The 72,089-nt window shown below is 35.0% G+C and overlaps 3 protein-coding genes across 3 annotated transcripts; 2 read left to right on the forward strand and 1 right to left on the reverse strand.

The window, feature by feature from the left end:
- Positions 1–6,627: 6,627 nt before the first annotated feature.
- Positions 6,628–15,691, reverse strand: LOC126823623 (TLC domain-containing protein 3A). The gene is made up of 5 exons (XM_050552572.2): positions 15,550–15,691; positions 14,607–14,690; positions 13,138–13,342; positions 11,512–11,607; positions 6,628–9,860 (listed from the first exon to the last, which is right to left on the reverse strand). The coding sequence occupies exons 1-5, from the start codon at positions 15,678–15,680 to the stop codon at positions 9,576–9,578; spliced, it is 801 nt and encodes a 266-aa protein (XP_050408529.1). The 5' UTR covers positions 15,681–15,691; the 3' UTR covers positions 6,628–9,575.
- Positions 15,692–15,880: 189 nt separating this feature from the next.
- On the forward strand, positions 15,881–25,387 carry LOC126823621 (SAGA-associated factor 29). Its single transcript, XM_050552569.2, has 10 exons — positions 15,881–15,986; positions 16,452–16,604; positions 17,347–17,422; positions 18,022–18,094; positions 18,372–18,436; positions 18,906–19,008; positions 19,566–19,751; positions 21,340–21,433; positions 22,279–22,347; positions 23,154–25,387. Exons 2-10 carry the CDS (start codon positions 16,464–16,466, stop codon positions 23,268–23,270), a joined length of 924 nt encoding a protein of 307 aa, XP_050408526.1. The 5' UTR covers positions 15,881–15,986; positions 16,452–16,463; the 3' UTR covers positions 23,271–25,387.
- Positions 25,388–26,113: 726 nt separating this feature from the next.
- LOC126823622 (spermidine synthase) lies at positions 26,114–43,145 on the forward strand. Its single transcript, XM_050552570.2, has 8 exons — positions 26,114–26,617; positions 33,137–33,257; positions 33,936–34,028; positions 34,439–34,592; positions 38,834–38,917; positions 39,824–39,969; positions 40,178–40,303; positions 41,056–43,145. Exons 1-8 carry the CDS (start codon positions 26,481–26,483, stop codon positions 41,080–41,082), a joined length of 888 nt encoding a protein of 295 aa, XP_050408527.1. The 5' UTR covers positions 26,114–26,480; the 3' UTR covers positions 41,083–43,145.
- The last annotated feature ends 28,944 nt before the right edge of the window (positions 43,146–72,089 follow it).

The following is a 72,089-nucleotide window of genomic DNA, read 5'->3' on the forward strand; positions in this document are numbered from 1 at the left end:
CTTCCTGAATTATGACCCTTGATTGTACGAAAAATCACGTTTTTAGCTTGTGGTCCCGCTAGAGGTCACAATTTTTATCCGATTTAAAAAACATTTGAATATATCACCGTTACACATTAATGATGGTTGAGTTTTAATTTTGTGAAAATTGAACCAAAACTGCCGGACAAAATGGAAACCCCTCATACGCAAATAGTTTATATGGTATATCAAGGTTGTGGACCCTCTAGAGGCCACAAGTTTGATCCGATTTTGATGAAACTTGAAATACATGTTTATAACCCAATGATCTTGTTTCCTTTTTATATTCGCGCATATCAAATTGTAACTCCTAAATTATGCCATTATGGCCCTTGATTGTACGAAAAATTTAACTGGGGACTATTAAAATTGGTTGGTCCGTTTGTCTGTCTGTCGGTCACACTTTTTGGTACACAATAACTCTCCTTCTTGAGCTAGAATGTAGGTGCTTATCTCTGCTTACCTGATGCGGAAAATGCTAATCATCGAACTCCATCAATGCATTCACCTAATGAACACCTCAATTAAAAGGAGAGTTATTGATCAATCAAATTGTTTATCACTCTGCTTACCTTTAGCAGAAAATGCTCATTATCATTCTTAGTCAAGGTATTGATGTAATGAAAATCTACTCCAAGTTTCATCACTCTCACTTAATTAGAACTAAAGTTATCATGTCCCAAAGCATCAGTCAATCAAATTGATTATCTCTGCTTACCCAAAGCCAAAAATGCTCATCTTCGAACCCCATCAAGGCATTCACCTAATAAACACCTGTACCAAGTTCGAACATTCTAGCTCAATTAGGAGAATTGTTATGTCCCAAGATGTGTGACAGACAGACAGGCCCATTTTCATAGTTCCCTGTTTGATTTGAAAGGTTGGGGACAATTATTAATGAACATAACCAAGAAAATAATTTACATAATAGTTCTACAATGGTTTGTAGAGATTATTTTGTAGATCAGTTTTTCCTTCAATATTTAACTGAAGTTGGATGTTTAATTAAATACATTTTTGCAGATGGATGAGTTGAAAGGTTTCAATCAGGTAGTAGCATTACATTTTTCATCCACTTCACAGGACAAATGCTACTTTCTCTGCCATGGAGTGCAAATTGAGATTATTATGAATTGAAAATCCATTATTACTATTAGAAATACCCTCTTTGAAAAATTTATACATGAAGATTAGCTTATATTTAAATTATATAATTTAGCATTGTTTTAAATTAGGTGTACATGGTTAGTTTTGTTGAGAGACAAGAGTCAGTTAATAGGCTAAATATAATACAAATAAATATAACAATTACATAATATTTATATTGAGGTAATAGTTCAAGGTTTGTGGTGATTTTTGTTTAAAGTCAAAAACAGGTTAGAATATATTCAACTTTAAAAAGTTCAGTATTTAAAGTTACAATTTCATATTTTCTAAGAAAATCAAAACACAATTATTTCTATGTCTTTTGCTCAATAGGTTGTCAACTCACTATTATACGATCTTAGGTGTCATTCTCACACTTAAAACTCATTTACACCGGAAATAATAACACAATTACCTCCCTTGTTTTCTATTCTCCATCATGGAGTAGTTATCTTCAAACGTTGGAATTTGAAGATGAAAATGATATTTTTGCCAATTTCTCAACTGGCAATAGTGAATTATAGGATTAATAGGATTATTCTTTAACAAGGTAGGACTGTTTATAGATACCATCTATTTTAAGGCTTTATTTTAATAAATATGAAATTGCAGCTTTAATTAATGGATGTTGAAAAATATGACATTTTAGCATTAACCCTTTTAAACTTTATGCATGTATGTAAATATATTTAGGCTTTTTCAGGTGCTACTGAACCAAGATATTAGGCATTCAATTTCAGGCTAATCTTAATGGTCATTACTAACGTTGGTATGATAACAAACAAAGTCTTGATTGTTCATTTTTTTGTTAAATTATCCATCACAAAATGTATTCAAATCCAGTAAAAATCACAGGCTACCGATGGCATCGAGAGTTGAATAAGGTCTGAACAAGTTAATTAATGTCCAATTAATAATTTAGATAACATTTCAGGCCCAAAGAAAGACCTGCTTTAGACAGTTTAAGCACTTAGCATTATGCCTATTTAATATCCGCGATATCCGATGGCATTGAGATTTGATTGTCGTCTTGTCATGTTAATAAATGTCTAATTAATAGTTTATATAACATTTCAGGTCTAAAGAAAGACCTGCAATAGGCAGATTTAGCTCTTGCATAATGTATGTTTAATTCCAATACACATTTTTGTTCTCCGATAGTATGGAGTAGATACCCTGTAAATATGTCAAAACATGATATCCCTCAAACAATACAACTATACTGACCAGATCACAGACTACTGGTAATCAAATGACACATTTTCGAAAAGAGTATGTAGGCTATGGCAAGTCACAATAATATCAATCCTGATTTATATTGACCTCCTTCCTTCAGATTGCCTTAATTCCTAGGCTTACTACCTTAGTGAACCAATAGTTAACCAATTTTTCTTATCACTGCACGCCTGTCCAACCTCGTGGGTTTTCTCCGGGTCCTCCGGTTTTCCCCCACTGCTAAAGACCCCTACGCGCAAGCGAATTATTGAAATAAAATTAAACCATGTTAGTCCCGAAATGACCTAGTTTGTGTCGAGTGGATGTTAAACTCCATTTCTCTCTCTCTCTCTTATCACTGCATGGCGGATACCCATTTATAGTAGCCCAGTTGATAATGAAACCACCTCTAAATTATTTGTGGAGCTTAAAGATACATTATGGGAGATTCGATAACGAGTTGGCAGTTCTCACTATAATAGTTAAAAACTAGATAATGTAAAGGCAATTTGCAGAAAATTTTATTCAAATTGATCCACTATGAACCGAGAACAAAGCGATTGAATTTCCGCATAGCCTTGATCATCATTACTGTAAAGTCAGTACGATAAACAGCATAGTTTCGATTATCCATTTAATCGTTAAATTGTGAAGGAAAGTTATGCAGTAAATCGGCTCACAATCGCAGGCTAGCGATGCCATCTAGAGTTGATTATGGTCTGGATAGGTTAATTTTTGTCTAATTAATAATTTAGATAACATTTCAGGCCTAAAGAAAGACCTGCAATAGACAGATTTAGCTCTTGCATAATGTATGTTAAAATAAATAAACCATTTGTTGACTTTTTCATTTAACTTTGTAAAAATATTAGATATAAGACAAGGTGCCAGTGCAGCGGCCATTGTTTTGTACACAGTCAGATATATATTTAGTCATCGATTCAGTCCGTTTATATTACTTTAAAAAAATTAACATCCATCTATATAGGCCTATTGATTATTCTCTGGGAGTGCTGTTCTATATATTATTTCTTACACTATTACAGTTAATTTATGCATGCATGATAAACCTTATTTCTATTCTGTTGGTAGAGTCATCTTATTTAATTATAGTCAAACTGAATAATATAAATTTTATAGCTATGTGAACTAGCAAACTAAATGACAAGTGGTAAGTAAGTAAGTGTCAAATGAGTTACGAGTTATGACATTGTAATAAACTAAACATTCATTTCATAAAAAGCCATACCTAAATATTTTAGTGACATTAGCTCACTACAGGTCTTCGCTGGTTGTTTAAAATATGATTTACCGGTACATTTGTTTTTCAGTTACACTGGGTATATTGAAATTAGATTGCATACAAATTTTACAACCAATGTCAAGCAGTTTAATTAACTCTTAACGATACATTGTCCCGAAAGTATTTATCAGGTGGTTATCTATAGGGCCTACTAATATTTGTGACTGTCGTTTGTCTGTCTGTCTGTTTGTTCGGGGTTTGCGGCTACACTAGGTCTGCCCCGAGTCTGAAATTTGGGGTATAGGGGTAGCTCGGACTGGGGAGTAACATAGGCCAGGTGGCGTTAGTCTACCACTTCCGGTTTCGGGGTTATGACCCCCGGGCTGTTCGGGGTTGGCGGCTACACTAGATCTGCCAGCTTATTGTGTGATAGCTTGACAGAGGGAGCAGTTGTTATTTCTTGATCAAATGGTGAGGCGGTTTTGGGAACATAGAGGGGTGTCAACTACTGTCAACGTTCAAAAGACTGTAATTAAACGGCAAAAACAGATGTTGACAGAAAATAATTAAGAATTTACTTAGACCTCAATATGTATGGTAAATTGACAATAAGTAATGAAAAATAAATTCTGAAAAATGGACCCTCCCCCAACAAAGTTGGATGACAAACATGGCATCTAACAACAGTTTATTTATAGCTTGCAGTATCTCCCAGCGAATACAAAGGTTTGAGAGGGATTTGAAGCAAATTTTTGAGAGATTAAATAGTTTGAATATGTTTTTGTCCAAATATATCATCAAATCACGCAGTTTATATGTGGGAAAGTATCTTTAAGTTTTAAGTTATTTGAATATGCAATTATTCAAATTTAATTACCATCAACATATTTTACTGGGGGAGAGTGAACATTGTCAAGTGCTGTGATAAACTGTTTAATTTGAAACCTCCAAACTATAACTCTATTTAGTGATGAAAAGAAAATTTGTCAGGGCAGCAGTTATTCTTTTAACAGCCCAAAAATATGGTTATTCATTAACTCGCCATTTTCAGTTTAATAAAAACAGTATAAAGCTAGATTGTCTGAAAATGAAACACACACACATTTGGGTCAATAATAAGTGAAATATTTATAATGCATAATATTACTGCTATAAGATTCTAAAAGATAATAACGGTCATTAACTCTTTCAGTTATTATTCAAATTTGTTATATAATTTGGTCAACTTATTCATAGCAGATATTGAAACAAAAGAACGAATTTAGATGATGGCTTGGTTGTTAAGTGTTGGCAACATTCTACATAGTGAGCAAGGACCATAAATCCTTTCACTAATTTGTACAATGCATATAAATAACTCTATAGCAGTAATTATCTGCCAAACCACATTCTACACATCCAATGTTTAATACTCGACTGATCTTCGACCATAGGATAAAATTCTAAAAGTTTCTACACAGATAAAAGTCAAAAAATCAATTGACTAAAACACATTTCAGTTGACTTTGCCAATACAATTGTGTTCTTTTTAAATTAGGGGTAAGGTAGTTATAGGGTCAGGGAACTGGATTTTCAACTAGAATGTTTTGGGTTCGAATTCCAACTCGTGTCGAGAACCTTCCAGATTTTTCAAGCCAGGCCTTCACCCATCAAGGCGGCACCTATTTTATTGGGCTGACAAGGACTGTTTGCCTAGTCACTTGTATGGTCCGAAAAAACAATGCACATACATTGACAGTTGTAAATAGAAGACTAGACAGAAACAATGCTGTTGAGGCACACACAACCATAGAGGTATAAATTACCATATGTATGTTCAAAATTGACCAAAGTATTGTGTTGACAAGATATAACATCCTATTCCATTCTTTTTATACGCCTACATTGAAATGTGGTCGTATATTGTTGTCACCCCTGTCCGTCAGTCGGTCCGACATCCACAAGCAGTTGTGGACGCTTTACAGGCCAAAGTTAATATCCAATTGACTTTAAATTTATACACAGTGTTTAAGGTCATGAGACATGGTAGCCTATTGAATTGCAGTGATATCCGATAATTACTGCCAGAGTTATGGCCCTTGATCACTTTCAAAAATCTTGTGGACCCTTTAGAGGCTAAAGTTAATATTCGATTGACTTTACATTTATATACAGTGTTTAAGGTCATGAGACGAAGAAGCCTATTGATTTTCAGCGATTTCCGATAGTAACTGCCAGAGTTATGGCCATAGATCACTTTGAAAAATCTTGTGGACGCTCTAGAGGCTAAAGTTAATATTCGATTGACTTTAAAATTTATATACAGTGTCAAAAGACGAAGAAGCCTGTTGATTTTACACTATTGCCGATAATTACTGCCAGAGTTATGACCCTTGACCTCTTTGAAAAATTGTGTAGTATCTCTCGAGTCTAAAGTTAACAACTGATTGACTTTAAATTTATTCACAGTGTTTAAGTTAACAACTGATTGACTTTAAATTTATTCACAGTGTTTAAGGTCATGAGATGAAGAAACCTGTCAACTTTCAACGATTTCCAATGATTATGGAAATTGATATTAAATGCTTTGTATGCTAAATGTTAGAATAGGGCAGAACTAGAAGCCAAATGGATTGTTACTTGTAATCAGATTTTAGTGTGTTGTAAATGTTTTCATTTCTGACAAAAAAATATGTGACAACCCATGTTGACACCCCAGATGACTTAGCTGCTGTGGGCATATGTTTCATTGCCTGGCAACCTATCTTTACATATCACGATACCGTATTCACAATGGAAGAACGCTTCATCTGATTGTTTACATAAGAGCAGCTGATTCTCTGGCGATCACAGACCAATCATCTGCAGCTGATTCTGTGGCGATCACAGATCAATCATCTGCAGAACATGGGACACAATGTAGAATCTGGTCAAGTCAAACTGTACACAAACACATAATTCTACCTTAATACTTGAAGTTAGTGATCTCAACCCACCTGCATGATGTTCTAGTAAGATTTATTATACAAACCAAAATTTTTGTTACAAATTTCAAACAATGTTAAATAAATATAAAATAATACAAAATTCGTAAAATATAGGTATTGAGCAAAACAATTATGAGTAAAAACAACATTTGTAAGACTATTGTAGAATCTTTGCTCTTTAAATTAATAGCACTGTATTAATATTATATCTTTGGCTAATAGTCTCACACACTTAAATCAAAATGAGTGACAATTGATACAGAAAAAGAATTATAAAGCCAAAACATAGCTGATCATAGGTGAAACCAGAAAATTCCTATTGCATCATAAGCCAAGTTTAGTCTAGTCATATCAGTAATTGCACAGAATAGACTGATCTCAGCGTGATAGCCTTCAAGGCCACTATCAATATGGGTCCTACAAAAAGAGACTCTGCCAGGCCTTTAAGATCAGATACCAAGCGGGTTCCGTAAAGATTACCATCTGAGTTTCTAGAGACTGCCGCTTAATTCGGGAGACACCGCCATGGTTCAGGAGACACCAGCGGGATGGAGTAGACCCCATTGATTTGTAGGAAAGCCATGCCCATATGATGTCGGCATCTGTCAGTAAACTCAATCTGCAAGTTAGGGGGTTGAGAGAAAGACATGTTAGTTTTAAGTATTGTAGTGTAATCTATCATGCATTGTAACCATATGTATCCTAGCTTGACATAAAAATGTAGAAATGAACTGTTGCATTGTTTTTCTTGGTAAGATAAAGTCTTAACCACTGAGATAGTAAGAAGAATATACACATATACAAGTCCTAGCCAAAAGAAGAGAATTACAAATATAACCAGAGACAATACTAGACGATCTCAAGGCTATTAAAATATGTAGCAGAAGAAAGTATGCGTCACACGTTGGATGTGAGGAGTTTTTGGCTTACTGACTTTCCACCCCAGCGACTCATAGTGCTGCATAGTACTACACATTGCATAATAAATTAATTCATACAAAAACTAATAAGTTATAATCTTTAACAGGCATTTAGTAACTCAATAGAGCAATAAACTATAACACATACTTATGGAAAAACAGCTACTTATTTATTTGGGCGACATTTCGAAGAGTATTCACTCAACGTATTAGGTTGGTAACATAGATAATACTCTTCGAAATGTCGCGCAAATAAATAAGTAGCTATTTTTTCCAGAAGTATGTGTCATAGTTTATTAACTAATAGGTTTATTATTTTAAGATACTTAGTACTTACTAATAAAACAGAAAAATAATAATTAAATTGTATAAAATTATTGATTAAATAAAACCAAATTGTGAAAATACAAATAATATCATGTATATATCTTCATGATATCAAGTGTTTTTGATATGTATTTTGTGAGGATTTTAATTTTTATAGCAATATAAACTATAATGTCATGATTAACTTGTATGTTTTGTAAAATCGACTGCAAGCATTCTCGAAAGAGTTATTTAAAAAAACCTGAATGGTTAGCACATGCTCGCTGTATCATAAGGTCCATCACTGAGTTGAGTGGCGTTGATTCGATTCCCCGGTTGTACGTGACAAGGAGTAGGGTTGCCTGTCCAACCTCGAGTGGATGTTAAACCCCATTTTTCTCTCTCCCTATCTGTTTAAAAAAATTGACCCAACCACATGAACAAACATTGTATTGATATGTCTGGTATGGGTAATAAGTATGTGGGTAATCCTAGTATTCCATTGCTGCTGTATGCTCAGACATAAACAGAAATTGCTGGTGGTGATCAGTAGAATGAATAAGAACATATAAACTTTTGGGTGATGTGATCGTATGTGCCACAAATAAGCACTAAAAAATTTTTTCCTTTGATTTCAAAGAAAAAGTCGAGAGAGAGAAATGGGGTTTAACGTCCACTCGACACAAACTAGGTAATTTTGGGACTGACTAACACATGCTTCAACTTTATTTAAATAATTCGCTTGCGCGTAGGGGTCTTTAGCAGTGAGAGGAAACCGGAGGCCCAGGAGAGAACTCTTTGTCACATACAACCGGGGAATCAAAACCACTGAGATCTTTGGGATATAAACATATTTTTATTTTCGTCAAAATTGGATAAAAATTTGACCTCTAGAGGTAGTTCCACAACCGTGGTATTACATACTTTTACACTATTTGCATTCAAGCAGTGGCCATTTTGACGGGCAGTTTTGGTTCGATTTTTTACGAAATTCGAACTCAACAATCATCAGGGTGTAACAGTGATATATTTAACAATTTTTAAAATCGGTTTAATATTGTGACCACTAGAGGGCCCACAAGCTAAAATCGCGATTTTTTCGTACAATCAGGGGACGTAATCCAAGAAGTTACAATCCGATATTTGCGAATATCAAAAGGAACCAAGATCGTTAGGATATAAACACACATTTTAAGTTTCATGAAAATTTGATCAGAATTGTGATCTCTAGAGGGTGCACAACCTTGATATTACATACTTGAACACTATTTGCATACAGGGAGCGACCATTTTGTTCAGCAGTTTTGGTCCGATTTTCACGAAATTTGAAATCAACCCTCCTCGGATAAAAATTATGACCTCGGGAACCACAAGCTAGAAACACAAATTTTTGTACAGTCAGGGGCCACAATCCAGGAAGTTACAGTCTGATATGCACGAATATTGAAAGGATCCGAGATCGTTGAGTTATAAACATACATTTCAAGTTTCATCAAAATCTGAGTGTTCACAAGCTAAAAACTTGACTTTTCGTACAATCAGGAGCCATAAGTTACGCTTAGATTACCTGTCGATTTTGAAAGGAACCAAGATCTTTGGGATATAAAACTATTTTTCAAGTTTCGTCAAAATCGGATAAAAATTGTGACCTGCAGCGTGCCCACAAACAAATTGTGGACGGACAGACAGACATCCGGACGGACAGGGGCGACGATAGTACACGTCCACATAAAAATGTGGGCATTTAAAAAGTGTTAGCTACTTATTTTTCAATTGTAATAACGTTGTGGTTTTTGGTTTGCCAAAGAATTTTAAAGCTCCCTTTATCATCAGACCTAACCAATACAATTGGGGTAACAGAACAGCTAGACATCCCAGATTGCACTTAATTGGTATGTTGGTAAAGACCTTCCAAAATGATATCTTGGCGTAAACGGAGTGTGACCAGTACAGAAATGGGAATACAAGTATTCGACTTATAAAAAATACAGCTATCATTGATAAACCAACAACTTTATAGGATGGATATTCTGTTAACTTTAACTGAAAAGTAAAATAATATACATGTAGTCTGAATAAATGACATTAGTTCTATCTGAATATCTACAATGAAAAAGAAAATCTTTATCTTGCTGGAAATTAACTCTCCAACCAAGAGAACCGAAAATGGAAATATTAACAAATAACTGTAAACAGTAATCCAAGTTTAAAAACTTCTTTAATTTCATTTGTAAATGAGAGAGAGAGAGAGATAGGGGTTCTATTTTATTTCAATAATTCACTCACAGTGTTCTCCAACTAAAACAAATCGGGGCTAAACCGGAGTGCCTAATCTGGATATAAATAATTTTACATCATAAGATGTTTTTTATAAGGTAACACAAAGGAAATTCCTGTAAACACCAGGGGGCTATCAAATATCCACATTAAATGGATGTTTCCAGAAATTGTCACCAATTAACACCAGATAGTGCTTATCAGGCTGTATTTTGATAAACCCTGGTTTGTGTGTAGGACTGATCATAAGAATGTATACTTTCAAAAAAAGTAGGGGATATTCAGAAACAATACAAAACTGCGGAAATGCACTGCTGTTTTTATTAGAGGTAACAAGTGTATGTTAATAACAGGTCAATTGCCTACACATGAATATAAACAGTTCATATGGGCGGCTTATCTGACGGGCTCCATTTCACTCGCAAAGAGATATACCGTCAAAAGTGAAAATGGACGTTTTTGATTTTTGTCTTAATGAGTAATTGCTGCACCAATCCTCAGACATTCAGCAATTCGTCGTGGCATGCTCCTAATCAACTGTCCAATCACGATTTGGGGCAATCTGACTTACTCCTCTTGCAAGAACCGATAGGATAGATAAACCAGCCCGTGGCAGTTTTCATCAACCCTTCCTTTAAGTGTCAAATTTGACAATGAACCCCTCCCACGTGTATGACACTATTGCGTGTCGCATGTGCAGCTCAGTGGTTCTGTTGGGGCGATAAGTTCTTCATCTGTGAACATACTCTCAAAGCATGTCAAGTGTCCATGACTATTTATCATATCGCAACCTGCATAGGTATTTGCATTTCAATATCCCCTACTTTAATTTGAAGAGTATATTAACACAGTGGATTGTCATCAAGCTTGGCGGTAGTAGATTAAATTTGGAATTTGGTGTTAAACAAATACAGCATGGCCAGCTATCAGGCTGGTTTATATGGTTGGAGAACACTCTGACTGCACAAAGGAGTTTATAACTGTTGGAAGAAACTGTGGGACCCACAAGATTAGGCAGTACAAGTGTGGGATTGAAACCATGCCATTTGACTCAATTGCAGACCTTATGATCTAAAGCACACACAATAGACCATGCAGCACACCCTCTCTCTCTCTTAACTGAAATAAATGGAGATTCAATTAAATGAGTCTCCATTCACCTGTATTTTACCTAAGTCAAGGGGAGGAAACTATGATATGGCCTGAGCCGAGGGGAGGAAACTATGATATGGCCTGAGCCAAGGGGAGGAAAGTCTAATTAAATGTATGCCTCATATATGTTTTTCATTACATCAGGATCAGGTATCAGGCAACAAAACAAACGTTTCCCTCAAAACTATGTTCCTTAACATTCTTAGACTGAGAAAGGTTAAACGCCAATTTTACAGCTGGTGCTACATTTAAAATGTATGATTACCTGTATCATGACTTGTCTAGCACTGATAAATGGAATAGTAATCTCTATCAAATAGAAAACACCAATATAAAAATCACCTAAACCTTGTCGAAAATACTGAAATAGATAGAAATATGATTATAAATATATATCGATTGGTTACAGTCACCATTTGGAATATTTAATATCATAGTAAAAATATAATCAAATGATGACACCATTCAGTAAAATTTATTTAGTTTAGTTTTTACAAGATAAGCTGAATTTAAAATTATTGGTTGCTGGAAAAAAAAACATATGCCCGCTCAAGCAGCCATATTGAAATTGTTATATAGTTAAGATAAAACTTTATGTACTGTATAATATTACTGGCATGTTGACAAGATTCTATAACATGATAAAGGACAATAAATTCTACTTATGAGCCATGGGGTCTTAGAAATGGGAGGAAACTGTTGAATCTGGAAAAAACCCTAAGAGGCTGGGTTTGTGACCCAATGTCTTGTCACATACATGCTTGTACTAGGTACATGTGCAGGGGGGGGGACTAAATGAACAGAAATATTGTCTTAGAGCCTCTGATTTTATTAAATTCTCAGGAAATCCCCACGGATATCACTCCAAACTTGTTGTTGTCTTCGTCTTGCACCGCCAGGGCTGCTCAAATTCCTGAACAAGCCCCTGGCTTGGGTTCTGAACGATGGTACTTGACTCAATGACAGATTTCTTCACATAACCCATGTTATAGCTGTTTGGAGCCATGTTGACTCCCGCCTGTGTTATGTATCATATCTTTTGTTTGACCTTCATATGTGTTATGTATCATATTATAATAAAGAATATTAGGCCTATTGTTTTATTATACAATTTACTATTCCATTTTTGATAGGATTTATTTTTAAGTATTTTGTGAGTTAGATAGAAATTGTTGTTTGACCTATATAATTACCTCCCTTTCTTTTACCAAAATTTTCCTGGAATTGATATGGAACGTATCTTGTTTGCGCCAGTATCGATAATTCCTTTGTTCTGTAAACACTTGTTTTATGCCATTTTCATTATACCCACTATTTTAGGTTCTGTACATATTATGTTATAATTCTCTTATTTTATATATACTAGAAGAGTTTGTATATATTTGGAACCTTGTTGGGTAATAGCTAAAGATCAATTAATCTGTTCTTTTCTGTTCGTTTAACTCATCATATGTTGAGTCGTAACAATATATACTGAGACTGGCCTCATTCATATCAAATCCCATGTTCCTGAAGCAACGACCGCGAGTTTTACAACATGTAACTGTTGCTAGAGTAGTGAGAAATTCCCGAACTTATAGCTACGTTATCTACCTTTACCAAAGACAAGTGAACAGAGCTTGTGACACAAACACACACAAACCAAACTTAGCAACCTCCATGGAAAACCTTGACATTGAACGAACCTTGAACTGGGTTTGTACCCAGTCGCAATTAGTGCTGAAATATGAGGGGTATTACGTGAAGGGCTTGATATGCACGGAGTTAAAGTGAGATAAAGCCTTCTGTTGAAGATGATCAAATACCTGTATGGTGTATATTAACTACGAATGTATTGTCATAGTTAGAAAGCATATTGTATCTCCTTTCAATCCTTGAAATATCAACTTACCAATATCACCGGGGAAAATATAAGTGGAAAAAATAAATGGTGTAACAATAAGAGTTTAGTGTGCTTCATATAATGAAGCATTTTCTGTGAATTTGGCCATGTCTGTATTTCTCTATGGTGATGATAATGACTATTGTACATCGCCCAAGTATCATAAACAAAATAGGGTAGACCGAAACAAGTATAGCCGTTCGTTAACCAATGTCTGAAAAAAGCAAAAAGATATTTATTTATCTACCTGACACACAACAATGTCAGCCTCTAGATCTGGCATTTCTATTTTCATTTTCTTGTTTTGCAGGCCTAAACAGTAAATCATTAGAGAGAGATAGAGAAATGGGGTATAACGTCCACTCAACACAAACTACGTCATTTCAGAACTGAACTAATCAAAGCCACGCCACTTGACTCAATGACAGACCTTATGAACTAAAGCACACACATCAAACCGTCAGATCTACTGATATACCTGTCCTTGACAAAAAGAAATATATCTGACCCTACATACCGTCAATGGTTGATCTAGGAATATGGGAATTGCACAGGTCATGATAGCAAAATCATGTCAATATATATTACAATCTGTATAAGCATATCGGAAATTGAACAAAAATTGTGTTCTTTTATATTTTATATTGGATGACGTTAATATGTTAAACTCCATTTCATTTTACATGTAATATTAATGAATTGTAGGATCATTAGGTGATAGGTCATCCACTGTTCCAGGACAGAGAAAAAAAATATATGCACTTAACACTAATGATTCTTCACTTGCTGTGATTTTTTTGATAGACTTTTCTTTGTGTTGTGTGAACTACATGTTACATGAAGAATTAAGTTTTATACTATTACTGTTTACCTCCAATAGTTACAGGGCACGCCACCACTGGGGGTAAACATAATATATACAAAAAAAAATACCAAGAGAAAGTGGCCAAATTCCTTAATCAATGATTATGACCATTAATAGCTTATTGAATATTGCTACATCAGACAGCAATTATGGTTTATTGAATGGTTCACAAAGTTTTCCGTGGTAGCAGTGGTTAAAGCAATGAAAAAGCACCCTACTTTTCTGCACTGACTGGGCTAATGAAGACAGGCATGTGTGCTATGAGGGAAATTATACCCGGACAGTTCCGCTGCAGTCTACTCTCATTTCGAATTCAAACTGTCAAGGGTTCTTTTATGTGCACACCCATGTGTACACAGGACCTTTGTTTTTCATCATCCCATCCAAATGTTAGGCCCTCCATCCTGCATCACTGACAAGAGTAAAACATGCCGGAAAATCCTTAGGAAGTTTCTCAGCCAGCACTGAGAGTCTGGAGCCCAAGACATCCTGGTAAGCAAGCCAGCGTCCTATCCATTGAGCCACTGTGGCCCCCACAGTGGTTAAAGTGGTGGTAATGCTTAACATAAACATTGTATAAAGACTATGGTGTCTGTGTGAATATAAAACATACCTGTCATGTATAATATCTTGACAAGACATTACAATAACTATACCAACTACACATGAACATATTGCTTGTATACTTGATACACATCTGAAATATACACATAAACTGTGAAAAAACATTTTGACCATAAAAAATATTGATATACATTGTCCATCAATTTTACAGCATCCCTGAGAACATTTCTCGCCCCCCCCCCCCCCCAGGTTGTTCTGAGCTAGTTACGGCCCTGGGCAGAACATTGGCTTGAAAAATCTCTGTCATAGATGAGATTCAAAACTTCTGCTAGACTTTAGAATCTGTGCACTAATCAGACTACCTATATTGTCCAAGAGATATCAGGTAAGCAATAGAGTTAAAAAGATTTGTAGAACAAATTCAGTAATCGCTACAAATATTCTAGCAACTATACTGTGCTGCTTTAATGTGCTGGTTTTTCGCATTTAGTGTGCCGTTCAAAATTTCGCCGCACAATTAGTGTGGCGCAGCACACTGGTTGATAATCACTGTATTAAGATAACAGGACATTTCAGACCCGTAGCCAGCGGGGGGCAAGGGGGAATACCTACTGTAGACTGTGCCGGGTGTGCCCCCCCCCCCCCCCCTAAAAAAGTCACTGCTGCTCTGCAGCCAGCAAATTTATAATTCTGAGTACCTGTAGTACTAGTGTGTCCTGCTTCAAGAAATCTGTCAGTAATACCTCAAATAACTAAATAATGACATTATATGCCTTTAAATATATACATTGTATTATTACTAAGTATCTAAACTACTGACTAACAGATATTATTCATTGAGAGATTATGTCAACATTGTTGCATTTTCTTCCATTGTAATTGTAGAAAATCAATAAAATGATTGATTGGATTTGAAGATTATACTATTATACATTTTTCAGACAAAATTATAAGATTTGTGATTAAAACATTATAATATATAAATATCCTACTTTTCAGATATATTTGCTATATCGTCCTTATCAAGTTTAAATGTGATAAAATAATTCAAATAGGCATTCACAATAATAAAACATGCCGGGAAAAATATGCAACCCGAAAGCAAACACAGCATTAACTCCATGCCATAATGGTTTATTTTTAGCTCTTAGATACGTCATCCAGACCTTGGGTTGCATTGTTTTTCTAATATAACCCTGCAAGACTGGACATACAAGATTTGTTTAGACCTACGCAAAAGGTTATGACCTTTGTCGATTGCGCGTGGGTGGATATCCTCAGCCAATCAATAACCGGTTTTATGCGCTCACGGTAGTAACAGCCAATCAGTATGTATCATAGTTAAAGCGGAAACGAAGCTACACAGCCTGGAAGTAGAACTTGACGAAGACGAAAGCCGAAGGATTTCTCTAAAGAATATTGCACAGTGGTTTGTTTGTTATTTTCTTTACCATTAATACCACCACATTCAAGATAGTTTTTCCAATGGTCAATAGTGTCAAAGGCAGATTCCTAGCACGGGATTAGTAGGCAGATTATTCTGAATTAAGCATTTGTGGACGTTGAGACATCCGTGATCCCCACTGCTCCTTCTCTCTCTCCTTAACGGCTTCAGTCCGTTGTTTTTCTGGCTTTTTGATATAAAACAACGACGTCTCTATATAGGTTTAAAAATATAATTTAGTTCTACTCAACTGTCCATACTATCTAGAATCAAATGGCTAAATGGTTTGAAAAGTAATATAATGGCCGAATCAAATAAAGATCAGTTTAATTTGGTGAAAAATGAAAGTCAGTTGGTTGATTATCAAAAAGCCAATCCCAAGTTTTCATTTCTATGTGTATATTAATAATATTATATACATTGATCTGTTTTATTTTACTTTAATTTCAGCACCTCAACAAAATGGGCCGCAGCAAAGCAAGTAGTGGTGCTACAGCTTCTCCAGGACCCTCCACTGAAAGTAATAGTAACTCGATGGCATCAGCTGAAGTTAAAATTCGAGAACTGCTGAAAGAATTATTTAAATTAATTCATTCTGTGCAGGTTTGTATACAAAATATTTGACTGGCATTTAATTTATACATTAGCAGAAAATTTGATCAAATCCATAAAATGTTTAGAATACACTTCTAAGAGTAGGCCTAGTGGGTAAAAAAAATCAACAATGTGCTGACGGTGAAACAGACTTTAGAGCAGGTTTCCTACTGTGCAGTTCAATATACTGAGTTAGATTTGTGTAATGTGGTAGCCAGTACCATGTTTCAACTCAAACTATTCAAACAATATCTTAGTTCTGTTTTCATTTACAAATAATTATATTCTTGATAATATCTCTGGGCTGCTGTTTATGTCAGACAAGGAAGTCACGATGGCACAGTGAGTAAGACTTCAACCTGGATGTCCTGTGTTTGATCCCCGCATTGGACAAGAAAGTTCATCAAGATTTTCCGGCGTGGTTTCTCCTTGTCAGTGGTGCAGGACCAAGAGTCTGACAAGGGACAGTGTATAATCGCTTGAATGGGATGAAAAACTGAGGTCCTGTGTACTCATTAGCAGGCATGTTAAAAATCCCTTAGCAGTTGGAATTTGATATAAGAGTAGGCCGTAGCATCGCTGTCCAAGCAAAATTTCCCTCGTAGCACGTCTGTCTTCATTGGCTCTGTCAGGTTAGAACGTTTAACGCCTTTTCATTTACATCCAGACAAAGTAAGTTTAAGCTAAAATCTTTCACACAATTTAAAACAATGTCAGCACTGTCAGTCTAATTTCCATATTGTTTTAACAGGAAGAACGAGCTCGAGGTGAACACAATTTATCAAACATATCTAAGACACATGAAAGAATGCAACAGGAACAAAGGAGTAAGTAATAGTATATATCTTATCCTTAAGCAGTTATCACAAACTTTACTTAAAAGTACATATTTTCATGCAGTTAGCAAATGATTTATTGACCCCTCAACTAATGAATTCCTTAGCTGCTTGATAATAGCATTGCACTTCTTTAGTATTGTTGATATCTAAATGACTTTGGACTCCTGTCATAAGGAATTATGCTGAGATCAAAAGGGCAAGTGAATTGTTGCTTCCTATTATTCATATTCAGGGCTCTCAGGTTATTAGATGCTGTCGGATGATGATTCTCCTTTCAAAAAAGCCTTCATCATCCACAGATTAGTCTTATTCTTGTTTATTACAATTTTAACGTCCAATACATTAGTTTAAATGTCACATGGGTCATCTTCTCCCCTCGTCAATAAAAGGTCCAGCTGATTGATGTTTGGTATCATCAACGTGCATAGGAAAAAACATTAGGAAAATTGCTTGCTTTTTCCTTTGGCTGTTTATACATCCCTAAGCATTGAGAGAGATTTTCACAGAATACGATTTCCACAGGTATACAATCCATGATTCATTTTTGCTATTTTCTTATACTAAATGTCTTTTACTAAATATTTCAGTCACACCATATTATAAGAACAAATTAAGAGGATTATATAATACTGCCATGCAAGATGCAGAAGCTGAAGCGGAGTAAGTATACATATTTTAGAATTATGTTATCAATACTCTATCAATACAGTTCCACATCCTGTGACCATGTAAGTCTTTTCAAAAAGAAGCAAATTGAAATGTAACTGGTTTTAAACAGTATAAATTTGCCCAAAGTATTTGATTTCTACAAGGATAAATTAGGTGTGACATTGAATATTGCTTTATCTATGAAATACCATTTTGATAGAACTAAGATATATGGTTCTAAAGACTCAATATTAATCTTTGATAGATGCTATTGACTTCTTAATTGCAGACTTCTGAGAAAAGCTCTGGATAAAATAAGTGATATTAAATCTATTCGTGAAAATAGAAGGCAGGGTAGGTACAGATAGAATTTTCATATTTTCAAATTCCTATCAGGAATACTATTTGCATGCCCGAAAAGGATGTTTCCTAGGACAGTTTATAGAAATAGTTGATACTGTTCAGACACCAGATATGGTCAACCATGATGTGGTCAACAGGCTAGAATGTGTTCAAAGCAGAAATGTAGTCCATACAGTCTGCATCACATGTTTTTTTAATTAAAAAACTGAAAACACTTCAAAACTGAACAATAAGCGATTCTGACAGTCTTACCTCTAAATCAGTGTTGACTCCAATTGCTTAATTTTGGTAGCACAATTGCACATTCATGTATGAATTTTCAAAATTGGCAGCATCCGTCTTTTTCTTCTGAACAAGCTCACTTTGCCAGTCACATCAACATTCTTGATCGTCTGGACTGTCGTGGAGTCCCTGCTGTCTCATCTATTTATTTATATATATGATTTGTTTCATCATACAGATTCTGATCGACCCAAACAAATAATGAGACGTGGGGTACTAATGTCGATGTTACAACAGAATGCTGTTACTTTACCATTGTGGGTCAGCAAACCTGGGGAAAAGTAAGTTTCTTACAATGAATTTTTGTATGTTTCCTAAAGACTGTAATGTGATATAAACGAGGTTAGGACACCAGACCCACAACTTTATTTTGCACACCGTGGATTGCATTTTTGCATTACACTGCCAATTACACAATTTATATTTCTCAACTTTTGTTTATTTAATTTGTTTCTCATCGAAACTAATAAAATTTACTATTTAAATACTCCACCAACTTTGAGCTTAGATAATGTAATAATTACATTTGAATATTACAAAAAAATAAGCAGGGTTGTGATGATCATTTATACAAATTTTGGAAGTTAATGGTAGGCAGTTGACGTCACATTTGATCAGAAACCAAGTTTCTGTGTACACGTTGGCAGTTCAAAGTCAATGCAGATTAGGTGGAAATTCCGCTGTCAAGGAAAAATTTCCCTAATACTCACTGCATGTCGCATGTCTGTCTTCATTCTCCTGATTGATATAGAAAGGTACAACATTAAACCCAATTTCATTTCTTCAATTATACATGTTTGTTTGTGGCAACATATATATTATTTCTCTATTTATCTAGACCTCCTCCTCTGTGTGGGGCTGTATCAGCAGATAATACTTATGTGGCAAAAACTGGTGATAAGGTAGCGGCCCGTGTTAAAAGTCAAGATGGAGAAGAAAACTGGATTTTAGCAGAAGTAGTTTCTTTTAATTCTAATTCCAATAAATATGAGGTTGATGATATTGATGCTGAAGAGGGAAAGGAGTAAGTTTATTAGAATTCCCCATAAATCTGTTTTTAAGAGTCAATGTACTTGTTGATCCCATTTAAAAATATGTGTCCCTCAGGAATTGTTTTAGTGCCCTTGCTGTTAGATCTTATGGGCAGAAAATAACTTATTAAAGGGGCATTAGGTAAGATTAGATAAAGAGCTGACAATTCTAGCTAGCTATAATGGTTAATAAATAGATAATGAAAACAGAATATGCTCAAAAATTCAGTCAAATTGCTTCATTCTAAACCAAGATATTAGTCATTCAAATGTGGTCGTATATTGTCGTTGCCCCCATTTGTCGGTCTGGCGCCCACAATTGCTTGTGGGCTCTCTACAGGCTGATGTTATAATCCGATCAACCTTAAATTTATACAGTGTTTAAGATTATGAGACGAAGAGTCCTATTGATTTTCAACAATTTCCGATAATTACTGAGAGAGTTCTGGCCCTTGATCACATTGACATATCTTGTGGACACTCTTGAGGCTAAAGTTAATATCTGATTGACTGTTTAAGGTCATAAGACGGAGAAACCGATCAATTTTCAACGATTTCCGATAATTACTGCCAGAGTTATGGCCTTTGATCACTTTGAAATATCTTGTTGGCACTCTAGAGGTTAAAGTTAATATCTGATTGACTTGAAATTTATGCACAGTGTTCGAGATGGGCGATATCCCTGGAAACAAATATTGCGATATTTTGGATATTATCAGTATATTGCGATATTTTATAAAATGTCAGTAATTTATTGTTTATCACCCTTTTATTGTAAATAAACATGCATAAAAAGTTGATTTTCAACGATTTACTGGTTTTAACGTCATGAGGCGGTTTTTATTTTTCCGACAGTTTCACATGTATATTGAAAAACCGAAATATTGCCCAGCTCTATATAGTGTTTAGTCATGGGACAAAGAATTAAGCCTATTGTTTTTCGACGATATCCGATAATTACTGACATAGTTATGGCCCTTGATCACTTTGAAAAAGCCAATTGATTTTAAATTTATACAGTGTTTAAGGTCATGAGATGAAGAATCCTATTGATTTTCACCAATTTCTAGTGACTATGGCAATTAATATTAAATGTTTTGTATGGTAAACATTAGAATAGGGCAGAACTAGAAACCAAATGGATTGTTACTCGTAATTAAATTTTAGTGTGTTGTAAATGTTTTTATTTCTGATAAAAGAAAAAATATGCGACAACCCTTGTTGACTCCCCGGGCAACTTAGCTACTGTGTGTATATGTTTTGTTGCCTGGCAACTCATCTTTATGTTAAATTATCCATCACAAAATGTAGTCAAATCCACTAAGTATCGCAGGCTAACAATGGCATTGAGAGTTGATTATGGTCTGGATAAGTTAATTAATGTGTAATTAATTATTTAACATTTCAGGCCCAAAGAAAGATACGCAAATAGGCAGAATTAACTCTTGCATAATGCATGTTTAAGTGATCTAGAAATTTGATGCATTCATTGGTCATTGAAAGAAAACATCTGCTTGCATGAAACACTTTCATAAGGCATATGGAAATTATGGTTAAAAAAATGGTTTCTTTTTATTTCAGACGCCATTCAATCAGTAAAAGAAGAGTAGTCCCCCTTCCAATTTGGAAGGCTAATCCAGAGACAGATCCAGAGGCATTGTTTTCAAAAGGAACAGTAAGTTTTAACTTTGAAATATCTTATTTGTGGTAAAATCTTTTTGAAGTTTAAACAAACAGCTAATTAGATATGTAGTAGTTTCTTAAAATTTGAATCGCTAAAAGTCTTGCATAGTTTTCAAAATTATATCTCTGTTCATTGTACATTACAGTTTTTAGTTACATGTATGTAAATACCAAGCAAGGGCTCTATAAAGACCATTAGTATCTCATTATAGTGCTCACACAAACATTGGCATTCAAATGATGTAGAAGGCTAACAGAATTTTGGGTGTTCATTATTCATGGTCAATTCTAACTAATGGAATTGTGTCTGTAGCCTCTTCTACAAATTATTTATTTTCTTCTTTGAGTGGCATTTAAAACCTCTGTATTTTATATTCATCGTCGTTTGGTTGAATACTCAATATAACATCACTTTAATTAAAATAATAATTGTGTTCCATATTATGTCTAAAAATATTGATTAATATTAATCAATGCCATCAACTAATACTCAAAAGTAAATAAATGAATAAACATATGTGAAAAGAGTGTGGATTTCAAAGATTCACAATTTCTCGTAATTTTAAAAAACAAATATTACAGTGTAAACATTGATCATTTTAATTGAAGCGAATATTCAAATAGCATTCAAGTAAAATCTGCATTTAATGTAACCACTATCTCATTGAGAGAATCAAGAAAATAGCTTTAGACCATTATCTATGCAAATCAACTGTGGAGGAAGCAGAAAGGACAAAATATGAAAACCATGCCAACAAGATCAAACAAACTAAGCTTATATTATAAATAAAAGATTATAACTGAAAAAATTGTAATTCGTAACTATTATATTTTCAGTTGATGTTATCATTATATCCACAAACAACTTGTTTTTATCGTGCAATTGTCGATGAACCACCAAAAGGCGTAAGTAATGTATTTCTTTATTATCAGATTGTACGATTTGTAAACTGGACCAAAAACAAACACAAAACAAATGATTAATGTATTCTGTTTCTGATTTTTTCTGTTCCGAAATTTTAATTGCTTTGTTCGTGTGTTTTTCTCAGATTTCAAAGATTACGTAATGACAGGTGAAAACAGCCAGTATGTCAAATAGAGTCTGGACACATGATGCTAACTTACACTTAGAACTATAGGCTTGCCTCGTCATCTTTTGATACTTGCATACAAAGTATGCGGTACTTTCCAAATGGTCACTTATTCCCTGGTCGTCATATTTTTAGTATGGTAATGTATGACCTCCCAGGTTTTCTCTGGATCCTCCAGTTTCCTCCCACTGCTAAAAGACCACTACACACAAGCGAATTATTGAAATAAATTGAACCATGTGTTAGTCCCGAAAGCCTGTTTCTCTATGTCAGTGTTTAGAAAACAGTAATCGGGTCTACACTTCATAGATTTTCCTATTGACATGAGACAGGGAAAGGGCAGTGGTGTAAAACATGGCATTTTGTATCTTCTATCTCTTATAACCTATAATAAATAACTGCATGTGAAATTCTGATGTCCACCCATGTAGAAACATCTCTTTTTGGGCCAAAGTATCCTACCTGTCTTCCGCATGTGACCACAGCAAATAAGATTAACCTATAAAATAGCTGATACATTAAATGCATACATGAACCAATCTCTTCCGAAAATAAAGTTTTTATAAATGATGGGTGCTTATTTTTTTGTTATTTTCAAATGAAATTATTACATTATTTCAGCCCCAAGATGATTATTCAGTGTTGTTTGAAGATACGTCATATGCAGACGGCTATTCTCCGCCACTGATGGTTGCTCAAAGATATGTTATAGCGTGTAAAGACGACAAGAAAAAGTGACAGTATTATCATTTTGTTCTAAAAATGTGTGTATTGTTCTCAGCGGGAGAAACTTCAAATGGGCCATTAAACTTCTATAAACGAATTGGGCCACAAGTGTCATCATTATAACACAGTTTATGAAAGACCAGCAAAAAAGTGCTTAATTTTTTTCGTGTTTCTATTGAAAAATTGTCTAATGTAAGAATGTCTTGAGGGAGGAATCTGTGATAGGGTTATATGTTTATGTTGAATTCTAATTTGCCATCAACATCTATGTGCTATGGATTGTGAAAAGTTATGGAGACATGGAGAAAAAAGACAGGCAGAAATTTCTATAGATATTTTCTTGTGATTGTGGAATGAGAAATTTTAAAGTTGTGAAATTTGTCAGCTGATAATAATATAAATGTGCAACTGGTGAAAGGAAGAAGATGGTCGGTTATTCACAGAGCTTGTGTTGTTTATTCTGTATTTGGTCTTGCCAGGTGACACAGATTCAAAAGTCAAGTCTTTGAAGTATCTGCTCTTATTGTTTTGATAATCATTATGATGTTCAAATTAACAAACAATATTGTAACAAGTTAAAGGGGCATTATGGGAGATTAGACAAAGAGTTGACTGTTCTTGCTATAATAGTTCAAAAATAGAATATGCTCCACTCTGAACCGAGATATTAGCTTTTGAATTTTAGACTAGCCTCAATCATCATTACTAAAGTCAGTACGATAGAAAACAAAGTCTTGATTATCAATTTTTACGTTTAATTATTTTTTTAAAAATATCGCAAGCTAGCGATGGCATCGAGTGTTGATTATCGTCTGGATAAGTTAATTAATGTCTAATTAGTAATTTAGATAACATTTCAGGCCTAAAGAAAGACCTGCAATAGACATATTTAGCTCTTGCATAATATATGTTTAAACATACTAGGCTGAATTGCATACAAATTACATGGGCTAGCTTTAAATCTGACTAGAGATTTAGGCAACAGAGTGAGTGGCACACCCTAAAATGTTGATGCATTAATTCAACCATAGAAAGATAATTATAATGTCCTGACAGACTGTGGTGACACATTATTACCATTGCTGTGCTCAGATAACTTACCCTAATGAAGGCTATAAAATGAAAGTATGATGGAAAAGGAAGGACAATAATGAATAAAGCTGCATTTCCTTTAGTACGGATCCTGTCCGGCTCCGGTCCGGGAGTAGACATAGCACATGGCAGGTTGTGTATCCTTATATGCGGTTATTCAAGCAGAAGGGCCCTCTTTTCAACATGGCACCGACATTGTCAAGGTTCGTAAAAGAAGAAAAAACCTATTTTTAGCTTTTTCCCGTGCGGGCTACCCAAACTGTGTTTACTTATGTGCGTTTACGGACACGGTTCCGCAAGCGTTTCCGTACCGAACGCTACATGGTCCGTTTCGAAAAACCGTACCGGACGCTGCATACAGAACCGTATCCGCACCTGCACATAAGGAAACACTATTACTAAAATTCTATGAAAGTGTTTTTTTCTGTATCCGCAACCGGACCGGAGCCGTACTAAAGGAAATGCAGCTTTAGGCTAGCAAAGAGATTTCCTTACTCCAATGGGAAATATACAAACTTTTATTCTTTAAAATGTATTTACATGTACGTTTGGTTTAACCTGTTTATACTCCCAACATCAAAATATCTGTATTGAAATATAATGAAATGGGGTTTAACGAAATTGAAGTATAAGAAGACTGTGAAGACCAGGATACATGTATGTAAATTTTTTAAATGAATGTGTATAATGCAGGGGAAGTCTTTTTCTTAAAATTTCAAGTAATATTGATGATGACATAGGGAATATACTTTTAACATACATGTTCATGTACCATTTAATAGTTTGGTTGAATTTATATGTGTATATTTTCTGTATTGACAAACTTAAGAATTGGTTTATAAATTGAGATATTGCTAAACAAATACATGTACATGTAGTCATATTGGATGTAAATTCCTGTTGTATTTAGAAATATTTTGGAAAGCCTAGAAATTGCCATTATTCATTGCTATCAATTTATAATATAAAATGTTTATAACATGGTTGACTGTACTATGTAACATCACAAAAATCATGAATAAAAATTGTCTATTTCAAACAAAGAATTTATTTCTATATTCTCACATTGAAGTGTATATTGTTGTCACCACCTGTCATCTATATAATTGCTTGTAAATGCTCTGGAGGTAACAGTTATCATCTGATTAACTTTATGTACCAAAGATGAAGAATCCTATTGATTTTCAACGATTTCCAATGAGAGATATGGCCATTGATCTATCCTAAAGGCTAACATTATCATCCGATTGACTTGAAATATGCACAGTGTTTAAGTTTATGATAATTACCGCCAGAGTTCTTGCCCGTAATCAATTCTTAAATTCTTACAGACACTCTAGAACCTAATGTTATCATCCGATTGATATGAAATTTACACACAGAGTTTAATACATGTATGTTAATTGATTATCGACGATTTCTAACTCAGACAGCTAAAGTTGACATTTGATTAAGGAGATAAGGAAGAGGCAGAGGTCAATCAAAGTTTATTATTAAGTGATTAAATATTGTACAGGAGTTCCTTACTTATCAATAAATAGGCCCTAATATCACTGAAAATAACAGAAAATAGCATAAACTCCAGGAGTTTTACTTAAGAAATTTGTCTATTACACAATGCAATCTGTTCTGGTTCAGCAGATAATCAAATTTATTAAAAAGCTAAATCTTTAGGAATAACAAAGGTGGACAACCAAGTCTTAAATTAAGAGACTAGAGTTGTCTCCTGTGGTATGCGATCACGTGACTGGGGAATTCTTTTTGTTACTATTTATAGTGGCAGTGGCAACGAGCACATGTTTTCGGGAAACTTGACCGGTTGTCTGATAAAATAAGGCCTATATTCATTAAATTTAGTATCGACAACCATCGTAATTCATGGTGCGAAGTTTGTCTGCGTTTAATACCCCTGGTGTTCTTCGCTTTTTGTCTATTCATTGTCGATCAGGTGTCAGTTAGCGCCATAAATTCTGAAATTCATATCAAATTCATTGATCGAAATCAAATTACTGAAGAGTCCACACTGATCATATCATCCTCAACCTATATCGCAGTTAGTGTAATACAGTCAACCGTTCATTATCATTGATTCGGGTAAACTTTGCACGTAAAGCAAGAACAGGGGCAATCATGGCTTCATCGAAGATTGACGGAAAATGGTTTCGAGAAATAGACGATGGCTGGAAAGGTTACAGCGTTTCATTGGAAATAGAGGAAGTTTTGTACCACGAAAAGTCAGATTTTCAAGATATTTTGGTCTTTAAGAGGTGATTATATAAATACTACTTTTAATTTCGGCATGACATGTATGTAGACATTGACTGGTTCATAATAAGAATTGATTTCAGGTGATTTTGATAATTTCCTAGACAACCTTTCTAGTTCTAACCTAACTATATTATATAATGTAAACTTACTATAAAATCTACTTCTAGACAGAATTATTCTGCCTATAAACCAATATTATGTTAGGAGGGTTTTTTTGGTTGGTTTTATGCCGACTTTAAAATACTAGATCTAAAATCAGTGTAAAAAGAAAAGAAAACAAATAGTGTGAGGTTATTTGTATAAATTCCTATATATAATCATGCATGTTAAAATCCAGACTAAAATATTATGCCTCTAACATTTCACCATCAATATTTCGCGTGATTTTGATTCCCGGCCCTGTTGTACTACGTGGCAAGGAATAGGGCAGCCTGTTCAACTCGTGGGTTTTATCCCATTGCTAAAGACCCCTACGCGCAAGCAAATTATTGAAATAAAATTGAACCATATGTTTGTCCCAAAATGACCTAGTTTGTGTCAAGTGGAGATTACACTGATTAAACCCCATTCTTTCACCACAAAAATTGATTGTAAAGATGGGTTCCCAGAAAAGTATTTATCGGGTGGTTATTTCCAATAAAAGTAGGCCCCTATGGTAATTTTGGTATATATGGAAAGTAGAGATATCCAATCTTACTAGAAAAATACTGGATTCCCCGAAAAACACTCATGGAGCATATACAGGACAAAAATGTAAGGGTTCCCCTAATCAACAGCCCTGACGATTAGGAATTTCTGCACGCGTGATGTCAAAGATCACACGCAAACATTGAGCGCTTGATGTACAAGTTGATAAACTTTATGAAGAGTTAGACGTACAAAACTTGCTGAGATAAAAACTACGGAAAAAGACGCTGGTAGTGGATAATCCGAGAATTTAATTAGGATTCGATATTTATAATAAATAGTAAGCGATTAAAGACAACATCGTCTTATGTTTGCAATGAATTCTCCTCTGACTTCTATGCGAGGTAAGTCCCGTGACGTAAACATGACCTGGTTTGATCGAATTTTTATAGCAGGACATTCCTTCGCAATTACAATGTTTGAGAAGGATTTGAAGCAAAGTTATGACAAATTAATTAGTTTGAATATGTTTTTAGTCCATTTATAACATTAAATCACCCAGTTTGTACGCGGGAACCCATCTTTAAAGGCAGAATATTTTAGTCTGGGTTTTAGGCAGCAGTTAACTTATTAATTAGTTAACATATGAATGAGATTAACGTGTTAACAGAAATGAATTAACGTTTTACACTTTGTGATGGAATATTGGGCTGGAAAATAATACATGTATACAGTCCAGTGAAAGGGCCGAATTGATAACATTTGTAAGTCAGAGGCCACATTGCCACTGAGTCGACTGACGCTTTAGTTACGTCTGCCGGATCGCACATCTTTGGTCGAAATAACTTGGTCTCCAGTCTCCCACTTAGAATCAAGGTTCAAGGTCGAAGGCACCAAATTTGATTTTTTTAAAAACGTTTTCCTCTCAAAATGCCACCTATATCCTAGATTTGGAGTCCAGTAAAAAAATGGGTTGAATATGAAAATGGCAATGATTTAGGAGCTTTGATACTGTAATTAACCCATACTAATATGTTAACTTAAAAATTTTAACGCGTAAACCAGTTAAAGGAAATTTTAACTTCCTCTCAGCCCTGGGCAGCATAAGTTGGTTGAGTTAAAATTTCAATAATTAGATAAATCTATAGGTAGTTACACTTTGAATGTGATCAGTACATGTTTTCAAAATTAAATGGCGTCTCTATTACAGATTTTGTTTTCACAGGGAATATATACAAAACCAGATTGTGCTGATTCATGATATATTCAGTGTCATATTGCCATAGTTACTTTAGTAAGGGATATTCAAATCGCTTCGCTCTCAAAGCGATATGAATATCAGTTACTAAAGTAACTAATATTGCCATAGCCTTTGGCTTTATGTAGTATGTACAAGTACTTACATTCATACAAGAAGTGGCACTTAAAATTTGTTTCATTATACATCTTTTCATTACATTATTACAATTCAATTAATTGTTGAAATGTTGACACACTTTGCTTACAATTCACAGATTTTTATATTCATCTGACCTGAATAACAACTAACACTGACATTATCTCAACACATCTATCCTGTTGTGTTTTCATGAGAATTATTTGATTGACATTCAAATGAAATGCATCTCCATGCTGGATACTGGTTAAATTCATATTAGATTATTTTCGGATGGAAACAATTATCCCCATGGCCTCTAAGCTCAAATGTAATTTTGATTAAAATGACTTTTCAAATGTAATCATAACCAATGTTTGGTTTCACACCTCTAGATTAAAATGTATATATTCCATATAATCTTCTGCTACATCTATCTGATTGATTGAGAGTTAATTAATACAAACCTTTGATTACAGTCTACATCAATTCAGAAATCCACTTTTTCTCAAAAGTACCCCAAATAAAAAAAAATGATAAAATTGAAAGTTTTGTTTAAACACCCAGAATTCAACGTGGTTGGTATTATGTCACCACCATGTCCCGTCCATTTGGTGTGTACATGTAGCTTTGGGGTCATGTACGAACCCTGTCGATATTCAGCAAAAAACGCCCAGATTTCAGTGTTGTTGGTATTATATCACCACCATGTCTGTCCATTTAGTGTGTACATGTAGCTTTCGATATTCAGCAAAAAACGTGTTATGGCGATATATAGTCTTGGAAGATTTTTTTTCAAATTTAGTGTGAAGAATTGCAGTTGTGAGATGATGAACCCATTCAGCTTTCCACAAGCTTTTGAACAAATTTGGTGTGAAGCATTGATGTTATAAGGATACAAACGTTATTGATATTCAAGGTTCCGCTACCTTACGTTACAGAGCTACACCACACCTTTTATGAAAACCTTGTTAACAAATTAAAATCTGCAGAGTATAAGACAAAGTGTTTACATTCTCAGTAAATAGTATTAACTTAGAACGTTAGAACCCAAAATGTATAATTTAGAATGAAGTCATGGCTATGTAGATTCTAATCTTGTGCTCTTGGCCTGCGATATCACCACGGTAGAAGCACTCTAGGTACACCTGCTATATGAATGAAAAGAATCACTCTCTTTATCTTATTTAAAAATCCCTCAGCTTCTGCAAACTGATAGAGCTATTTTAGGAGAGCAGTTTTTTTTAGCTTTTGCAAATTGAGAAAAAAATAAATGAATTTAAAAAAAATTGTATGCAGTTTTGTTATCTTATTATATAGGAGTATTATGACATGCTAGATATTATGCAGCGTGTGCTAGATAACGTTCTAGTGCTTACACTGGGTAGAACGTAATACTTGATATTTCACTGTGAGTACAATGGTTAAAGTACAGTTAAAGTAGCTAAGTCTTTAACTCAGTATCATCCAAAACCTTCGACATTGAAAACGCGAATTATTTGTCAATTTTAATCAACATTGGTGTTGTGATCTTACCGGGAAAAGATGGGCTTCTGATATCCAATATTTAAGACAAAATAAACATTTTACCATTGGTACACAAATCGTGTACCATAATGCCTTTCAGCGCAATTTGTAACAAGCGACACGATGCATGAGGTTAGACATATTCCACAAGTCATATCACACGGTGACCCCATATTCTTAAATGGAGAGCATGCACAATAAATACTATCGGTATAGACTGGAATAACCAGTCGTTAGAGATTGCCATCCGATTGAGACTTCTGGCATATTTCACCGAACATAACTGCTTCAAAATTAGAGTAAAACGGAAACGATTGAATGTAAATCAGTTTATTTACATTCATATTACATTATTATATACGTTGCGACCCATTTGTGTCAATTTGTAGGTCCCAAATATTAGCGATTTAGCTCCTTTAAAGTAAAGTCGTCGGTCGCATATAAAACTAGTTAAAGAAAAAAGTTCCAGTTTTCCTACATGCCCACATTAAAATGTGGTTGTATTTTGTTGTTGCCCCAGCTGGTCCGTCATCAACAATTACTGTTAAACGCACTGGCTTAAGTTAATATCTGACTTGAAATTTATACACAGTGTATATGTTGATGAGAAGCCTATTGATTTTCAACAATCTCCATTAATTGATTCACAGAAAGCACTTAAAGCCAATAGAAAAAAAGAATTCCCGGTAACTACTTCATGGATTGTTAATCTTTCAAGATCAGTTTTTAATCTCTGTGAATGCTGTCATTATTTACAAAAAATAAATATATGCAACAACCTTTGTGGACAGTCCACATGTTTAAGCATTATATATATTGAATAGTCACGATGTAAATTATACAAAAAGACCACGTAACCTTATAGTATAGATTGCATTAGCACTTTTATTTAACACCAAAGTTGGTCAGTAAATGGTTGGTTTTAATTCATTTATACCATTACATCAGGAATGTTCAAATTAGATTGTATCCACCATCTTGGACAAATCTGCCTATTCACTGTTAAGATACACTTATTAGTTTAAGATTTATTACAAGTGTACACATAAAAGTCTATAATAGTTTTGACGAAGATGAGCAGATGTCTTGGAAATTCTGCTTGGCTCATTTCTTAGATTTTTGATAATTACCAGTAGGTAGGTTAGTCTAATATTAGCTTGAATTTGATATTGCATGAAATTAATTACATAGTTTCTTTTTGAAAGCAATATGAAAACAGTAATGTCACTTTAAGGAGACCTATTTGTATTGTGGTAAGTACATGTATGGAGGTCAGGGTGATCCTGTAGCTGTTGGGCTCATTTTTTAGTCGACAAAGTTCAGAGAAAAATATCTAAATAACACTAAGCTAAAACCTTTTTGGTGTCCTTCAACAGACACTGGGAAATGCACATGAAATTTTAGCCAGATTTTGTAGATGCATTGTTTTTTTTAAATTTGTCCTTTTTATGTCTGTAAAAAAAAGTTCTAATTTTTAGAGTATACAGTAATAGTACGGTAACTAAATAATTATGGCACTTTCAGTGTAATGGAAATTGATTACATTGCTAAAAATTAGAAAGTAATTGTAATGATTACACTTAAAAGTTAAATGGTAATGTGCATATAATCCGTGACATTATAAAGGCATAACTTGCTTCATGTTTTAAAAAAAAAATGGCCTTTTTAATGTCTGTAAAAAAAGTTGTTACCGTTTATAAAGTAATGAATAATGGTAATTAATTACTTTCAATGTAATGGTAAATAATTAAATTGCTAAACATGAGAAAGTAATTGTAATGATTACATGCAGGTATTATTATCCCTGTCAAAAGCACTGTCAGAAGCTAAAAATGAATTGTTACTTTCAACCACAAATACACAGCATGAATATCAGAAAATGATGTTGCTAAAATGATCACCACAGCATGTCCTGCTGTTTTTGTCACAAACCAGGTCATTTCGGGACCAAAATATGGTACAATTTTATTATAATAATTTACTTGCACTTAGGGGTCTTGATCAGTGTAAGAAAAACCAGAGGACCTGGAGAAAATCGATATATAAATCGCACGTTACACCATTTTATTGCTTTCATGTTTGCTGTGACATATTCAAGCCATCATTGAAAAGAAAGCGCCAGGAACATCTTCATCTAAAGTTTTATCTTCCATCACTTATATCTTCCTAAAAAAAATTGAAAACCCAGGTTGGTGTGTTACTCTGAATAGACGCATTGCATAAAACTTGCTAAATGTTTTTATTGTATATTTGTGACCACATCTCCAACTTTACCTGAGCAATAAGGCTCCTTCCCAAACACACGGAAGACCCATCAGTACTGATATGGCACGCCAATGTCTCACCAGAGAGAACATCCATTGCCGTAGACCTTACCGTGGACCGATCCTCAACCCTCGCCATGGCCGTGAACGTCTTCCAGCATGACACACTGCCAGAGTTACTCTGGACTTTTTACAGCAGAACGGTGTCAACATTATGCACTTGTCAGCCCTTAGTCCGGACTTAAACCCGATTGAACATCTTTGGGATGAAATTCAGAGGAGACTTAGTAACGTTGTACCGAGACCAAACACAGCCTATGGATTGCTCCAGGCTTTTCTGAGAGTGTGGTTCCAGGTGCCAATGGCGTTCATCAATCGTCTGGTCCACTCCATGACTCCATGTACAGACACTGCGCTGCTGTTATTGACACTTGCAGTGGACACACCAAATACTGATGTATAGACTGTGTACAGACTCTAAACCTTCTCGTAATGTCTTGGAATTTTGATGAATTAATCACTAATGTGTCAACATACTGTTCACAAAAAATTGCTTTGATCCATTTAGTAAGTCATTTTCTAGAATGATTTGATTAAAGTGCCTCTCTAATTTTGAAATCATAATGACAGTTTTTTTGCTGTTTAGTATAGTTATGACTTCCAACTGCATTCCAAGGGCCTTAATGATCACTGCAGATTGTGAAAAATACTATTGTTTATTTCAGTACAACGTTTGGTAATGTACTTGTATTAGATGGAGTATATCAGTGTACAGAGAGGGATGAGTTTTCTTATCAAGAGATGATTGCACATCTTCCTCTTAATAGTCATCCTAATCCAACAAAGGTAGGTCAAAAACACACATTTTTACTTGAAAATTTACCAGTTATTTTATGCATAAAATGATAAAATGTGCTGGGTTGTCTTTACTTTATTTCATTTTGATTCGATTCATCTGTAAACATTTCATGAAACTACTATAAGATAGTATATTTATTTTTAATTTTTCAAGCAACTTTGATGTTTATTGTAACAAAATAGTGCCTTTTGTTGTGACTTTACAGCAAAGCTCTTATTTATCTGATATTTAATAAAGTACACATTATAGCAAAACGTTTATTTATCTGATATTTAATAAAGTACATTATAGCAAAACTTTTATATTATATTAAGTACATTGTATTATATTGTATTAAGTACATTATAACAATGTACATTATACATGCTATTTAATAAAGTTCATTATTTCGAAACTCTTATTTATTTGATATTTAATAAAGCACATATATAGTGCAATTCTTCTTTATCTGATATTTAATATTCAGCACATTATAGTGAAACTTTTAATTATCTGATATTCAATAAAGTACATTAATGTGAAAGTCTTATTTATTTTATAAAGCACATTATAGCGAAACTCTTATTTATCTGATATTTAATAAAGAACATTATTTGATATTTTTGTACTAATAAATTGAAGGGTTTTGCTATAAGGTTTTTGATATTGGTTAAATGTTATTTCAGGTTTTAGTGGTAGGAGGGGGTGATGGTGGAGTAGTAAGAGAAGTATTAAAATATGCCAGTGTTGAACAAGTTGTGTTATGTGAAATAGATCAGGTACAGTAAATTATTATTACCAATAAAATTAGTGTACTGAATTTGTAGTTGATGACAGGTAATGGTTACAAACTATGTTTGATTGTAACAGCAGTTAATTTTTTATGTGTCACAACAATATTGAACTGTATGCAGATGTTGTTAGATATCATGTTTTATGCAGACTGGTTATATTGGCCTATTTGACAAATAAACAAGCCTGATTAAAAGTCAGATATAGCATTTACGGCCACAATCATCAGATGTTAAAAGCATTTTCTAGCCATTTGAATTTTATACTAGTTTCTATAGATTTCACTACACCATTTTTATTACCATCTGGCAAAGATGTCCAAAATGTGACTTTAGCTACTTAGTACTTATGCCAATATGGTATAGAAAAATATGAATATTATTTGCTATTATTACAGAAAGTGATAGATGTAAGTAAGAAATATCTACCTGGCATGGCATCATGTTTATCTGATCCAAGAGTGTTAGTTCATGTAGGTGATGGTGTTAAATATATGGAGGAGAACACACAATCATTTGATGTCATTATAACAGATGCACCTGATCCAATTGGTAAATATAATATTTCTTCTGAAATTGAAATTTGTTTTTATTTTAGTTAAAATAGGAATTTATTGCAATACAATATGATACTTATTGCAATACAATATGATACGGAAACACCTATTGCCTAGAAATGAAACATTCACCAGTAACTTTGATGTTTGGCGGAAATATAAAATATCACAATATTACTGTTTTTAGTCCAACTGTCCAATGACCCAAATGGTTTATGTCTTACCATCATTGACTCTTTTAACTTTTTGCCATTTCGACTTTATTGGCCTTCTTGGAATGGGAGAGTAGTATGTGAAAGGGACAAATTATGACACTCTTGCATAATAAAAACTAGACATTTTTTCTCAAAGAATATATTGATAGTCTGTACCAAGCGACCATACCAATCAAGGACTAAGCCCACTTGGCCTCTTGTTTAATGTCAGACATATTCTCAAACATATTAGATGTTACTTTGGCCAGCTCTACTGTTAATGTTCACAAACTAATACACTTATTTGTCTTTTTGTAAATGTTGACTTTTTGTTTTAATTAGATTGTAGAATCCAGGGCTCTAACCATGTTTTGTTACTATGGACCATAATTCGTGAAAGTTGAATTTCAAAAAATAGTTGTACATGTAGTTTCTAGTTTATTTTTTACTACTACTTTCAGTCGTTAGTTTATAACTGTTATTTTAGCTTATATTATGTATAAAGAATATAAGAACTACTCATGTGTGAATAAAGGGGGGATATATCGAGCTTACATCAATTGTTCATATTGATATAGTCCACTGATTTTCAATAGACTTCAACTGGGTATTTTTTAACCTACAACAACTGCAATATTGGCCAGAAATGAGCATGCATTCATAAAATAGAACAGGTCTATCTGTCTGGATATTACAGATAATCTGATATTATTCAGATGTAATGCTATATTCAGATATAATGCAATATTTGGTTAAACAGAATCTTTGGAAACCTGCATAGTATTCCATATTTGACTGAATAATGTAACCTACTCACAAAAATATCATACTCCAGTCACCGTGACTTAAATCATATTGATATCATAGTGTGTTGTAAACCGACTGATTGTACTTTTACTGATATTCAAGAGCTCATGGGGGGTTGGATGGCCGAATGGTTAGCATGTGCGCGCTGTATCATACGGTCTGTCAATGGGTCAACTGGCGGGGTTTTGATTCCCCGGTTGTATGTGCCAAGGAGTAGGGCCACCTGTCCAACATCGTAGGTTTTCTTTGGGTCCTCAGGTTTCCTCCCACTGCCAAAGATCCCTACGCGCAAGCGAATTATTAAAATTAATAATTGAACCATGTGTTAGTCCCAAAATGACCTAGCTCATGGGTCATGGGTGCTTTTTGGGTTGAATACAGTAGGGTATTATAGAATTCACACAAGAAATCCTAATTTTCTACCAGACATATTAGCAGACAACAAAACTAAATCAAAGGTGAAGAAAATAGCATCACATCAAAGTATCAAAGCCATTTGGAGCCAGCACATTTTGGAATTGAATATCTGATACTAAACAAATTGTTATTTTGATGTGCTCACATTAATTGAAGACTTAGTTGTTACTCAAACCTGTCCGTTCACACTTGATAGGTAATCTCTATAAAAACTGACTATGATGGATATGTTTTAAATGCTTATGACCCATCATAGTCTGAATAAAATGTTTACATTTCAAATCAACCCCCTAGGCAGAGGTAACCCTGCCTATCACACTTTCATTTTAATAAACTAACACATACTTATGGAAAACGGCTACTACCATATCTATGCAATATTTCAAAGTGTATTATCATAACATTATACTGCAATACTGGACAGAGTAATTTACTATTATTACACATAATTGTGCAATACTCTTCATAATGGGCTGGTGGAGTTGGATGGCTGAATGGTTAGCACGTCCACGCTGTATCATAAAGTCTGTCATTGAGTCAACGGAGACCAGTGTCCCAAGCAGTATTATACGATGTCTGGATAAAACCAGACTTTTATTTTATAAAAATAACGTGCAGTTGAAATGTACCTTCCGTTATCAAGTACAGCACTTCTGTTCCCTTTAAATAGAAATATTGCAAGTTAATACAACATTGATGTTAATCTGAGAGAATTTTCTGTTGTAGTGAAGACAATTACACCTCCTCACCTCCCCATTGTGAACTTAACTAGGTCGTTTGTTGGAAATGTGGCGGATAACAACTACTGTCCCAATACTAAAACATTCTACAATACAAAAATGGTCTACTCTAATTTACTTTGTGAACTCAACTAGGTCGCTTCTGGGAGATGTGACGGATAACAGCCACTGAAAATCATTGTCCCGATACTAAATATTTCTACAATACCCAAAATTTCAAACTCTAATTTACTTGGATGTCTGTTTACACGGACCCGCTTTTCTCCCTGCTTTCACCCTACTCATGACCCCTTTGAACCCCAGGTTGGGAAACACGGTTCTCAAACACAATGTCATGTTTTTGTAATCTACCCCCTTTTGTTAATGATAAGCAAAAACTCTTTAATCAATGATTATATGAAATCAGTGATTTAAATGTTTGGTTTACAATCAAATTTTAAAACTTAATCTTAATGGCTGAAGAAGAGAAATTCTAGTCTAAGATTAGCTAATCTGACTTTTGAGAATGCCATACTAAGTCAATTACTAATCTCTAATTAGCTAGTTACCGATTAGACCTAATCACAGAGTATTTTAGACACTGTTTGAAAATATGGGCCTGAAAGATTAATTTTAATAAGTAGAGATTTTAAAAGATAACATAACGTATGTATCAATAAGTCATCAAAACTAAACAAAATTGGATTTCCATTAGTCAAAGACCACTCTACTTCATGCTATTGACCTATTTACACAGCAATGCTTAGAGACTATATCGGATATCCTATCTATGTTTTTTGCTGAAAACATATCTTAAGATATTTCATAAGAAATACATTTTTAGTAAATCCATAAGAGTAATTAACTATAATTGAACATATCTTTAACACAGTGGTTGAGGATTATGTCACTACTTGAATAAGTCATTACTTATCATTAAAGATACATTATGGGAGATTAGATAACGAGTTGGCAGTTCTCACTATAATAGTTAAAAACTAGATAATGTAAAGGCAATTTGCTGAAAATTTCAGTCAAATTGATCCACTATGAACCGAGAAATAAGCGATCGAAAGTTCCACATAGCCTCGGTCATCATTACTAAAGTCGGTACGACAAAAATCATAGTCTCGATTATTGATTTAATCGTTAAATCGAGAAGGAAAGTTATGCAGCAAATTCCAACAATTATCGCAGCCTAGCGTTAACATCGAGAGTTGATTATGGTCTGGATACGTTAATTAATGTCTAATTAATAGTTTATATAACATTTCAGGCCTAAAGAAAGACCTACAATAGGCAAATTTAGCTCTTGCATAATGTATGTTTAAGTGTAAATTTAATCAATATCTGTGCTGTAATTTAAGCAAATTAATAGTTACTCTTTATTTTTGTCCCCCGCCATTAGAAGAAAGCAGGGGACTATTAAAATGGTTTCGTCCATCTGTCTGTCTGTCTGTCTATCCGTCACACTTTTTGGGACACAATAACTCTCCTAACTGATCTAGAATGTTCAAACTTGGTGTAGGTGTTCATTAAGTCGACGCCTTGGTGGAGTTTGAAGATGATCATTTTCTGCTTTTTTTCTGATTAAGTGAGCGTGATCAAACTTTTTGTATAGTTTCATTACATCAGTACCTTGACTAAGTTCAATAATGGGCATTTTCTGCTCAGGGTAAGCAGAATGATAAGCAATTTGATTGTTCGAGTCTTTAGAACACAATAACTCTCCTTCTAATTGTTCACACTTGGTGTAGGTGTTTATTAGGTGAATGCCTTTATGGAGTTCAAAGATGAGAATTTTCTACTTAGGGTAAGCAGAGAAAAGCAATTTGATGTTTAAACTTGATGTTCATTAGCTGAATGTCTTGACTGAGTTCAATGATTAACATTTTCAGCTAAAGCTAAGCAGAGCTAAGCAATTTGTTTGACCAAGATTCTATCTGATAGAGAGTGGTGAAACTTAGTGTATAGTTTTTAATCAGTTTGATTGCTCGATACTTTTGAAAAAAGATAAACATGCAATTAATTAATATGTGTCATCTATTTATTTCGGGATTTTGGTGGGGGACATCAGCCTGACTGTTGGCTTGTTGCAGGTGCCGCTGAAGGATTGTATACAAAAGATTATTATGAAGGTTTGAAACGAGCATTGAAGCCTAAAGGAATAATCAGTTGTCAAGGTGAGTAATTGACTACTACAGTCTTTACCACAGGCACTTGAAGGGATTAAAATAAAACTTCTTAATACTGCTTATATACTATAATATATAGTCAAGCAGTAGTAAGAAGTTTTATTTTAATCCCTTCAAGTGCCTGTGGTCTTTACATCTCGGGGACTACAAACCCAATATTACTTGAACACAGAAGTTACAATCATACCATGCTAATACCGGTATATCAAGCCATCAGTTGCCAGTAAAAGTGGATGGGTGTATATATTTCTTCCTCTGGCATTTTTTGTGTTCCAAAATTGATCCCACCTGTTTATTGTACGAGTACAGACAGCTTCCTTATTACATCTAGATTATCAAGAATCAGTTCAATAACCCTAATCCTAACTTAAATTCCAAAGAAACACTTAAGTGTGAAGAGCTTAGACAGCAAAACAAAAAATCCAGAATATTGACATGTTCCAACCACCTTTCTGAATAAAGAGTAACATAGCCTACATGAGCATTTTTCAAATTTTTAACTCCCAGAAGCAATTATCTTATTGACCGACTGAAAGTAGCTGGAGCATTAACCGAGGACTAACTTGCCAATACCCTTTTGATAAGTCTATTTGCGACAGATATCGATGCCCACGATTGTCCATTCTTGCAAACAAATCTTCTGGATTAGGAATCAGTTCAGAATCAAAGACAGTTATACGGTTTAAAGAACACACAATTAATGCAGAAATTTTTGTTATTAAGTCAGTGCTTTTTTTTTTGCTCTAATTTATGTCACTATTCCTCTATATTGTTTTGTACAACTTATTATTCTGTATTTCAAGAGTTGCTCCCCTTTTTCCTTTCTAATTAGAATCCACAATAAAACCAACCGAGTCAAGCAATATATAATTTAAAATTTTATATTTGTTTCAGGAGAGACACTATGGTTTGATTTAAATTTAATTAAGAAGATATTGACATATTGTAAGGGGGTGTTTCCTGTTGTAGCCTATGCATCTGGTTATACACCAACATATGCAGGCGGTCACATGGGCTTTTTCTTATGTAGTAATGATTCGGTAAGTAATTGGTTTGGTACTAACTTGGTAGTTGACGTAAGGACACATCATTCAAAAAAAATCATGTGAGATTCCAATGTTTTCGAAAAACCATGCAGTATTTTGTTTTATAAAATACCAGGTAGGCCTAATACTCAGATTAATAATTGTTACTGTGCGATAAAATTACCCAAATTACTTGCAAATTCCATTTTCTTTTATTTTTCAGTCTATTAATTTGAAAGAACCTGTACGAAATTATAATAGTAAAGAATTAGACGACATGAGTATGAAATACTACAGTCCTGATGTACATAGAGCATGTTTCAATGTACTACCTTACTTTGCCAGAAAGGTAAATGTTTTCTACTTATCTATATATGCATAAAAGATTTACTATTTTGTGTATGATTGTCTTGTGATAAGCCTGTAAATGGTTTATGATGTTATTGAATTAATGATATCTGTTTTATGTCATATATAACCATTTGGAGTAAACCCACATTTAAAATGTCAGTGTGAACATTTTTTTTTTTATTATTCACTGATATTTTGGCAGAATGTCAGTGAAACTTTCATTGATAACTATTAATTAAACAGTTGCAAGTGGCAGTAACTCGTCGATCATACAGTATAAACAACGTCGCACAATTCTCTTATTTGGGTCAAGTTAAAATGTTCCTACGATGGGAAGTACAATTAATACCATAGTGAATATTTTGAAAGCAACTACATCTATATCTGATATCTTAATATAGATTTCCGGTGTGGTTTCCCCTCGTCAGTGATGCAGGACGGAGGGCCTGACAAGGACAGCTGTCCAGTCGCCCGGATGGGACAGAAAACCGAGGTCCCGTGTACATATTGGCGTGCACATAAAAGATCCCTTGGCAGTTGGAATTCCATATAAGAGTAGGCCGTAGCGCCGCTGCCCGGGCAAAATTTCCCTCATAGCACACTGTATGGAGTATGCCCATCTTCATTAGCCCAGTTTAGGAGCAGAACAGTAGGACGTTAAACCCCATTTCATTTCTTAATATAGGTAAAGAGTAGAATGGATTGTTACAGTACATAGATCTATATTTTCTATATTTTTTTATTTTTCAGGCTCTAAAAGAAGTCTTAGACACGTGAACACCATGTATTGTTATTAGATCTATGTTATTGTTATAAGATATGGTGTTCTATGCTTATTGTTATAATATATGGTTTAATCCACATAATTGTTATATAAAATATGGTAATATTATTATGTTCAGTGGTTAAGTTAAATGTCTGTGTTATAATATAAGATATGGTCATTTGTTCTATGGTTTAGATTAAATCCATGATTATGCTAAAATATAAGATATGCTAAATTAATGTGTTCTGTTATATAATGAGTGTTCTACACAGTTCATGTGTTAATTAATGTGATGTAATAATATATATTATATATAATAATGATAATTTTATTAAACCTATCCACCTCACTTATATACAGCTTTACTTTTTACACATATATACTAGAGATCTTTTGCTTTAGGGGGGGTAGATGGCTGAATGGTTAGCGTGCGCGCGCTGTATCATAATGTCTGTCATTGAGTCAACTGGCGTGGTTTCGAATCCCTGGTTGTACGTGACAAGGAGTATGGTCGCCTGTCCAACCTCGTGGGTTTTCTCCGGGTCCTCCGGTTTCCTCCCACTGCTAAAGACCCCTATGCGCAAGCGAATTATTGAATGAAATTAAACCATATGTTAGTCCCGAAATGACCTAGTTTGTGTCGAGTGGACGTTAAACCCCATCTCTCTCTCTCTCTCTCTCTCTTTTGCTTTAGCTTTCTCCACACTATCAAATAAGGTATTTTCCCCAAGTCTTTAAATTTCAACTCAGGTGTGTGTATGTAATGTGTTTATTTAACTTTTAATCATTTGGATGATATAATTAATTATAATACCATGTTGTGCTATCCTCAAAATGAAATAGTGTATCTTCACAGTGACCCCTAATACATAAGTTTGCTAGATTGCAGTATCCAGTTTGGCTAATACAATACCTGAATTTTGTGAAGATGATAATGTGGCATAATCAACAGCATTATATTGGAATCAAGTTATGTTTAATACAGGTTTTAAAACTTAAATTACATTACATGAAATTAATGTACTGTTTATTGTTGACGGATTGTTTTTAATCAGCTTGCGATGGGTGATCTCTTCCTTCAATTATAGTATTACGTCTTAACTGTGATCCCCAATGTTGACTGTTACTGTTGAATTTTGTGTAAGATAATAACATTCCTTTAATCAAGCTACTTTAAATAAATAATGTTGATACTTCATTTTAAGAAATCCTCCCAAGTATTTTTTTATGTCGTTTTATAACTACATGCATGCAAATTAGTAACGTTTTTGTTAAAAATAAAACTGTTCTGTTATTAGTTTTCATTCCAACACCTTTCTTAGTGTATTCAGCTGCAGCCAGATATACACAGACTACGAAGCATATGAAGCATATGCGCATGGCTTTGTTTATAAACTGTAAACGACAGTCACATCAGGCATGTTAATTTGTCAATTTAATGTGATGTTGTTCTATCTGGTCATCATTCTGGAAACAGTTTTAATTGTAGATAATGAATACAATTTAAAGAATCTGCAACAGTAATGGTGTAAGAAAATGGCCAACATTTGCCATGTGACTGCTGTTCTCTTGTTTTGAAGTTCTGGCGAATATAATTATGTGCATTTCATTGTACATTGCCTTTAATCGTTAACTTTTTTTTTGTATAAGATTTAATAGATTACATTATTGCCAAGAAAATCCTGTTAATCCAAAAACACACCTGTTTGCTTTAATGTTATGATATATATATCTTTCATATTTTCTTATAACTCATAATATTAAACTCAAATTAATAAACTTTAAAATACAGATGTGATGTCATCCTTTGATGTTGTTGTTCCATTGTTTCAAATAATGGTACGGGCAATGTGCCAAGCGTACATAATTTATACTAGTCGCAATATTGGACCTGCGTGACGTATTTCATTGAAATGCACGTGGTGGGTAGTGTCTGTATTTTAAGTTGTTTAATGGTCTTGTGCAAGACATGCCATCAATGATACGAGTATTTTCCTGTATATGACGACCAGAAATAAAGGCATTTTGATTTTGATATATTAAGTACTGAAGAAAGGGCTTTAATCTTAATGATAAAATTTTACTTTTGCTAATTTCACATCTACATTTATAAGTGTGATTGGGCGCCAGTTAGATAGAAGTGATATATCTTTGCTGGGATAAGTTTAATAATCGATTGTCTTTGTGACTGTGATAATTGCTTATGTTCAAAACTATAGTTAAGCGAATTTAATACTAATGTATTAATATGAGGCCTGTATTCACCGAAAAATTCAATATTCAGCCTGGGGTTTTATTATTTTTAAATAGTTTTAAAGGGACTATCCCGATTTGAACAGTCTCAAAAATAAAAGTCGGAGTACGTATGAAATTTAAGTGCCAAAATATAGAGGTTTATACAATGAATGACCCATGAGCTGTACTTGATAACGAAAGGTAAATTTTTATAAAATAAAAGTCTGGTTTTATCCAGACACCGCATAATACAGCTTGGGACACCGGTCTCCATTGCCAGATGAAGACTGACAGGTTTAATTTTTTTGAAAACGTATCACATATATTGAGTTAGTTTCTCGACCCTAAAGTAAAGGATTTTAAGGGATTTAACACAAAATTAAGCAGTTTTATTCTCCAAAATATTTATCGGGATTGGCCCTTTAATGCTTCCAAACATTTTATGTTCACAATCTGGCTTTGATTTTCATCTAATTTATGGAAATACTGTTTTCTCAGAAATATTTTATCCCCGAGGCTTGATTTGTTATGAGTAGTATCCCAGTAAAGATGTGAATAATAGTTATATAAATATCCTTTGATATTATCTATTTGAATTTTCTTTAATGTAGAGTGTCGTCTGTATAGGTAAAATGTGCTTAGAAATCGATTTTTGTTGCACCCCACCTGGGTCTAAAAAAATGTTGCCATTTTCTTATAATACAAGGTTTCTAGTGATGGAAAATCCATATTCCCACCTTCAGATATTGCCAGTTTTTAAAATATTACCCATTTACCCTGGGCGTCGGTCAATTTATCATGCTTGTCTAACATTACTTTGACGTCGTGATTTTGGATGATGCAGGTGAATGATTTTTTTCGTGTGTACTGCCAAAATGCATAGCAACAATTGAAAAAAAAATTATGGAAATATCTCAATTTGTATTTGCACAGGATCAATAATAAGCGCCCACAAAGCAGTCATGTTGCACATCGTAGCATGGTTTTGTCTATTTATGAAAATACAGCGTCATTGTATTGATATTGAATTTAATTTATTATCAGAAATCATACATAAATTTGATAATTGCATAGACATATTTGATTTCAACCAAAAAAACAATGCATAAACATGATATTTCAAATATATAATGATGTTGATATTTTATTTTGTTTCTCTAAACTTAAGGATAATTTTGTATTTCACAGATTTTCTACTGTTTTATGTATTTCAGGAATGTGTTTTCATAAAAGATGATATTTGAAAATGGTGTGATAGTCATGTGTGCAGAATTTCTTGGAAGATATTTGTCAATAAATATTTGAGCTGAGGAAGATCATTGAACACAAAAATGAAAAAAAGTACACTGTTATATTTATACGCCGTAATTCGCCTTGGTAATTTAGAGGGGGTTTATTGTCCATTGGAACACACTTTTCGACCAATCAGAATCGAAAAAATTTCGAAATATTATATGTTAACTCCCCTTTATATGTATCTTCTCTTGATCCCACTATCAACACTCCGTCTAAGCTTGTAGAAACATTTTATGGTGTTCTATTTCGGGCACTTCCCTTGAAAAAAGTGACGCGCGACGCAAAATTCGAGTCGTGCGTCGCCTTTATCATTGTTAAGCTATAGAGAAAAAAAGCGACTCAATACAAACCTTATGATCTAAAGCTCAAACGTTAGACCATTCAGCCACCCAAGCCTTAGCAGACGGATGAATCTAGTGGACCCAATGAAATATCTTGATGTTGGGCAGGCAGCCCTAGTATCCTACTCATTGTCGAAACCACGTGATATAATAAAATTAGCCGTATGATCTAAAGCGAAAACGTTAGACCACTCGACCATGCCCAAACTTCTACAGAAATGTCAGTCCCCTATAATCCCCAAATTTAATACTAAATATCTCATTATAGCCGTCATGCTTACATTTGTCTATTTTCCCCTTTTTTTCAAAACGCCTCTTTGACAGTACAAATAATAAGACGTATTTTCTTAAATATCAAAGGAATTTTATCAGTGAATCATCATAATGTGGATGAAAGTAAAATTAATATTTGTTAATTTAATTCGACATTAAAATATAATTCACACTCAATGTATAGTGTAAGCACTTACGAAAGGTTTTTAAAAAATCTTATTAGATACGACTATTTAAAGGGACAATAACACTCTTGCTGGCTTGAAAGCTCCAGAAAATAAATAATATCTCTATCTAAGTACTAGATGTTTAAGTGTCCTACATGTTGTGTAAATTATCCATTACATCCTATTTTACTTGTCCAGAGAGAGGGTTAGAAAATATTTTTAAATCGAAGTTTCATTCGAAAAGGTTTACGTTAGACGTTTCAAACCATTATGTTGAATATTTCAAAATTTTTAAATAAGGTGTGTTAAGATGAAATTTGTATCATCAATTAATTGAAATATTCTAAAATAATACAATTTCACTTGTTGACCAGAATAAAGATTGGGACATATTATTCAGTTACAACAAGAGTGGTATTGAGCCTTTAATAGACCTTTTAGAGGCCTGTATAAGAAACGATGTATATACGGGTTAGTTATTTTGCACGTGGACAAATTATGTTTTATAACGAAAGATTAGTTTACTTCATTGACGCTTTTCGTGTTTATTGAGGGGCGTCTTTAATTGCACTTAATCTGAACAAACTGCTTCTTGGTTTTCATGTACCAATTTCTATTAATAAAAAAGTTTAATTAACTGTTGGATTAAATACCCGTGTTATAACCCTTCACCCGTGTGAATCGTGTCAGTGGTCATTCGAAATGGATTTAAAATCTTTTGTTACGCACGGCGCTCGAAACTATGGTGGCTGATTGGTATCATGTCGTGGTGTCGCCCTTCATAAGGCGACAACCTGACATCACATTTCAAACTGACAATACAACATTTTCACCCGACAACACGACATTAAAAATGTAATGTCGCGTAAAAAATGTCGTATTGTCGGCTTAAAATGTCGGGTTTTCGTGGTGTCGTGATGTCGGGTTATCGGCCATTTTCCTTTCAATACTGTGATTATGTACACTGATCCTGTTGTTGGTCAAGAAAGTTCCCCGGGATTTTGCAGCGCGATTTCTCCATGTCGGTTGCAGGACAAAGGGCCTGGCAAAGAACAGTGTCTAGTATTGCAGATGTGACCCAAAAAAAACCCCTAAAACAACCAAGCTACTGTGTACACATTGGCGTGTACATACAAGAATCCTTCTCAGTTGAAATTCGATGAAGAAATGCCACAGTCTATTGAAAATTTCCAGAGAAGTAGGAAAATGAAATGAAATGAAATGGGTTTAACGTCAAACTGTTCTGCTTCGGGAGCCACAGTGGCTAAGTGAGTAAGACCCTGACTCGCTAGCCTGGAGGTCGTGGGTTCGCTCCCGGTGTTGGCTGAGAAAGTTCATCGAGATTCTCCGGCGTGGTGCAGGGAGGAGGGCCTATCAAGGAGGTCCCTTGTATACATTGGTATGCACGTAAAAGATCCCTTGGCTGTTGGGATTCGATTTAAGAATAGGCCGTAGCGCCACTGTTCCGGCGAAATGTCCCTCATAACACACTGTATGGCGTAAACCCTTCTTCATTAGCCCAGTCGGAGCAAAACAGTAGCCTAGGTGTTAAACTCCATTTCATTTCATTTCGTTCTTTTGAAGACGGACATACGGTATACAGTGTACTATGAGGGAAACTTTGCCCGGATAGCGGCGCTACGGCCTACTCTTATATTGAATTCCAACTGTCAGGGGGTCTTTTACGGGCACACCAATATGTAAATGGGACCTCGTTTTTCGTCCCATCCGAACGACCATACGTTATCCCTTGTCAGAACCTCCATCATGCACGACTGCCAAGGAGGAATCACTCCGGAAATGGGGTTTAATGTCCCACTTTTCTGGTAGTCACGCTGACTCAGTGAGTCAGACGTTGGCTCGCTAACGTTGCGGTCTCGAGTTTGATCACTGTGTTGGCCGAGAAAGCACATCGGGAATTTTCCGTCGTGATTCCTCTTTACAGTGGTACGGGACGGAAGGCCTGGCAGGGGATAACGTATTGTCTTTTGGGTGGGACAAAAAAATCGAGGGTTTCGTGTACATATTAGTGAGCACGTAAGACTCCCTGACAGTTGAAGGCTTGAAAAATAATAATAATCTCAACAGAAACAATAATAATCTTAACAGAAACAAAAAGCTTTCATATGTAATAAGCTTTCATGTAATAATAATAACCTTAACAAAAACAACAAGCTTTCATAGTTCAGGGTCTTACTCACTTAGCCACTGTGGCACTGCAAAATCCCCGGGAACTTTCTTGACCAACACCAGGATCAGTGTACATAATCATAGTATTGAGAGGAAAGTGGCCGATAACCCAACATTACGACACCACGACATTTTAACCCGACAATACGACATTTTACGGGACATTGCGACATTTGTAATGTTGCGGTGTCGAGTGAAAATGTCGTATTGTCGGGTTAAAATGTCGTGGTGTCGGGTTAAAATGTCGTCTTATGAAGGGGGACACCACGACATCACGACATGATACCAATCAGTCACCATACGAAACCATTATGTCCACGGAGTCGAGTACTGATTTTAAGATATTCATTGTGTATTGGATATTTACAGTAAGATAACATCAATATTGTTTGAAATGGAAATAAATATCGAATTCTAATTCGTGTTTTTAATTTAGAAGATTATGGACAATACTGAGTTAAAAGCTTAGTGTAGCACCACGGGCCTTTCTGTCTGACGTGGAGAGCGGGAATGCCAGACCAGTCGCCACATCCTACGTACGACCCATGCATCTTTTCTTACTGCATATTTCTGTAGCCTTGTGATCGTCTAGAATTTGTCTCTAGCTGTCTTTACTTCTGCTTCACATTGTGTATTTACTTCTACAGTTTTCTTAAGACGTTTGTCTTACCAGGAATAACAATGCAACAGTTCGCTTCTACATTTTATATAGCATAGCCGAATACATGTATACAAGCACAGATTACAATACAAGCTAAAATCATTTCTCCACCTAGCCAGCCAAGCGGCTGTCTAGGAACTCATATGGAACCTCTCTGGAATCTAATGGAAGTCTGACTTAAAAGTTTACTATGATTTCCTTTATAGAGCTCATGCATATCACGCACAGCAGAGCGTGTTCATGGCCCTGAACTTGTGTAATTTCTGATATGATTGTTAAGCCAAGTGGTGTTTTATTGACACATGTTTTGGGTACATAACTCTTTTTATGTGTCAACTGTCAATTACAGACTAAGTTGACTTTAGTACAATTCTACATATATGTGAATATGTTTGAAACTATTAATTTGCCAAATATATTTATTAATGTAATATATACTGCCAACATTAATTTCAAGAGCAAAAATTCTAGCAATATTATTACATTAGCTCCTTTCAATTACAATGCCCCGAGGACAAAGGTAACTTTAAGCATTGCCGCTCGCGGTACAACATTGGAATTTCCAAGCAGATTTCCTAATCTGATGAAAACACAGGTCGTAAGTATAAAAAAACGAAACGAAATATAGACTTGCATTAGATTCCCGTTATGATGACCCAGTGCTACTGTCTTTGATTCTTCCGAAAATATATTTTTGTCTTTAACCCACAGATTCAAGGTTTTTCTTCTGGACTTTCTTGCCTTTGCTTGTCTCGAGAATTTTACTTTAATGCTGCACACCTGCAGTTTGCATCCAATGTTCTTGGTTTACCATGAAATAATACGGACTTGACACGGATCCTTAACGTGGACCGATCCAGCGCGTTTGTCACACCAGAACAACTAAAAATAAAACTGGAACGGGGTTTAACGTCCTAGGTTTCTCACCTCCTGGGCTAATGAAGATTGTCACACTTCGTTCTGTGTGCTATGCGGGGTGTGTTACCCGGATAGCTGAGTTTCCACCCACTATTCACCTAATTTCAACTGCCACTAGCCCTTTTACGTGCACTTAAAGGTGTTCGCAAGTGGACCCCTGTATTTTTGTAACATTTTCAGCCTGGAACACACGCAAGCTTAATCCGACCCTAAACTTTGGCCATGGTCTGTAACTCTTCCGTTTCGCGAATACACCAACACAACACGAATACTGACTTTAATCCTTTAATTGTTTTATATCAATTTCTTATGTCATCTTTAATTGCTATCTTGAGTTTTAAATAAAAGATCGTACCTTGCTCAGATCTGTTAAGGCTGCCTTACTTATCGGACCAGCCAGTGTCCTAAGACGTATTATTTTTACACATGTGTCTGTATTACAGAATTGAACACATATTAAAAATTTGTTTAACATAAAATCTATTAAAAAATTGTGCCAGTAGGCTAGGTCATTAAGATGAATAGCGACCGTAACTTTGACATAAACCCATTTTTTAATAATGTACATACATGTATATCTATATACTAAACCACTCACTCATCCCCTTTATTATGGATCATTGATCGCCTGATGTCCATTTCTATCATAATTTATCATTAAAAAATTCCTTTGATTTACTAAAATGACCTAATACATCACTTCATTGTTCGCGTGAACTTGAACGGATTGAACCAAACGCTAACCTTGTGTTTATCATTGTACCATCTCTGAAATAATTGCTGTTCAAAACATACTCATGGGTGTCCACATTTAATGTCTATCAAGATTTACTGTCCCATTTCTGCTGTAGAATTTCAATTAGCGGGACTTTAAAGACTTGAAAGGGCTTTCATAAAGATTATGTGATAACTTGATGTTTCTGGGGTCATGTGAAAAAATGAACGGAGGGCGTTGTGCCCCTAACACAATGTTTACTTGTGGAAATATTTTACAGGATGTTAATCCCAACTGCTAATAGATTCTTATACACATGAACTCCGATGACATCATAAGCTTTACCGGTGCCAGATCTACCACGGCACAAAAAGTGTAGCTGAAACGGTTCATTTTGTGATCAGAGAATTAAAAATAATATTTTAATATCAGGAGATAAAAATTAGTATATTTTTAATTATACACAGTGCTATTATTTCCGACGACCTTCCCAGACGGACGGGCGAAACCTACTTTAAATACGTTAAAACCAGTTTTGAAAACCGTTTGGGCCAGCATACCTTTTGTCTTTTCATCTTTTATCGTGAAACAAGGCAGTGCAGCTTTACGGTTATGTTAATGTTCAAATATATTAGCTATTAAGTCGACCTTGGAAATATCACACTATACACTGATCGAATAAAGATAAAGCTTTGCAAATACGCGGAAAATACCAAAATTTATCCAAGAATGGCGATTGGCAATCTGATAAACCATGCAATATGGACAAGAGAGAGAGAGAGAGAGAGAGAGAGAGAGAGAAATGGGATTTAACGTCCACTCGACACAAACTAGGTCATTTCGGGACTAACATATGGTTTAATTTTATTTACATAATTCGCTTGCGCGTAGGGGTCTTTAGCAGTGGGAGGAAACCGGAGGACCCGGAGAAAACCCACGAGGTTGGACAGGCGACCCTACTCCTTGTCACGTACAACCGGCGATTCGAAACCACGCCAGTCGACTCAATGACAGACTTTATGATACAGCGCGCGCACGCTAACCATTCAGCCATCCAACCCCCCCCCCCCCCAATATGGACAATGACCAGAACTGAAAAACCCAATCTGGCACTCATAATTCTCAATGATTTTAATTATTTTAGTAAACTATAAGAACAGTCTATAATACAGACCTGTATGATTTTCTTTTAAGTAAATACCGGAATTATAAATGAAATAACTATAATCAGATCTAATTAACATTTGATATTTATATCTTTTCGATATTAATTTTAGTTTTCTTATGCACAACAAAAAGATCTCTTGGTTACTTCTTTATAAAATATATTATCTTTGAAACCTCAAGAAGCCACGGTAGCTCGGTAATTAAGGGGCTGGCACAATAATCAGGATGTCCCTCGCACGATCCTAGTCTCGGTCACCCAGAACCTCATAGTCTTCAACGTACGGATGGTCTGGGACCGTTGGCAATTTTTGACGTAAAGTCCGTTGCCCATGCGTAGGCGGGAGTTTGGTTTTTAATGTGGTTGATTATCCAGTATCTTTGGCCAAGCAGATGCACCCCTTCCCGCAATAAATCCCATAAATCTTGCATTAATATAAACAAACATGAATCGTGATGACGAATTAGAATTAATTTTAAAAAAATATAGATGTGGCCTGAAGAGAGAAATTTTTGCAATAAAAAAATTAAGAGTGTTGGATATTGAACTAGCGCGCAATCAAATGGATTATTTGAAATGGCATTCTTAAATTAATTTCATAGGCGTCATCATCTTGTTTTTGGACGAGTTACCTCCATTAGACGCTGTTTATGATAATGTAAAAGACCGGATAATCTAGTCAATGACCTATTATTCTCAAATGTTAACTAATATTTGTAGAATATTTTTCTGGATGATAGAGACTATTAATTATTCTGCGTGAATACACCACACTTAATTTATACCCGGGGCTAAGTCATTGATCGAATGCCCCGAAGCCTACTACTAAAAACGGCGAGAACGGAAAGACATTTTAAATGTGTCAAAACAGATAAAACACACCTTTTATTCAAATTAGATAGAACAGCTTTTACACCAAAGTTAACAGCGATACTTTCATAATTTATTTGGATCCCTTGGCAGTTGGAATTCGAAATAAGAGTAGGCCGTAGTGCCGCTGTCCGGGCAAAATTTCCCTCTTAGCACACTATATTGCGTATGCCGTTTGTATAAGCCCAGTCGGGGCAGAACAGCAGGACGTTAAACCCATTTTATTTATTCATCCTGGTAATAAATACAAACACTTAAAGAGATGCTATCACTTAGACCAAGGCTACGTTTTCTAAGAGGAGGGTAGGGCGGCAATTGGGAGGATGAAGGTGGATGAGGATGGCCAAGCTGAAATGCCAGCGCGATGTGGGCGTGGCGAATTATTTTAAACATGGCGTATTTATGATTTCTGAAATTTGAACGATTGAGAATACATATTGAAGGTTAGCTAGACTACCATGATCTCTAGATAGCAAAACAATTCTAATAACTGTAGTCTCTATCATCCAGAAAAATATTCTACGAATATTAGTCTGGATGCGTTGTCAACATTTGAGAATAATAGTTCATTGGCTAGATTATCCGATATTTTACATTATCATAGACAAAGTCTAAGAGGGGGGGGGGGGGTAAAGATAACTAATCCTAAAACAAGATGAAATTAATTTAAGAATGCCATTTCAGAAAATCAATTTGATTGCACTGTCTCTCAGTTCATGTCCAACACTCTTTATTATTTTTATTGTGAAGTTTCTCTCTTCACAGGCCATATCTATTTTTTATTAATTAATTCTAATTCGTCGTCACGGTGCATGTTTGTATATATTCATACAATAATTATGACAGGATGGGGCGAAACTCTTACTTGACTTGGTCAAAGATATTGGATAATCAATCACATAAAAAAAACTCCCGGTTACGGATGGGCAATGAAACTTTTCGTCAAACATTGACAACGGTCCCAGCAGTACGTTGAAGACTAGGGGGGTCTGGGTGACCGAGACAAGTACGATCCCGGAGTGTGTCGAGAACGTTCCTCGATATTTTCCAGCTTGTTTCTTGCTTGTCAGAGGTGCAGGAGGGCCTGACAGGAAACATAGCTACCCGATCGAATGAGACGAAAAACCGAGTTTGTTAACCTTGTAACATGGACGGGAAATCTTCCTTTGTTCTTTTCGTTGAATAAGCAGATTGTTTGCCCTCTAGTAGATTTGGTGGAGCTTAACCGTGCAATAACTAGACATGTTCAACGTTATTGTACTCTTTTGCTGGTTTACACTAGTTTTAGTAGAAATCATATAGAGAAGTGGGGTGGGTTTTCTGTGCAATAACAACAAGCATGTTGAGCAGGTTTCAATGTTACAAGTCATTTATAGCACGCTTCATTCGTTAACAGGTTTAACATCTCGACCTACGGTCTCGATGTTTAAACCTGTTAACTCATGAAGGCCGTGCTATAAATATAACATGGCCAACGCTTGCTCTTTAAATTATTTTTTCTTAGATTATTCACTTTGAGAAGTAGTACTTCGTCAGACTAGTATATTATGTACCTTTTATACTGGGAGCCGCGAAGGCTCAGCAAATAAGACAATGACACGCTAACAAGGATGTCTCGGGATCGCCTAGAGAGTTCCCCGGAATTTTCCGACGTGGCTTACCCGTGTCAGTGGTGCATATGACAGGCCTGGATGGATAGTGTCTTGTCATTCGGATGGTGCCATAAACCGAGACCCCATTTACTCATTGGTGTACAAGAATTCGTTATAAGAGTGGACAGTAGAGCCACTTTCCGAGCAGAACTTCCTCATATCAAACTGTATGGCGTATTATGCCGGTCTTTATTATCTCAGTCGGAGCAGAACAGTAGGACGTTAAACCCCATTTCATTTCATTTCACCTCGTATAGACGGGGGAAGTGAGGCCGTCTTTAATAACATTTTATTGAACAATTCTCTAGGAAACTTTATTTTGGGCATGTGCAATTATCTTAGGCTCTGTGGTATTTTTTAAAAGAAATGTAAACTTTGTATTTGTAAATGGGGTTGGCAACAAATTCCATACTATTTAATTGCCTGGATAACCAAATGAAATGAAATGAAATTAAATGGAGTTTAACGTCCTACTGTTCTGCTCCTAACCTGGGCTAATGAAGACGGGCATAACCACATGAGAATACCGGAGTTCTATTGATAAGTGATCGTTCTGAATTTTAAGTCAGACCTTGAAGTTGAACTGAAGAATGAAAGTTCCGATCCGTCATTAGCATATTCGCTAAAATATGCAATTTTTCACGGTTTAAAACATGTACTCATATTGGTTATTTGACATTTAATCAAGAAATCAAAATACCAACGCTGGATAATATCCCCGATAAAAGATGGCGGCGTCATGTTACGCACTCACAGCATACACAGATCGATAAAATTTCAGTTTATCATAACCTTGTATAGTGAACGGAATTAAACCATGTTTTGACGGAAATTCCTATTACATATTCAACTTTCATAATATTGTAGTTTGCAGGGGATTCTATCGCGCTAAAATGACGTATCGGGCTTATAAGTGAGTTGTGGGTAAGCAAACCTTATAGCGGTCATTTCCAAACGGTTCGATAATTTTCAGACATAGTATATACTATATAGGCCATATTGTCACAATTTTCATTTGATTTAGATACCAATCATACCAATAAATATCCGTATGTCTTCAGGCAGTATAGGAATATAGGGCAATGGGTCAGATGTTTTTTTTTTCATTGTTGTCAAAAGTTTCTATATACGATAATAGGTAATTTGATGCGAATAGCCAATGTCTTACAAAGATTCGTGGTGGCCTTAAAAACAGGGGTTAATATCCACAGAACAATAATGTACTGACTATACAGTTATGCGATCCTATTGTAAAGGATAAAAATAATTATAAATGTGACACGGTATATGCTACACTAAATCTTATCATCTCAATGATTTTTGTCACTTTTGTGAGGCGATTCTCCTCACCCTCCTTTCAGAAGTTAAAGCGACACTTGAATACTGGTACTACACAATGGTTTCTCTGGGTTGTATTCTTGATTGTTTTTTTCAATTTTGAGTGAAGTCTGTATCACTACAGGCCCGGGACTGTACAGCGCAGTGGATGTTTACGGCTAACCCCCGGACCCATTCACTTAAAGATACATTATGGGAGATTCGATAACGAGTTGGCAGTTCTCACTATAATAGTTAAAATCTAGATAATGTAAAGGCAATTTGCTGAAAATTCATTCAGATTGATCCATATATGAACCGAGAACTAAGCGGTTGAAGTTTCCGGCTAGCCTTGGTCATCATTACTAAAGTCAGTACGATAAACAGTATAGTCTCGATTATCCATTTAATCGTTCAATCGTGAAGGGAAGTTATGCAGTAAATCGACTTATAATCCACTAGAAATCGCAGGTTAGCGATGCCATCTAGAGTTGATTATGGTCTGGATAGGTTAATTAATGTCTAATTAATAATTTAGATAACATTTCAGGCCAAAAGCAAGACCTGCAATAGACAGATTTAGCTCTTGCATAATGTATATTTAATTGATATGTTTGTTTGTTTGTGATTTCTGCGTATTGTGTCTTGTCCGTAGATTTGTTTTTGTGTAAATTATGTGTAGTGCAGTCCCCCTGCACTTACTATTAGAGGCAGCACTAGACTGCCCGACAGGCTGTAACCTGGTTACGAGAACGTAGCTAAAACGTTGAGATATACGGAGGGTTGAGAGATGAGGTTTGTTATCTAGTTGTAACCCGGTTTCCATTCGTCTGAGTATTGATGCAGATTTATAATTGAACGTAACAGAACTCCGAAACGACACGAAAAAAGAAATAAAAACACGTTTTGATTCGTCTGGATATTGAATAAGATTATAAAATAATTATATTGAAAAACTGCCTTAGATTCAGGGTTACTGAAATTTCGAATCAATAAAACGGAACAACAGCCCCTGAGAGATTTTAATATCAAAGCAAATATACTATACATTATCGAGTTCGTGTATCAATCGGTTCCTGAAATTATGTATGAAGGAAGTTTCCATAACACCCAATTACAAAAAGAGGGTATCACTGAAAATTGAATTGAAATTTGGAAACACCTCTTTAAATGTGGGAAATTCGGGTTATATAAATTATGTCACCTGTATTGAACTTATGTCTTCTTTTTTTTTTTATCAAATTGGAACTGAACCGTGAAAATTCATTCTTGTCGATGGCGGATTTAGGGATGGTGTCACGCCCCACCTCCTCCACACCAACTTTCTGACACGAAACAAAATATGGGTTGTAATCGAGAAAACGATACCATATTCAAAGTAGTCTCTATTACATGACCTACCCGACCGCAGGTCGTTTCGATCACAAAGGACGACTTCCACGCACCCTCTCCCATTATGGGGAAGGCTGGGACCGTCCAGGCTTGTGTATTTCTTTGCTACCGGGTTTGTTACACGTTCATTATATTTTACTTAATCCTTTTATGCTCAATTTTCTGGAGCATAACCCTAGCTACACGTGTAATGATTTAGCATAAATTATCCGTATTTGGAAAGTTGCTTTTAAAAAAGAATTAACATTTTCAAAATATGTCATATTTCAAAGCTTTGGAACGGGAGATGCATTCATTTTTTTTAGCTTAAAGCCGTTGCAGACAAAACAGGATTTCAGTGTGCTAATTTTAGAAAGGGATTTATTAACAATCCTCAGGCGAATTACAGGTAAAATTAATACTTTTGTAAACAAAGCCTTCACATTCAGTGGTGACATATCTTTGGAATATTAAAGATACATTATGGGGATTAGATACAGAGCTAGCAGTTCTCACTATAATAGTTAAAAAACTACATGTTGTAAGGGAATTTGCTGAACATTTCAGTCAAATTGCTTCACTCTGAGCGGAGAAAACCTTATTTTAAAATCTTTGTAGCCTCGATTGTCATTGTTAGCGCTGACACAAAAAGTAATAAAGTCTCGATTATCCACTTTTGCGTTTAATCGTCAAATGACGTTGAACAGCAGATTGGATTCAAATCCATTGAAAATCGGACAGATAAGATGACATCGAGGGTTGATTATGGTCTTTCAAGGTTAATAAATGCCTATGACATTGCAGGCCTAAAGATAGACCCGCAATAGGCATATTTAGCTCTTGCATAATGCATGTTTAAGGAATTTATCCACAAGTTACATTTGCAACCAAAGAGTGCATATAGTTGATCAGACTCTTACTGATCTCATGCTGATTGGTCCCGGTCTCATTTGATCGACGGAAATCACGGTGGCCGAGTCTTTAAGACGCCGGCTCGTTAACCTGGTGTTGGCCGAGAAAGTTCATCACGATTTTTGCGACGTGGTTTCCCCTTGTCTGTAGTGCAGGACGGAGGGCCTGACAAGGACAGCCGTCTGGTCGTTCGGATGGGACGAAAACCCGAGGTATCGTGTACACATTGGCGTGCATGTAAAAGATCCCCTGGCAGATGAAATCCCATTTAATAATTTAATATAAAAATGGGTAATCGAGACTTGGTTTATAATGGTAGCAATGAAAATCCAGACTATGCAATTCTTATCAAAACTACAAACATATAACTTTGCTCAGAATAAAGTAATTTCAGTAACGTTAGTACGATAATAAACAACATTCCAACACCCATTACTTCGCTCATAATTACATAATTTTCAATATATTAATTTTGCATTACCTATTTTTTGAACTATTACAGCAAGAACGGCATGCTCTTTATCTAAATAACACTTAAACGTGTCTCTTTAATTGCCCCTCCTACATTAAACCGTGTCCGGGTTTCTCCGAGACATTTTTAGGCGTTATCCGTTCTTAAAACAAATATATATTCAGAAAATATGCAATAAAACCCGATGTGACAGTGCTGAGCTATAAACTTTTGCATCATCATTTTTGTATCCGGTTCACGCACCATACTGGTTTCCCAAGTTTTATTCTGTACAGCTACATATTATTCTTTCCAAGAAGGAAAAACTGAAATCTGTTTATTTTCATTGATGCATTCTTCCGCTTTTTATATAGACTACATCTCCACTTGTTTACACTAATTTAAAGTGTCAACATTACACAATAAATAGACTTCCATACCAAAAACAATAACAAGAATTCTCAATAACAAAAAACCTACATTGGTTGGAATATTATTCAAATCATCGACAACTTAAAATGGAAATTATGACGATAGTCTGTTCATTTATTTTCCTAAACGATAATTCATTTCTTTTCACAAACATAGCTTCATTGGTCACCATTGGGTTGTAATTTGTGGTGGAAAATTAGACCAACCGCTAAATATATATAATGTTAGGTTCGAACATGTCTGGTATTATTTTTCTCAATTTGACTGACAGTAAGATATTATTTATACTAGTACTATGAAGTGTTGTGATGCCTTGATTTCCTAAAACTCACGAATAGCACATCTAGTTTTCTTTCTTTTTAAAATAAATTATTCATTAATGTATTCACACGAACCCAAGAATAAGAAAGCAGTTTAGTTTTTTCCTGTTTTAGTCACGACCAGGAACAAATGTTTTAATTGGATCACACTCACATTAAAGTACATACATCACAATAAGTCAAAAACAGGATTTATGAAAATTTCGTGTATTTCTGACGGCCACATATACACTTTGTTAATCTAAAAAAGAATATCAAATTAGTTGTAAAATTATTACAACTGTTTCATAAAGGTGGTCTGGGAAGCCACTGGACCACCCAACGCGTCTTCATTAGCGTCGATACCAGCTTGATATAAAATCATAATGAATGTATATATTTCGTGGATTACAAATTACAAGAGTTCATTTATCAACAATGCAACAACCAGCTTTCCAGATTAAGGTTAGCAATGCACTCCGGGCATTTCAAGAAACTGGTAAAAAATTGGTTTGATTTATTATACTCTCCACAGAAAAAGTGATCCATGAAAATATAATTTAATATGAATAGAATTATAGGATGACTCAAACTCTAGTATGTTGTCCAGTAGACGTGGTAGAAGGGTTAATCAGCGAACTGGATGTATGAGATGTGTTGTTGACGTTTGGGAAAGTAGGACGAGGGGAAATGTGTAGGGAGTGAAGTGCTGTAAAGGGATAGTTAGATGTATTATGAATGGTTAGAGTGGCTGTGGTGTTACGGTGAAATACTATGTCGCCACCGTAACACCACAGCTTTATGATTTGTTAGACAGGAGTGATGTAATGGGTGTCAACAACTGGGTATGCTGGTACCGTCGCAACGTAGCCGTGAAATATATATTGTGGGGGGGAAGGGCGGAAACGGAAAAATATACAATGTTGACAGTATGTGCCAGGCATGAGGATGCGCAGACCGAGCGGGAGCTCGATAGGGAGTGTGTGGGAGGGTCACCCTCATAAAAAAAATTTTTTTTAAATTTCAGTAAATGTGATAACTTCCTTATGGGCCTGTCACACTATAACGTTTTAGACAACTTATTCCGACGTATGAAATAATTACCCAACACGCTGGCATACGCTGAAGCTGAATTTAAAAATCAAGAAGACGCCGTTTTTGGACGCATATAATATAACGTACATCCAACGCGCTGAACGAATATATAACCTATGATTAACTTATTGATAACTTTTCCCCAACGTAAACATAACTTATACAAGCATATAACAGCGTTTTCCCAGCGAATTTTTAGCGTTCTTGACTCATGCACAATGTTAGTCTAACTTATGCCTAACTTATGTATAGCGTGTTGGAGCGTACTTCAACGACCACGTGACGTCAGATATAAAAGCGGAGGCTCTCTAGAACCACAAGTTTGTCTGCAATATCACCTCGGTGGAAGCGTCTGTGTCTGATTCCACCTGAGCCATGATAGCAAATGACAAAATTTATCTCTCACAGCTAGAAAAAGACAAACCATCACGAAAGCTGTCGACGGTTTTCCGCGTTCGGGTTCGCGCCCTATTTGAACGGTGAAACTGCTCAAAAGTCGCGTTCGCGTTCGGGTTCGCGATGGACGCGTTCGAATTCGCACTCTGTATAAACCCCCCTTTAGACTACTATTTCATCTTCCATGCCCTGAACGGAAGTCGGCGACTCTTTACCACCAGATCATACAGCATCGACAGTCTATCAAAATATGACGTCAATGGTCCATATCGTTAAGCTAGATTCAAAACGTGTTTCCACATAAACTTTACCTGCGATAACATACGCTATCTGTTGCCCATTTGTCAATTTAATTGTTGTTTTTAGTAGATGCTTTATAATATTAAAATAATCAAACAACAGACCAGTTTAATATAGTGACCCAAATCCCGATCTATAGAATACAGTAGTAATACTTCCTATACATAACTGTTGAATTTTGCACAGAAAGCCCCACAGAATACAATACAAATTTCCACATACTTCTGAAGGAAAGACTATAATAATTGAGCTATAAAAACTATAGAATATTTTAAGCCTGTATATAAAGTTAAATTAAAGGACAATATTGGTGTCAGTCATTATCACGGGTACACGGGCGAATTTCTGCTCATTAATAATTCCTTCGAAGACCGAAAGTTGTTTTGTGAGAGGATATCTCATAATTCAAAAAGGTAATTGAATGTTACTAGATAAGAGAACACGAGAAAAATAGAAATAGTCCGTACATTCCCTTGTTTTTATTCATTCTATACTTAATAAAAACATGGCAATGCACGGACTTTTTCTATTTTTCTCTTATCTATTGTTACAGTCAATTATTTTTTTTTGAATTGTCAGATATCTTTCCACAGTCTCATAAAACAACTTTTGGTCTTCGAAGGAATTATTAGTGAGCAGAAATTCGCCCGTGTATCTGTTATCACTCGTCACTGCGCAGTCAGTTACATAGAATGATAACTGCTGTTTTCCTTTTGTGATTGTCAGTTCCCTTTCTCGAAATCGTCATAAAGCATCTATTGTATCAGTGATCTTTGAGTTAAAATTATATTTGGAACGTGTTTAACCAGTTCTATCACATATGTGATAATAACTGACACCAATATTGTCCTTTAATAGTTCATTTGTATTATTCTTACGTCTAGCTAAGTTCATCTGATTCTACTGACGCCCCTTCAAGTTAATAGTTTGCCTGATTATACTGTCGTCTCGTTAAGTTTAAGGAGCATTAGGTAAGATCAGATAAAGATCTGACAGTTGTCGCTGTAATAGTTAAAAAAATAGATAATGGAAATAGAATGTGCTGAAAATTTCAGTCAGATTGCTTCACTGAGCCGAGATATTAGAGATTTAGTTTTAGGCTAGCCTCGATCGTCTATAATAAAAGTCTCGATTATTGATTTTTACGTTGAATTATCCATCACAAAATGTATTCAAATCCACTAAAATAACAAGCTAACGATGGCGTCGCGAGTTGATTATGGTCTGGATAAGTTAATTAATGTCTAATTAATAATTTAGATAACAGTTCAGGCCTAATAATTTAGATAACAGTTCAGGCCTAAAAGAAGACCTGCAAAAGGCAGATTTAGCTCTTACATAATGCATGTTTATTAGTTCATTTGATTATACTTACCTCTAGTTAAGTTAATGGTTTATCTGCTGCAGCAGTTAACAGTTCACCTGGTTACACCGACGTCTTGTTAAGTTAATAGTTCACCTGAGTATAGAGACGTCTCGTTAGGTCAATAGTGCATCTGATCATACTAACGTCTCGTTAAGTTAATAGTTCATTTGATTATACTTATGTCTCGTTAAGTCAATAGTTAATCTGATTATACTTACGTCTCGTGAAGTCAATAGTTCACCTGATTACACTAATTATGCTTATCTCTCGTTTAGTGAATAATTTCCACGACTTAATCGACACTAAAATGTACCCCAAATGATCATGTAACATTTACAATAGAAAACACAATCAAAAGCAGTCCGCTGTGGCTCCTACCTCCACAAACACTCACGGGAATACAGCTGTAAATAGTCGATGAAATTAAACATAATTTATTGTATTGGTACCTCCAACAAAATCAATGTTTAAACAGTAAAAAAAATGCAAGTCACAACATACATAGAGGTAAAGTCTAAAAATCAGACACAACTGCAGATTTCGTCAATTCCGCGAGACGTAAACAGGGCTATAGGACACGTGATTGTTGGGGAGATTGTGGGTAGGATAATGGTTAGGTCTAGGTCAAGGGTGACCGTAAGGGTTAGCGTTATCCCTGTTTACATCTTGTGTCCTTTGGCCAAATCTGCAGTTTGCCTTAATATATATTTTAGACCTAACCCATACACAGATTAGCATGGGGCCCGTAACCAGTCTCACTTACCACTTCCACTTAGATCAGTAAGAGCCCTTTGTGATGATGATGATGGTGATGCAGATGACGATGATGGTGATAATCATAATGATAAGGACGATGGTCATAACATGGTGACTATTCTAGTATGACGCTGCGATGATATTATACGTATCTTTGTCTCTAATTTATTATGTTCATGCCATAGTCTTCTTAAATATGAAATTCATTAGCAGTAGTTTTAAAGCTTGTTTTCAAAACCATAACGTTTATTGTTTACTGTATTTTGTATGTAATTATGCTAGTAAGTATGTTTAAATCAAAAGTACAAAAGTGGCTATTTCTCGGAAACGGTCCTACTAATTACCGACAAGGACCGACAATGCCCACCAACAGCGTTTCTTTTGGATATGATATGTAGAATATGCATAACTATAACATATAACAGCCCCCCCCCCCTGCACTTACTAATATATCTTTCCATGTCCATGACAAGTACAAGATATAAACTAATTTTGATATACACTGTTAAAATTATTATATATTTTTACCCTTTTTTTAACTGGTAGAAATATTGCCATCGTAATAACTGTATTTTAACATTGCATGTTATTTCACATTCTGCAATGTGATTTTACCTCTAGGTATTATACATCCAAGGTAAAATTACCGGTACATATCTGTTAATGGAATATATGTAAAATTACCATGATTTTAATTTACATAAATTGGTACAATAACATTAAAAAAAACATGTGTATTTTGACAGAGTTTATGTAATAATACTTCATAACTATTGTATAATTACATATTATGTAATTTGCCAAAGTAAAATTACTTAAAGGAATGTGTTTGTCCACGCTTGGCTAATTAGTCCTAGGTTCGATCCGGGCAAACACAGGAAGTTTTGCGGACCTTTTAGTCGAGCATGTGAAACAACATTCGATAATTAATGTAAATTGATTGATGATGAGTTAGTTGTATTTTACGTTGTAAATTGATTAAATGAAATGGGGTTTAATGTCCTACTGTTCTGCTCCTTACAATGGAAAGAGTAGGTGGCATGACACAGTCCAAGCAAAATGTCCTACACAACCCAATGTATGGCACATGCCTGTCTTTATCAGCCAGTTCGGTGCATACAGATTTTGAATTGTCTATTTCTCTAAAATGGATCGACAAAACTGACTGACAGAACACTAAATATTTGATATGTAGTCAAAGGGGGAATAACCGATGTGACCACTATTTGACAGTAAATTTACAATTTTCTGTAAAAATAATGTTTCAAATGGAATTTCGGTTAATATACAGCTCACATAATGTAAACTGACATATGATTGTATTACTACATTCATTTTGAAGTAATCTTACAGAAGCCCAATATTCATATGCATTTACATCGTTTTAAATGTAAGTTAACAACCCATGTGATTTAACAAATCCAACACTGTATTTTTACTATACTTATAACTGTATATATACATATAATTTTCACAGTGTACATTGTTTATGGAAGTTACAAAAAAATAAATATGAAAAGGCTGAATGCACAGTTTTACACCGCTTTTACAACTTTGTTCTATACAAATCAGAAAATAAATAATCTATTCATATGGTTGTCAAGTGATTTAATGAAGCAAAACATAATCAATTTTTTTCTCGGCGTTTGTCTTTAACCGAAATATACACATCAGGATTATCGACGCCATCGCCGCCATCCTAGAATTGTGACTTTTGTCAATGTGCAATTGTCCAAGGAATAAGAATACCGAGATTTATGTCAATTTGCGGAGCCTCGGGCCTTTTTTTGAAGAGCGTCGCCTCAAAGAACGACCCGAACAGAAACCAGATGAGCAGCGCTCGGGTCCATTTCCTGGTCCGAATATGCTGTTTTGGTTGTGTTTTTTTTTATTGGTGTTTTTACTAATTTTTAGATTTGTTTATGTGTGTTGCTTCTTTTTTTTTATATTGCTTCCGTTAAGTAAAAAACCGTTAAATTCTATAAGTTCCGTTGATCAAGTTCAGAACTTGTAAAAACCACCATTTTATCTACAGCACTTCGTCGCTCTATTTTTATTTTTATATAAGAGTGTACTTTTAAGCGAAGGTTTGATTTCTTAACTAACAGCTGAAGCGTGTAATTATACGGTTTGAATTATAGTGCATTATTTTATATCCGCCAGTATAATGAGTCATCTTCTTGTTCATCTCCAATCGACACTCTTGTGTGTCTTGTCGCTGTGTTTATAACCTATGTGGTAAGCAGGCCTTTTTTGACACATTCTGGTGACGTCAGTACTATCCTTATCGTGATAACTGTATTTTCTTTAAAGGAAATGCTACCAAATATTTATTTGATATTTTAATTTTAGTGAAGATTATATTGGAAACGGTTTGGTAGGTATGTTCTTATTTTGATTGTTTTGTTATACGTAATTCTATTTACTGGTATATAATATACTTTTGTATATTAAAGATACATGCTATATAAATCGAACAATAATAATAATAATAATAATAATTATCGGAGATTCGATAACGAGTTGGCAGTTCTCACTATAATAGTTAAAAACTAGATAATGTAAAGGGAATTTGCTGAAAATTTCATTCAAATTGATCCGCTATGAACCAAGAACTAAGCTTTTGAAATTTCCGCCTAGCCTCTATCATCATTACTAAAGTCAGTACAATAAACAACATAGTCTCGATTATCCAGTTAATCGTTAAATCATGAAGGCAAGTTATGTAGTAAATCGGCTCATAAACCACTTAAGATCTCAGGATAACGATGCCATCTAGCGTTGATTATGGTCCGGATAGGTTAATTAATGTCTAATTAATAATTTAGATAACATTTCAGGCCCAAAGAAAGACCTGAAATAGACAGATTTAGCTCTTGCATAATGTATGTTTAATCTGATAATTTATAAATTATCGAGAATTCAGAGCGTATTAATATTTTCCCTTGAAACCAATCTTTTCCCGACAAGATCACAGTATCAATGTTGATTTAAATTGACGAATAAAAACTTTGGATAATTTTGAGTTAGAGATTTAGCTATTTAAATAAATACTGTACACATATATGCTCTTAGTGGATATGATTTGGATGATTGTGGGCTGGTTAAGATCTACATCCGGCTTGAGGGTTCGTTGCATAACCTAAAATTTTGAGTTCGAGATTTAGCTACTTTAAATAAATAATATACACTTAGTGCTTATGGTTTGGATGATTGTGAGCTGGTTAAGATCTACACCTGGCTTTGAAGATTCGTTGCATAACCTAAAATTTAATTCATCCTAATTTATTTTGAGAGACGATTTTTCCTTAGATATACACCAATAGAAATTTATTTTAACATGCATAATCTGATTAAACAAAAGACCCTATTGTAGCAATATTGTCGTTGCGACATTGTTTTCAATTTATAGGCAAGGAATAGAGAAATAAGATGGCATTATATTTCATTAATTAATATCTTTGGTGGCAAGTTATTAAATTCACATATATGTAGAATTGTACTGAAGTCAACTTAGTCTGTAATTGACAGTTGACACATAAAAAAAAGTTATTTAGCCAAAACATGTGTCAATAAAATACCACCAGATTACACGTGAGTGGAATTATCCTAATTGCATCATTTGGCTTAACTTAACCAATCATATCAGAAATTACACAAGTTCAGGGCCATGAACACGCTTTGTTATGCGTGATGTACGTGAGTGCTATATAAGATATCTATTTGAAACTTTCAAGCAGACTTCCATTAGGTTCCAGAGAGGTTCCATCTGAGTTCCTAGACAGCCGCGAGGCTGGCTAGGGTGGAGAAATGGTTTTAGCTAGTATTGTAATCTGTGCTTGTATACATGTATTCGGCTATGCTATATAAAATATAGAAGCGAACTGTTGCATTGTTATTCCTGGTAAGACAAACGTCTTAAGAAAACAGTAAGAAGTAAATACACAACGTGAAGCAGAAGTAAAGACAGTTAGAGACAAATGCTAGACGATCACAAGGCTACAGAAATATGTAGTAAGAAAAGATGCATGGGTCCATACGTAGGTCGTGGCGACCGGTCTGGCATTCCCGCTCTCCACGTCTGACAAAAAGGCCCATGGTGCTACACTATGTCGGTCGTTTCGTTGTTTATTGTTCGTATAGATGTGAAATTTAATCAGATTGTTTTATGTCCAAATGATAATATAATATGAAGAAAGTGCGGAACTTTCAGCCTATTTATATCTCTTAAACGTAGATATGGACACGGATGGTGAAGCCTGCCATATATCGTGGATTTTCTCGGGATTCTCCGCTTGCTCAAAATGACATAGTTTGTGACTATTTGACCTTAGCTGTCGTCCAGTCTGTGTTAAGTGGAATATCTGTAATTATGGTCAATTATCTTTGAAATATTTATGACAGATCTGCCAATGAGACGGTGTATTGGTTGATTTCTGATCAAAGCGGTCTTGCGGGCAGAAGTCAAACAAACCATCGCTTAACTCGGTATACAGAAATTGTGCCCATTTTCAATCCATGCTTCCATCCTCGTCCAAAAATTCATAGATGCGCGCTTATATAAAACATAATCAAATCCACCCACTTTAAAGTGTCAATAACCTTATAATGTAGCCGGAATAATTTGTACTAATTAATGGTATTAATTGTTAAATATGAATAATAAAACGGTCAACTACAATGCGCCAGGTGAACAATAAACTTTGTTTACATATACATCTGTGAAATAATGGCGATCTTTAACGATGACATCAAACAAAATTATTCAGGTTAGATGCCATTTTAATTTCGATTGTTAATGGATAGTTATCCATCGGCCATTACCTGACAATCATATGAACAACACTCGAGGAGGTTGTCGATTGAAGGATTATAATCGAGGTTATTTAGGCTATTTCTCGCCAAAACTTAGAAAAATCATAACTTCGCCCAGAATAAGGTAATTACCTGTTTTGAACTATTATAGGAAGAAACCCCTGCTTTGTGTCTAAATCTTACATGATGCATCTTTAATATGCAAAAAATCCAACACACTTTCATTCGGTTGTTTTTTGAGTTCCGATGTTCTAATGGCTATATAAATGCATCGTACTCTTCTTTACTTTGTCACAAAACAATATATTTACTGATATTCTTTGCGATAGTTTTAAATATATATGTAATTGAAAACTGGTTTTGTATCTCTATGATCGGCAGTTTTTAAAAAGAAGAATAAATGTTTTGATAGTATCTGCAGTTAGGTAACAAGATGTTTTTGGATTTGAGTTCATTTGATTATAATATCCTACTGTTACAACGGGCATGTCCAGAATTGGTTGTGTGCAAAATTTGAGACAGATCGATCAAACCATCGCTGAGGTGAAGTTTCAGTTTCTAATTCACGGATCGTAAAATATTTTTAAAGTGCTTTTCAAGGAGATTAACGAACTGATGTGATCAATAACTGACACAGTTATATGGGACAACAATCACTGGTTTATTATACACCACAGGCACGACGTTTCGATAAGTATCCTCTTAAATAACGTCTCGTCCCGTCATTTATTGTTTTCTGTACATATATATAAATAATTAATTATTCATTTAATCCATTTTGCTAATCCCATTGTAAATAATCTCAATATGTATATACGTATAACATGTAATTGTCTGCAATATCACCTCAGTGGAAGTTAAATAACACTATTTCACACACACACTAAATGTAACTGTGTTTGATATAAGAGGATACTTATCGAAACGTCGTGCTTGTGTATACTAAACCAGTGATTGTTCTCCCATATAACTGTGTAAGTTTTGTTATATTTCCAATCTCTAAATGCCGCTAAAGGATTATGTTCAACATCAGTATGGAGATGAAGCAGTTAAGTCTGTACGTCAGCTTAGTAAACTAGAAGGGAAATATATTCAAACGTGTAACAACTTAACATTTCTTATGAGATGAATTGTGTATTGACAGTGATATTGTGCCTAATGGATTAAAGCTTAAGGGTCCAGTCAGTTTCAACTTCGCCAAGAAGATCCTACAACGAGCAAGCAAGTCCCTTGCCCGGGAACGTATCCAACACCACCGGAACATCAAACAGCGTTTGTTATGTCAAATCAATGGATTACATCAGGCCCGCAAAGACAAACTCACCAATGAAGACTTTATCTATATCCGTCATATTCAGACAACTACCAAACCTAGCCAATTCAGAAAGAATTAAACAATGCCAATTCAAGAAACTTGAACAGCCTAAGTAGAAAAAGAACACCACTACCAGTGGAAACACAGCCCAGTAGAAGACAGATTTCCTCACCAAGACAATAGTGAACCTAAGTGATAAAGAACTCAGTGACCAGATCAACCTGCTATCTAAGGGACTGAAGTATGCTCCCTCCCTACCACCCAAAAACCATGATGACCTCATCGCTAATGGAGAGAAGGGCCCTCGACAACTGGTCTGTAAACAAAGTTTTCCAGATGGAAATGCAATGCTATAGATCTTTCTTACATAACAAAATGAGGTTGGATCAACCCGATAAAATAGTTTATTTGGACTTCAACAACTTCCACTCTGATGTATTCGGAATGTTCAAAGCTTTTATTTGTGAAAATGAATCTTTTATAATTTATAACTATTATATATATTTATTAAATCTTATCTTTCAGACAGTTTTGATCATCCGGGCAGACACATAAGGAAGTCGAGCTAATCGTTGCAAGATGAACGATTCAACGACTGTTATGGACAACTTACTGATTGTTGATTTGTATTCTTTAAAAGAATCACTGAACCAATGGTTTCTGATAGTAATGGGCATGATGGTGTTATGTAAGTACTCTTCGTTATGTTTATTATGCCTGGTTCGGAACATTTTATAGCTGGAGTTAAAATTTACTGGCCCCGAAAGAATTAAATGTCCAATTAAGCGGATAGACCATCAGAAACCATTGATCACTTAACAGTTGGCCAAAGTTCTTAAAGGGACAACATTACTTAAATAATTCAAAAATATCAAGACAATTATAATTACAATTTTTTTTATTTCCACCTGGTATTAAAAGATTCGGTATTTACCTGGTATCAAAAGTCCAAAATCCATCCAGTCGTTGGCGTATACCGGAACCTTTCATGATTTGAGTACTGATGGGTTTAACACTGACCTATGAGAGAAACAAGAGGTATCGTGAACCGAATATCCACTAATAATTAAAACTTTCTTACCTACTGTTTAACATATCCGATCCCATAACATAAAATACATCAAACCAAATGAACTTAAATATACCGAAAACTCACCACTGATTTGACTAGAAGTGCTGACGACACATTATGCATCTGAAATGTGATTTTTGAGCATTTACCAAATCAACAACCCATGGAGGCCATAACAACTTTACTTAACACTCAAAAGTAGACACAGGGGGTTGAAATCAAAAGTCAATAAAGTGTGTGCCCACCCCTTGCAACCACGCAAACGATGTAACCTCGCCGCATAGACGTTTGTGGGATCCTCATTCATTTTCACCGAAATGCTGTCTCCAGTGGCTTTTTTGTATTCATTCCCTCTTGAATTAAAGGTAATGTTGCGTTATAGGAGTTCATGTGCCATAGAATTTTGCCAACGAAAAAACAATGTTAAAGAAATTAAGGCAGGAAAATATAGTAGACCAAATCTGTGGAGTTTTCAGAATGTCAAGGGGTGGGGGTGGGTCTGAGATGGGGTACATGATTTATAAATAGAAGCTTTATGGAATTTTCACAATTTTCGCGTAATGAAAACGATGTCAGTTTTACCGGTCATTTGCTGATGAGGCAAAGTAACACTAATAATCCACCATGTTTGAACTACGCTATTGTAATCGAATACTTCCTCAAATGGCCGAGGTTGTCTTTTATGACCTATTTTAGGCGAAAAAAGCGGAAAAATTTTTCAACTTCCGGGTGAGATGAAAACAAAAGTACGAGTTCAGATACGCAATCCAATCTTTTCGGTTCCATTCGGAGCTGTTTTAACACGATTTCTATGTAATTTTCAATGCAAGCAGCCCACGCCTGGGTATCTATGTATTCTATAGTATGACACTGACGCGCTTGAGAGATGAAGTCGGATCCGTATCAATCCCAATACGAGATTTTTCTTGCCACTGAATTCTGTTCTAACCTTGTCCCTGTCACGGTTAATTAATAATTAAATCAGATAATTTCTCATTATTCGCTTTATCTTTTAGCCAGGCAGATTCAAGGATCGGTGGGTTTATTATAAGCGAAACGACGCATGGAATTACTTTTTAAAAATATTCTGAGATATACTAGAAAATGGAGACATTTTTGTGCCACTCGGGACCGCCGGTACCCTTGGGCCTTCGACGGCCCCCACCACACCAGTGTTTGGCAAATTGGTGCGTCTTTCACAGAACTGTAGGAATTGTACTAGCGCTAGATTTTAAAAGGCACATTTTATACCGAATGCCTGCACAATAAAATCTGTGGTGCGTTAACACCATTCTCGTGTATTGTCGGGATCTGATGTTGTTACATTCAGATTTCCAAAATTAAAGTTTTTTTCTTAGACGATATTTACATTCATCCATTGATAAAAGTGGTTTCTTTTAGAACCGTGTCTTATGGCGCTTCTGAAAGGTCAGACATCTGTTGTCAGTATTTTCCACGGATGGTGCTGGAAAGAGCTTCGTGACAAAAAATTGAAATATTTAAAATTGTATCACCAAAATTATATTGCGGAACTTGCGATCGACAGCGTGAGAGCTGTATGCCCTCATATCATGATGATAAAATGTAGAACTGATAGAAGCATGCAGAGGCGTTTTTGTTCATCTCATTTGCTTTTCCATGGACCGTAGAATATAACCGATAGCTCTTCTAAGCAACAGATTCATACAAAATATTTCCTTAAAGGGCCAACCCCGATAATATTTTGGAGAATAAAACTGCTTAATTTTGTGTTAAAATCCCTTAAAATTCTCTACCTAAGAGACGAGCAACTAACTCAATATTTGTAATACGTTTTCAAACAACTTAAACCCGCCAGTCGTCATCTGGAAATAAGAGACCGATGTCAAAACTGTATTATACGGTGTCTGGATAAAACCAGACTTTTATTTTATAACAATAATGTGTAGGTGAAATTTACCCTTCGTTATGAAGTACAGCACACGGGCCATTCACTGTATAGACCTCAAAATAAACGGGAATCGATTATCAGGTCGCCCAACGAAAAAACTGACCCGAAATCTTAAAAGGGTTACGTGTCCAGATAAGCATTTTTGACTTTCATGTCCAAACGACTTAATATTTTGAGCTGATATTTTGAGACAAGGTAAATTCACCATTTCTCTATATTTGGGTGTTTAAATTTCATACGTACTCGGACTTTTAATTTTGAGACTCAATTCAAATCGGGATAGTCCCTTTAATGTGTTCTTTATTATTTTCTTTTTTATTTAACACGTGTAGCAAAACAGTTGGCTTTGTGTAGCAAAACAGTCGGCTTTTCGTTTACGCTTCACCTCCCTTGAGAAATATTTTTATTTCGATTGCATGTACATAATGTCGTCTTGGTCTATAACATACATTGAAGATACAACCAGCGAAGCTTTTTTTCTTTATAAAAAAAAAGTTTCAGATTTATTTTAGGGAATGAAACTCAACGTTTAAAACCTTGCAAACCCCTATATCCTACTTTTATCTTGATCTTAAAAATGAATTTATGTAAGAGCTAAATCGACCAATTGCAGATCTTTTTTGGGCTTCAAATGTTATATAAATTATTATTTAGACATTTATTCACATGGCAAGCCTAAAATCAAACCCCAAGACCACCGGATGCCCG

The sequence above is a fragment of the Patella vulgata genome, chromosome 6 (genome assembly GCF_932274485.2).
Source record: "Patella vulgata chromosome 6, xgPatVulg1.2, whole genome shotgun sequence".
Taxonomy (NCBI): Eukaryota; Metazoa; Mollusca; class Gastropoda; family Patellidae; genus Patella; species Patella vulgata.

Coding starts and splice junctions, on each gene's coding strand:
- LOC126823623 (XM_050552572.2), bottom strand. CDS start 15,680: ATGGAGTTAATGCTGTGTTTGCTTTCGGGTTGCATATTTTTCCCGGCA. Junction 14,691..15,549: donor ATAGCAAATATATCTGAAAA/GTAGGATATTTA, acceptor TGTATATTTCAG/ATGTGTATCAAGTATACAAG. Junction 11,608..13,137: donor TATTTTCCCCGGTGATATTG/GTAAGTTGATAT, acceptor TATCTATTTCAG/TATTTTCGACAAGGTTTAGG.
- LOC126823621 (XM_050552569.2), top strand. CDS start 16,464: ATGGGCCGCAGCAAAGCAAGTAGTGGTGCTACAGCTTCTCCAGGACCC. Junction 18,095..18,371: donor GATGCAGAAGCTGAAGCGGA/GTAAGTATACAT, acceptor TCTTAATTGCAG/ACTTCTGAGAAAAGCTCTGG. Junction 19,009..19,565: donor GTCAGCAAACCTGGGGAAAA/GTAAGTTTCTTA, acceptor CTATTTATCTAG/ACCTCCTCCTCTGTGTGGGG.
- LOC126823622 (XM_050552570.2), top strand. CDS start 26,481: ATGGCTTCATCGAAGATTGACGGAAAATGGTTTCGAGAAATAGACGAT. Junction 33,258..33,935: donor GTCATCCTAATCCAACAAAG/GTAGGTCAAAAA, acceptor ATGTTATTTCAG/GTTTTAGTGGTAGGAGGGGG. Junction 38,918..39,823: donor AGGAATAATCAGTTGTCAAG/GTGAGTAATTGA, acceptor TATTTGTTTCAG/GAGAGACACTATGGTTTGAT.